General features: G+C 39.0%; 3 protein-coding genes across 7 annotated transcripts; all 3 read right to left on the bottom strand.

Annotated features, from left to right (window-relative positions):
• Positions 1 to 14,265: 14,265 nt before the first annotated feature.
• LOC132326999 (coagulation factor XI-like) lies at positions 14,266 to 34,342 on the bottom strand. The gene is made up of 17 exons (XM_059845669.1): positions 34,244 to 34,342; positions 30,117 to 30,210; positions 29,928 to 29,973; positions 29,398 to 29,456; positions 26,656 to 26,818; positions 25,855 to 25,958; positions 24,150 to 24,309; positions 23,476 to 23,585; positions 20,289 to 20,448; positions 19,391 to 19,500; positions 19,145 to 19,304; positions 18,892 to 19,007; positions 18,371 to 18,545; positions 17,805 to 17,980; positions 17,383 to 17,478; positions 15,946 to 16,085; positions 14,266 to 14,561 (listed from the first exon to the last, which is right to left on the bottom strand). The coding sequence occupies exons 1-17, from the start codon at positions 34,340 to 34,342 to the stop codon at positions 14,391 to 14,393; spliced, it is 2,139 nt and encodes a 712-aa protein (XP_059701652.1). The 3' UTR covers positions 14,266 to 14,390.
• LOC132326475 (cytochrome P450 4V2) lies at positions 33,832 to 49,707 on the bottom strand. Of its 2 annotated transcripts, none has more exons than XM_059844676.1 (11): positions 49,411 to 49,707; positions 47,033 to 47,145; positions 46,371 to 46,456; positions 44,718 to 44,908; positions 44,248 to 44,317; positions 43,117 to 43,243; positions 41,163 to 41,354; positions 39,305 to 39,407; positions 38,833 to 38,967; positions 38,483 to 38,662; positions 33,832 to 36,832 (listed from the first exon to the last, which is right to left on the bottom strand). In XM_059844676.1, the coding sequence occupies exons 1-11, from the start codon at positions 49,622 to 49,624 to the stop codon at positions 36,657 to 36,659; spliced, it is 1,587 nt and encodes a 528-aa protein (XP_059700659.1). In that variant the 5' UTR covers positions 49,625 to 49,707; the 3' UTR covers positions 33,832 to 36,656. The 2 variants fall into 2 exon arrangements, with proteins under 2 accessions (XP_059700659.1, XP_059700660.1); XM_059844677.1 differs by lacking the exon at positions 49,411 to 49,707 and adding an exon at positions 49,109 to 49,310.
• A 7,546-nt stretch (positions 49,708 to 57,253) lies between these two features.
• Positions 57,254 to 71,433, bottom strand: FAM149A (family with sequence similarity 149 member A). 4 transcript variants are annotated; one of them, XM_059844671.1, is made up of 14 exons: positions 71,366 to 71,433; positions 69,351 to 69,461; positions 68,294 to 68,426; positions 66,595 to 66,737; positions 65,671 to 65,796; positions 65,338 to 65,514; positions 63,327 to 63,517; positions 61,726 to 61,880; positions 60,508 to 60,611; positions 60,081 to 60,299; positions 59,649 to 59,763; positions 58,840 to 58,968; positions 58,395 to 58,476; positions 57,254 to 57,559 (listed from the first exon to the last, which is right to left on the bottom strand). In XM_059844671.1, the coding sequence occupies exons 1-14, from the start codon at positions 71,425 to 71,427 to the stop codon at positions 57,486 to 57,488; spliced, it is 1,821 nt and encodes a 606-aa protein (XP_059700654.1). In that variant the 5' UTR covers positions 71,428 to 71,433; the 3' UTR covers positions 57,254 to 57,485. The 4 variants fall into 4 exon arrangements, with proteins under 4 accessions (XP_059700654.1, XP_059700656.1, XP_059700655.1 ...); XM_059844673.1 differs by lacking the exon at positions 58,840 to 58,968; XM_059844672.1 differs by lacking the exon at positions 69,351 to 69,461.
• Between the last annotated feature and the right edge of the window lie 406 nt (positions 71,434 to 71,839).

The raw sequence follows: 71,839 nt of genomic DNA, 5'->3' as shown, positions 1-71,839 counted from the left end.
GCCACCTTTTGATCAGGATAGAGAGCATGAGCATCACAATTCCAAAAATTCTCCTGGGAACAGTCTGCAGTGCAAAGTAACTAGCACTGAATAAAATCCAGCTGCTGGAGAAGTGAAACGTGTTGCAAAAATCATCCCCCTTTTTTTTCTTCATGCAGCAATAGCAGATTTTATACTGAAAATCATCAGCAAATAGCTCATGTCCTTTGGACTGGATGCAGCAATCATTCAGACATCTGGTTAGCCATAAGCACAGTTATTGAATAGAGTCCTATGTATCAATACATTTTAATTATAAATATATATATATACACATTAATTATAGTTGCTTTAGGGGTTTTAATCATTCAAGTCAACACACACAGTCTTAGCTGTTATACACATTTTGCATATTTCATTTATTGATGTTTCAAATTAACACTAAGGGAAAGTCTTCCTCAGCACTTTATGAATTTCAGAGTATTCATAGCAGAAATGACCTGAAGTGCTAAATGTGTCATTGTCAAATCCTTTGTGCCTTCATGCATTGTGCCTATAACTGAAAAACCAGCATGATGCTTCTTCATGGAGGAGGTTTCAGTCAATTCTCATGCAGGAAAAAGAGGCAGCACCATAACACTTTCCATTCTTTTTCTCTCTGGTGTAGGGACAGAAAAAGTCCTGGCTAGAAAGTAATGCATTCTGCCAGTTCTTGTCAGCGTTGGATTATATACTGAAAATGCTTTTATCTTCACAGCAAAATATCACCTTTGGTTTCCTCTCTAATATCCAGCAAGAAGCACTCTGGCCACCTAGGGATCAAATCAAGAAGCTTCTTTTTCCAGAAGGTAAACTAAAGCTGGTTTTAGACCATGCATAGCTTAAAAATAGTCAGATAAAACAAGAATTTCAAAACATCAAGACTAAGGTTTCTCTTGATCCTGGCTTTATATCAGCTTTGTCTGCTAGACCCTGTACATTTTGATGCAAATCCTTCCATTTCCTTTGATCCACATCTCTCTATTCAGCTGGAAATCAGATCTATTTGACCTGGTGTTACAGTGAACAAGTCAACAAAAAGACTTCCTTTTCCCCAGGTAAAATCCTGAGTCAAAATCACTCTTCTGGTAGAAGGTAGGATTACACCTCCAGCATGATTATCTTTCCCTTGTACAGAAGAAATCCTGCAAACAACTGTTCCACGTCTTCCTAATACTTCAAACTGTGTACAAACATACTTCCTTTATTACCTTTTGTGTAACATTATTTCCAGTCAGTGAACAGCAATCCAGATGCATTCAATATGCAATTTTGCATTATTTAACATAAATTTTTCTAACAGGCCATAGTAGCACAAAGGTGCCCTCAAAGGCTAGGGCTCTCTCCTCTCTATTTCAAAGCTGAGAGTGTAGTAGCAAGGAATAAAATGGAGCAGAAGTCTTCTGAATCCAAAGTCTCAGAGAGGAGGTGAGAACAAGCATCTGAGGCAATAAGGAAAAGGTCAGAGACCCTGGTGCATTGAGCTCTGCCACTCCCAAAAGTCAAAGCTGCATTCACCTTGAAACTGAACTGTCTGGTCAATCCTGAAGGCAACTGGACTGAAATGTGTGAGGGTAGTCCAGACAATTTAAGATTTGCTAGGCTGAGTGGCTAAGAGTCTTAACATTTATTTTTCCTAAAATTTCCAGACTCTTTTCCTAAAATCTCAAGACTGCTGTAGCAAAAGCTGTGAGATTCACTTTTTCCTCTCTTTTGCTGTGCCATGAGAAAAATTAAACATGCAATGAGACAGAATCTGGTACTCCGTCTAAAATCCAACCAAAGACACAATGAATGTTTTAGCATTCACTTTCCTCTCCAAAAAAGCTTTACTATAAAACTAGTATTATAGGTGTCTCTCAAAAATAGAGCAGCTCTTTATCCACACTGCTTCATGTGCTTGAGAAAATGTGTTATTTACTCAGTCCCAACACAAGGCAGTCCAAGTAGCAGCCCCTTTGCATCCCTAGTGTAGCAGGTGAGACAGGCTGAGTCCAAATGGGTAAGATGGTAGTTCCTCTGCTCTTAACACTTCAGTTGTGCCTGTGAGGTATGAAATAAATCTGAAGCCTTTTCAGCAGACTATGAACAGAATCAGGATTTTCCAAATTAACACAAGATGTTGGGTTTTTTCCCCCATGGAGAAAACAAAAATTCTTCTTAAAAAATGAAATGCTTTCTTTCTGTTCAAATATTAACTAAAGACTTCACAGATTACAAAACTTGCTATTATACTGAGTGCATGATTCCCAGGGAACTGAAACTGGTCATAAAAGAGATCTGAAGAAGATGACAGAGTTTAAGGTGAATGCATTTATAAAGCTGGCAAACAGCACCATGTTTCCTTCACCTCAGGAAAACACTGAATATAATTATTTGAGACGGTTAGAACAAGGTTCCCTCAGTTTCATCAGAACTTATAAATTCTAGAGATTTAGGTGTCTAAATGGCAGCAGGAATGTTTATAAGTTTATTAATACTAAGATTGAAACCAAGCAGGAACACCATATACATCACAAGATGAAAGAAATCTTACCCTAAATTCCCCCCCTGGTTATTGTCAACACCTCTCTAAGCTTGATTCATTTTAATGGAACACTTGCATAAAAACCAGTGGGGGATAATGATGTAACACAATATCTGAGAGCAGTGCTGTTATCTATCCAAGCTCAGAGGCAAGAATGTAAAACGCGTAGAAGGTCAGACCACAAGCAAGAGCCTTAATCAAGTTTTCCAGCTCTTCCCTGCAATATGCTTTTTTTATGTAGCATATGCTTGAGGTGACAGAGAAAGCCATACTCTGATAATTGTCTAATGATATGGGAGCACTTCCAAGAAGATCAGATCTCTGCTCCTCTCTGTTCTGTGAAAGGTCAGCAGCTTCTCTCAGCAACTTATTTTTTGGCTCCCTTATTTAGTGAAAAATGGTCAACATGAAAATGAAACATATTAATTCACCAAATAGACTTGCTTTGAAGTTTGACCTGAATAAGCTTTTAAGTTTGGTTCATCTGCCAAGGAATAAAAACAATTATTCCTACAGCTTTACTGTTGTCACCCTAATGCGTGATTAACTTTCCAAAAATAAAAATCAAGTCTTTCTTTCCCTCTGTTCTGAAGACCTGGCATAACCTCCGCATTTCATGAGAAACATGCATGTCTTTGAATCCTGAATGGTTCCCAGGATAATAAGTTACATCTGTTTTACACAGTGACTAAGCCTTATAAATAACAGAGTTTCAGCCCAGTGAAGCAACCAAAGTGTCAGTTTCCAGAACAACCTTCAGACAATAGTCACCACTGAGGAGAAAAGCTCCTGTGCTGACAAACACAACTCATAACACCACTGAGGAATGTAGAGAGACCCTTACCAAGCGAAGTTCCTGCTTACTTAAGCAGGTAGTAGGGAATGTTCTGCTTTGCAGGCATCCGAACAGGGCAATTTAGCACCATGAATAGGCGCCCCAGTGCCAAACAAGCACAGAAGCAAAACAGAGCAAGAACACTCTGGCATTTGGACTATGTCAAATCCAGGCTAATTAGCTTTGCTGTGAGCAGAGCTAATTTACTCTGGAAGAACACTAAGTTGCTTCTGGACCCCACTGGATCTTGTGCAGCACATTTGGCAGCCCATGGCTCCACCTGGACATGCCAGCTCATGCAGATCTGGGATCACTCAGGGATCACTTACAGGAACACAGCTCTCAGCCCTCTCCAGCAGAGCTTTCATAAGTCATTTTGTTAACACCACTTTATGGCCCTGGAGGTAGACTAGAGAAGATATCCTGCAGAGAGAAGCTCTGGCCTCACGAAAGAGAGAGGTGAACTACTCTGCAACTTGAATAGGGCCAGCCTTTCCCTTTCCTTGGTGTGAGTCCTGAGCTGTTCTACTGAGCATCAACTACTTTTATAGGACTTTACCTCTGAGTTCAGTCCAGATGGAATTTTTTGCTTAATGTGTATGGATCATCTCAGCTATGTCTGAAGTGCTCTGACCCTGAGGGTCAAGAGTCCATGACATCCATTTCATTTTTGCAACATAGCAAGGCTGGTTTTGAGACAGGAAAGGAAAGGATAATTCTTCAAAGAAACTGCAAGTCAAAGGTAGATGAGGAGAATGTAAATGTTACCCTGGCTGAAATAAAGCTGGGACAGTTCGAGCTGGTATCTGCAGTTTTCAAAAAAGTGCCAGAATAACCACAAATGGTGGTAACCCTTACTGTGCTTCCTTGGAATTTGAATGTTAATCAGCAAACTATAATTTTCACTGCTAGTCTTTCATTATTTATTTTTATATATTACCTTATAGTGCTGATGGACAGAATGGCCCTTTGTATTTAATCTATTTTTTAAAGTATTGGGGTTTTGTGTTTGTGGAATAAAGTCCAAAAGCTAAGAATACTTAAGAATTTTCTCCTCTTGTTTGCTTTATTATATATTTATGTGTTTCAACTGCCAAAATTTATTTAGCTCTCCCTGTCCATCCCCATTTTTTCTCATCAGTAATCTCTCCTTTTTTTTTTTTTTTTTTTTTTTTTTTTTTTTTTTTTTTTTTTTTTGCATAAGGTCTTTCATCAATCTTCCCCTGAGTTGTAAATTTGAGTCTTTTTCTGTGGTTTAAAATTGCCATGGAAGGCCCAGCCTTTGTACCTATACTGCTTAACACCAACACATACTCCAGTTTCTTCTAACCCCTTTTCTGATGCCAAAGAAATCTTCTGACCTCCCATTTTATCTCCAAAAAACAATTATTCCAGCAGATACTTAATGAATCATCTTGCACAAAGATTTTTGCTGTGCAGTTTGCTTTCTTTGTACACTTACACCATAGGGGGAAAGCAACTTAGCCCTTCTGATATAAAGAACATGTTTGAAAACCCAAAATAAATGGTCTTTGAGGTGAGGGTGCTGGTGCTAGGAGAAAGTACTGATAAATAAAAGCAGGCAAAAATGAAAGGCTATTTAATAATGTGGGTATTTAGGCTTGTATTCTTAAAACTGCATTCAATATATTGTGAAGGGAACCCATCAGAGACCACAATGGCTCAAGAATACTATTCACCAAATAAAAAACTGAGACCTAATGGATGCACTTACAACCTGACTTTCCACGTGCATCACCCAAGTGTGGTGTGAAGGTTTTTCCTTTTTGTACGAGTCAGCTGCCCATCTGTACCTCGGGTTAGATGACCAGCCAGCTTAACCCCATCAATGGCTATCTGCTTCAAGGTATGGCCTCCAGAATTTTTTGGCATTTAAATAAGACTTGCTGTGATTGAAAAGTCAGGATTTCTTGTTACTGCTTAGAAGACTTCTGAGTGTGCCTGATATGCACACCTGAGCTTGCTGAGAAAGTGACTTTTTACATGGGCAGATAGTGAGAGCACAAGGAGAAACAGTTTTAAACTTATAGAGGAGAGATTTATACTAGATATTAAGAAGAAATTCTTTACAAAGAGAGTACTGAAGCACAGGTTGCCCAGAGAAGTTGTGGACGCCCCATCCCTGGAAGTGTTCAAGGCCAGGTTGGATCAGGTTTTGAGCAATGTGAGCTGGGGAAAGTACCCCTGAACATTGGGGATTGGACAAGGTGATCTTTAAGGCCCCTTCCAACCCAAACCATTCTATGGTTTTATGATTACAGATGCAAACAGAAAAATAAACTTTCAAGTGATCCTGGAAACTTGCCAATGTGGATTTGAAGAAAGAGTTGGATGGGATTTTCAAAATTTCAAGGGTTTTCTATTCTTCCCTTGAATGCCTCCATAACCTGAAGTAAATCTCCATTTGCTTTATGTTCCACTGAAAAAAATCTTCATTTGGGCAAAAGGGAATGCACCACACATGGAGGTTCAAAATATATTGCCAGTACAGCTAATGTTTTTATAGCTTAATAATCCATATTGTCCACTTAACACAGAAAACCTTCATTAATAATACAGGAAAAATTGCCTTAGAAAGAAAATAGCCCTTCCAACTACATACCCTTTTTCTCTGGTGTGTGCTTGCCCTTCCTATGTTCCCTTGCATCCAGAGATCAATGATTCCAGGCTTCCCTTTGAGGTTTCTGCTAGATGGAGGGATATTGTACATATACAACTATCACATCCTCAATCCTTCACTGAGAGAAGTATGATGTTGTTGCTGGGTATCCCAAAGATCCTGTTGAAATTATCTTTTTAAGTGTTTTATCATGGTGTGTTTCTCCTTGCTTCCCAGCCAAGTTTGATCAATGCTCCCCCAGCCCTGTTACCCCAGCATTCTGTTTGTTTCACCATGGCTCTCCTTGGCCTTCACCACACATATTTTCCCATCACCCCAGCCAAAACCAGGTCAGGCAGCAGTCCCTGACCCCCTCACAGGGTTAAACCAAGTCCCCACAGCTCAGGCTGAGGCACACACAAGTGCTGGTTCCCTGCAGAACCAGGTCAGCAGAAAGCCTGGTGTTTTCTTGTGCTAGTGGCAAAATCACATTGAACAGGACAGTATAATCAACTCACCTCTTTACATTAGCAATGTTTAGACCTATTTTATAGGCCTTGAGTCTTCTAAACAAAAAAACTTCTCTTGAAGGAAAAGAAAACTAAGCCCATAATAAAAAAATCTGGTTTTTTGCAGGGGAATGAAAGTGCTGAACCAGTTAAAGAACAGGCATGCAAAAAAATAGAAAAATATTCAAAAATGCATATGTATTGTAGTAAAAAAAAAACAACATTATTTTGTATTGCTATTCATGATCAAGCAGCAGCTGGAAGGTCCAGTCCACCACAAGTGCAAGGCAGGGCCTGTTACACCATGGCCAGTTACCACCTAGCCCTAAATACTTCCAGTGATAGAATTTCCCCAACACCCTCAGCTGCCCCCTATCCACTACGTCATTCTCTGTTGGGAAGGATGAAAGTTTGACAAGAAAGTTTCACAGATATGTCTGCTTAGCAGAAAGATTTTTAAATGTAGAATCTGAAGAAGGAATAGAGATGGAAGAAAGTTTTGATATAGAAGAGAATTGCTGAGCCAGTCTTACTGGATAACCAAGGAGGCAAAGGGTATGTTAGTTAGAAGGGGTTTTTATCACTTAGAGCAAAGGATAAACCCACTCCAAACAAGAAGATGTTTTTACCAAGCAGGAAGATAGCACAGGAAACAAGGCTGCTGATGTGGCAAGTAGAAAAAAGAAATTTCTACTGCAAGAAAACTGAATAACAACTTCTAGCTTAAACTGTAATGTACTAACTTTTAGTGATTAGAGAATAGTAACATAAATGTGGTAATTAGAGCAGTTATGATAGGCTATAGAGAACAGTTAAGGTATGCATTGGTTCTACTGTATTAAGATGATAAGCAAAGAAAAGTATATAATGCAATGTAACCAAAGCCAAAGGGTCTCCAGGCCTGCCTGCAGCTGCTGTAGGCACAGGCTCTGTCACCCACCACCCTGGACTGCTGTAATGTCTTGGATACAATAAACTGCTTTTTGGAGAGCCGCCGGGAGACCCGCATGACTCATTTCGGCTCTTACAATTCTCTTTACCCCAAACAGTTTTTTTCAGCTTCCTTCTTGGTACAACTTGAAGTCACATGCTCTTTAATCCACAATAATAACAATAACTCTAAATCTTTGTTTTGTTCACTGATGCACAGAGAGAACATCTCTTTCTTCCTGCCTGAAGGGTCCAAGATTTACTAAGATCAACAGCCACTTTCAAATGTTAGAGCTGTAGTAGAAGAGAAAGATACTATTTATTCTTCTGCTCAGGAACCTGTAGGACCTGGGACATTGTTCCACATGGTTCCCTTCAGTTGTGTTCAGAGGTAATGCTGGACACTAATAATTCAGATTACCATCTCTTCCCAATTCTTAGCAATTTATCCATTTCAGACAATCTTGCTAATCGTATCTGGTTTTTCCAGATATGAAAACCTCCCAAAGGAATTTTTAACAGATGGGTATGATTTTGGCTGTAGGAACCATTCATATATTATTAAAGTACAGGCTAAATTTGTTTTAAGCATATAAGGCACAGTAGTGAGGGCCAGGCTCACACATAGCTCCCCAAGCTAGTTACCCCAATTCTGTCTCCCAGGCTCCCTGATTCAAGGCCAAGCTGGCCACAAGCCAAGCCCCCCAGAGAGAGCAGATGTGCTCAGGGCCCTGGATGTGTGTTTCAGTGGCTTTATGCCTACTTATTAACATGTGAAATACTGTGGGCTTCCATAGGCAGGGAGCTGTGGGCAAAAGGCTTTTGTTTAACTTGATTTGGTCAGCCTTCGTATCCTAGAGTCTTTTAATGTTCCTGTGCCATGAAGAAATGTGAAGCTAAACATATCTTCTGCCTTTGAAGTCTACAAATTCTACAAATGAAGATGGAAATTTAATTGTTTATTATTACTTATTCTCAGCTATAGAAATAAAAATATCCTCTTAGACAGCTTTTTTCTCATCGTAGCCATTGAACACAAAACAAATTAAAGCTAAAGCACCACCTAGTGACAAGCTACTGAAAGTTATTTTAGAATACATAAAAAAGCTTCTCTTTTCCCCTGAAATTTTAGTGGAAGTTAAAGAAATCAGAGGTTTACTGAGAGTCGTAAAAAACTTCCTGGTAATAAGAAAAATAAATATACTGGAATTAAATATAAAACCTCATTTCCCATTTCTTTTCCGTGTTTACGGTAATTCTACTGCTCAGACCAGTCCATCCTGCCAATCACAAAGTTTTAGAATCTTTGAAGTCCAAAGTTTTGGTTTGTGTGGTCTCATTCAGTATTAATTGTATAAGTGTTTTATTATCTGTCCATCCTGTTTCTTCCAACAAATAGAGTTCAGAAAATTAATTGCATTCAGACAATATTATGGCATCAAGTCATCTGCCAAAACAGCCAAATCCCAGGAACCCCAGAAGAGAGGAGCAGCTCCTTTGTCCTTCTCCTTGGACGCTTTCACTCTGTCCCCCACAGATTGACACTGCTCCTCCCTCCTTCCCCAGTGTCACTGAGTGGCATGTGGAGTTACAGTATGACTTGTTCCCTACTCAACATGGTGGGATGTCCCCCACGGGATGACACTGCTCCTCCCTCCTTCCCCAGTGTCACTGAGTGGCATGTGGAGTTACAGTATGACTTGTTCCCTACTCAACATGGTGGGCACAAGGTTGAAACCAAAATGCTCATGACTTAAGTTCTTCAGTAGTGAACCATGAACAGAAAAATGGAACCACGGCACAGAAACACAGAAGTTTCAGATATGTTATGGGTGATGTTTCCTCAAGAAGCACCTTTCCCTTTGCAGCACTCAGCCAACAGGAATCATTCAAAAAATGATGCTGTACTAGGGATGGGCAACATGATAAACTTCAGGAGGGCTTCATCACCCAATAACACTCCAAAATAGATGATTGTTTAGATCTCTTGGAATAATTAAAACCATACCATTTTCCAAATTCCTGCAATGACTTTGGGGACAAAAATAAGCAAAGAAGTTATTGGGAGACCAAATCTACCAGGTGGTACAGTCAGTGGAAATTGAGTGAAAGTACAGACATGAGCCTGACAATTGAATCTGGTGTCTCAATGTAGAGCAGCAAATCACAGCAGAGTTGTGTGATAATAAGCTCAGGTCTGAGCACAGTACAATCGTGTTAGGACAATGCTGCACTTCAGATGATTTCATAAATCCTAGAAAGAATTCCTGTATCATACATGATTTAATTTTCAGGTCCTGGGATAAAGTTTGGTGGACCTGGAAAGGATGTCTAAGTGTTCCATCATATTTTCAGTTCCACACCACCAGATGCATATCTATTGTTTGACCTGGTCTTTCTTCAAGTTTCATATTTGGTTTTTTGTTCCAACTCACTTTAACTTTGATTTAGTTCCTATCAACTCCTCTTAAACTTTTGCATGCCCTGTGCATGCAGTCCTCTTCCTTTTGTATCACTGTTCCCCCACAAATAAACCAGCTAACAAAATATGGGAACTGACTCAGTATTTTCTAACATCACATTATGATGGGAAAAGAGTATTAGAAACATGAGGAATAACTGCAGAATTATTTTTTAAATAAGAAAAAAAAAAACAAAACACAAAAACCCCAACCAAATAAACAAAAACAAAACAAAACCAAAACCCATCACAATACCAAGGAAACCCCAAACTCCATTGCATAAGACATGAAAAAATTTCTTGTAGCATCCAACAATCCACAGTAGTTCTAACACATCCTATACATAGCTATGATGTGATTTAAAACACAAAGACCACAGGAAAAACAATCAATTTACCACTCCAGGAAATCCTTCACTATAAATATGTAGTATTGCATATCTGCTATAATTGCTCAGAGGCAAAATAATGTTGTCTCCTATTTGAAGTAGAAATGCAATTTGAATGTATTTAAATGCAGATATTTCCCTTTTAAAAAAGCACCTAACAATAATTTTTCAAAGAATCCTTCATACATACAGGAAATTAGGCAGAGAATTAAAATTCACAGTTCTCCTACTATGAGGAGTACCATTGTGAATTATTTTAATTACATACAGTTTGCTGGTTTTCAGCATCAGAAACTCATTTTTCATTACAGCAGAATAATAATTTTTCACAGAACAAATTAAACTTACCCTAGGAGCTTATACCAAATTGTTCCACTCCCCTCCGCTGGAAAAGCAGAGGAAATGGATTACTAGGTGATCTCTCTAGATCTTCACTGCAGGGATTTTGAATTCTCCCAGCAAGAAGAAATGAGAGGCTTTATGTCTTCTTGATCACAGCTCAGGTCCCTTTCATGAAGTCAGACATTAGGCAAAGCACCAGCAGCGGTAGGAAACACTGCATTGCCAGTTTGATGGGAAACTGGGTTTTCTGCTTTGCAATTTTATTTAAATGATTACAGAGAAAGCTATTTCAAGTTAAAATTTGAGTCCACTTGAGCAGCAAAAGAATATGCCTTTACTCAATGCTTAACTAATTGTTCTCCAGACTGTCACAGCACATAATAAGTGTTTCATTTGTACATGAACAAGTTTGAAAATTTCTGGGATCAGGGATCTTGTTTGTACTAAAAAAATCAGGCCAGACTAATGCTGCCATTCGAGACATCAACAATGGCACTTGCCCCTACCAAAATTTCTACATCTCTAAGTAACATCATGAGATTTATTGGCTTTCAGGACAACCAGAGACACTTGCCATTAATCAGAATAACAACTAAACCACCGATGTTTGTCTTCTGTTCCAACATGAACAGAGGAAGATTTAAAGTACAAGACCAACCTCTTCTTTAATGAGATTGAGATAGGCTTTTTAGTTGTCAGCTTTTTAAAAATCACTTTTCCCCAGGGAGGTAGATTAGAAGGGAGAATAAACAAAGTTCATAAACTGCCTCTCATTTAGTGCAAGTCACCTATTGAAACCAGAAAGCCCAAGCACTATAACACTTAATAACACCAATATACTTCTATCTATGAGTCTAAAGGTCTCAATGAATTACATATCATGCTGGTGTATAAACCCACAAAAAGGTCAGACATTCCCTCATGTAGTTCATCTTAAACAAAGTCATAAGGACTTCATATAGCCACCACAAACTTCTGCATTCTCCACATATCTGGGACATATTCCTGGTACTCACTTTTAGCTATCAGGAATTTATTACAGATGGACTGACAAATAATACAAATTGTCATTGAAGGATATCTGCTGTAGGTGAAATTGTAATAAGGTATTTTGTCTGGTCAACAGCTACTCATGAAGGATGTCTGCAGTCATTGAGATCAGTTGTCCTTTCCACAAGAACAGCTGAGTTTCCTTTGGCATATTGCTGTCACCTGGGGTACCTCTGAGAAACAAAACATGGAGCTCCAGAGGTCTACAGAGCACAGCTGACTTCCATTCCTCTTTGTAACTGCAATACTTACAACCCTAAAATTGCAGCAGAAAAAACAAACAAAATAAAAATAAACAAACAAAATTGAGGGAAGGAAAAAAAATATACTAACACATTTTTTGTGCATTTTGAAAAGCTGATGACAGGATTATTATGAGAAGGTATTAAAGTCTGTCAGTTTGACATTGCATATACTCTTTAGCCTACACAGTTTGAGACAAGTATTTTGGATGCTCTCCTGATGATTCTTATTTAGAGAGTTTCAGCCACTGTTTTCCTACTGAAGCAATTCCTTTTTTCCATCAGCAATTCTTTTCCAGCTGTCTTCATTCCTTCCCCAAGAGGACAAAAACACACTTGAATGCCAAGAATTTTTCTTTTTCTTTTTTCCCTGTTTTCTATTTTTTCCTTCTCAGTCCCTTATTTAAGTCTCTAGGTTTTTGACAGCTTGTCTGAGGTTTGCTGTTATTTTAAACCAGCTGCAGATTAAACAGAGCATGAAGAGACATCAGCCCCCACCCATATCTCTTCTGCCAACTTCTGCAGCCTTGGCAAAAATCCCAGCACAGCCATGTGCCTTCCCTCTCACCCTTGATCCAATTCCCCCAGTGCACACCAGGCTTCTCCTGTTGGCTCTCTGAACAGCCATGTCCTGCACTCAGGACCCCCAGGGCGTGACACCTTCGGCACTGTGCACCCAGTGACTCAAGCCCCTGTCACCAGGAGCCCGCTACAGAGGCAAGGCAGCACCTCGTTCCCCAGATGTGCCTGCAACAGCAGCATTCCCTCTCCTCTCCTGTTAAGTCTGGACTGTTTTCATCCCTTCTCTGAATTCTACTTTAAAAATAAACAAATGAAGTGAATCAACTCCCCAGCCTTTGAATACAGCTTTGGGATTTCAGGTTCGTTGACTGCAGTCAGCTTAGCACTGCACACCCTGACTCCAGACACAGATAGGAGTATAAGCTTGTGGCATGGAATTACTTTTTCCCCTCACTATTATTTACAAATAAAGCATAAAAAATTAAAGACAAAAGCAATTTTCAGCATCTTGATTCTTATCTCCCATAAATTTGACGTTTAATTCCAAAGTTTCATGACCTCAATTACTTGCAGAGTCACTCCTGCTGCTTACCTCCCAGTGTGGTGTTGGGCAATTATGAGTAGCACTCTGGAACATATTTTCAGCAATTATGGTAATGTAGGTGATTAGGAAACAGGCTCATAAAGTTTGGCAAAGAGAGTGTTGGTACTCTACTCTCCTTTCTGAGGCAGTGTGAAATGCTGCTTCTTACTATGGGAAAGTAATTAATTTTTGATTCCTGTTTCTCACACTAGTATTAATTTCAGTCATGAAATGTGTTTGCTACCTGACACAAAGTAACAAAAATTTATAAAAGGAAACAAGGAGATATAGGAACAGGATAAAGTTGTTTCTTTAATCACAGAGTTAGGTATCTGGAAAATAAAATATCTATTTGGGGAGGGGATCCTTTTATTGATTTTCTGGATATTCTTCCTCAAGAGAAGTAGACCCTCATTATCCTTCTTATCACAAAATTGTCCACAGAAATTAGAATAATGTGGATGACAGCTCATTGGGAGCAATGGGTTAAAAGTGGAAGACTGGTGGGGATTGTAAACACACTCAAGTGACCTTGCAGCTGGGAATGCAAAAGGTCTGGAGAGCAGCAATGTAGAAAAAAAAGTATTTTATGCCTTCCAATGTTTGTGTTCCGTGTGCCTGCAGAACATCTGTGTATGGATAACATGGATGTTTGGCAACTGGGAGGCACCCTAAGGGTCCGGCTCGAGCTCCCTGCCTTGGTCCTGAGAAGATCAAAGCCCAGAGGAGATCACAGCACAATGGTAAACCACACTTATGCAAACCCTTGGCAGACTGCTGGGAGCAGAGGATGGGATTTTCCAGCATGAGCTGGGCTTGGTAGTGCCTGCATCCACAAGTGTCCCTCTGTCGAGACCTCTGGGTTTGTTTTCTTGGTTAGTACTGACACTTTTTTGGTTAATTCCGCAAGGAAACTAGGGGAATGCAACTGTGTAAGCATTTCCATGCCTCAGCTTCCCTTCCCCCAGCCTAGTAAGCTTGTAAGTGGTTCGCCCCTTTTAACTACATTCAGACAAGAGAGGGAAATTTCTTTTTGCAGTGTGTCAACCTCCTAAGACAGAGGTAGTTCCCAGCTCTAAGGTCCATACATGTCCTGCATCCTCATCCACTCCCCTTTTATGCTAGCAAGAACAGAAGTCTGTGGCTCAACCATATTTTCTTCTGCCAAATCAGTGATCACAGAGTTTATTGTTATTACTGCTTTTTATTTAGTAATAGGAAAATTCATTCATTCCTGCTTTTCTGCATTTTAAAACAAGTACTTTACACTCCAGGCTAACAAAAAACACCATTGAAAAAGAACTAATACGGCTCATCCCATGGCTCAGAGGGTTGTTATCCCACAGCAACCCTTTGAGTGAGTCAGTAATGCTCATACTGTGTAGTTTTTTCTAGAATCCAGTCTGAATAGTCAGCAACTTTGGTGTAGACTCCCGGCTGCCTGGGGCGAGCGCAGCCTTCGCCCCAGCTGGTGATGCCCACCAGATACCACACCTCCTCGTGCCTGCAGGACAGGGGGCCTCCTGAATCTCCCTGTGTCACAGGAGAAAAAGAGAGAGCAGGCAAGGGAGAGGCCTCATCAATATTTCTATCACAAAGAAAGCTTTGAATAAATTCAGCATAATTCAATGTTACCAACAGCATAACAGCCTAGATTTCAGTCACTTTCACTTACAGCTAATTAAGAGAGGACTGAAGCAGGTGTTCTGATTGTTTAGTACATTGATTTCTAAATAGTCATTGCAAACAAATTCTTCTTTTCATGAAGGTTCAAAACTACTGGTTTATACTATTTTCATTATCATTATTACCTTATCTACATACAGTGATTTAAAACTTTATGTAGTATTGGCAATATTTTTTTCTTATAACCATGGTTTTAGTATCTCAGTTCTCTACATGCCTTATCCTGCTTGAGTGACTCTGTCCCACTCAGAATAAAACACCTTTGTGTTTTCCTTTTCTATTCCTTTCTGAACATAGGATTCCTTAGAGAAGCTGTTACAAGTTGTTAGGACAACAGCAAGTGTGTTATTTTTTAAAACAGCATCTCCATGTTCTGTTACGCTGTATCAGATTAAAAAAAAGCTTAATTGGCAGAGAGGAAAAATTACTTCCCAGCTCCAAGTATTTTTATTCCTAAATAATCATAAAAATAGTAACCTTCTAGCATACAATTATTAAGTGTTAAATGTTTGCAGTGAAAACTGTATTTGGTAGAGAATTTCATATTAATAATCAGACTGAATTTCATATTAATAATCAGATTATTTTCTTCTTGCAGAAATTAAATCAGAATATTTAAACTGGTGAAAGAGCATAAGTTTACTCTTGAGCAGAGACTTTGCCTCATGGAACTCATGCTGTTGAGACATTTTCAACTCTAATTATGAACAGAGCAGTTTTCACAGTTTGTTTTCAGCCTTCTATTCCCCATGCATTTTAATAGCATTACTAGCACCCTCCCTTCTGGTTTATACACAGTGGATGCTTTAAAAAAGATTTTATGTACTGTATTTCCTACCAAGAATTGGAAAAAAAAAAAAAAAAAAAAAAGAAGAAACATCATAGGAAATCTGCTCTTGTTGGAGAAATGCTTCAAGGTACTATACTTATGCTCTCTGGATTTCTGTTAGCCTGAAGGAACACTGTTTTATTCTCTAAATGGATATCTATATATCCACACTCAGAGTTTCCTATCCATGGAATCTATCCCTAAAGATTTCAATGTCATATAAGAAATATTTTCCATATACCTTGGTTTTCAGTGCTTTTGACAACCAAAAGTGACAAGTTAATCAAGAGCTCTATTGATAATCATACTTTTCTGATAACAATTAAAAATATCTGTATTATTCATTTACATATTTGACCATACGGTTGGAATATATAACCATACACTACTGTTTGTCATTACCTTACAAGCATCCCTTCCCCCTTCATCATAGCCAGCACAGATCACTTTGTCACCTATTCTGCGCTTCCGGTACCTTGCCTGGCATTCCTCTTTTGACATGAAGGGAACAGGAGCCTTTTGAAGAATATCTTGTACCCGACCTATATGGAAGGCAATATGAGATGAGAAATGTTTGGTTCTAGAAAAGTAAAGATTAAAATTCAACTCTAGAAATCCCCATACATGGATATTATAAAGTGGGAGGTCACTGTTTCTGAAGTGTCAATAGATGTTCATGACACTGATTTTCCTTCCTTTGTGTTAGCAAACAATGTGAATTGTCTTTTAATTTAAATGCTTTTATGTTGCCATCTTCTTTCTCATGACAGGAAAAGCTTCAAAACTCCCTTGTAATGTGAAGCAAATCCTCATCCTGGAATGGCTCTCAGGACATTGGCCCTTGGAGCATGGCTGTTAGCATTGCTTCGTGTTAGTAACTATTATTTCCCAGTAAAGTGTTGCAATAAGTTTGGAATCTCCCAGTTGCCAAATCTGTGCTGCTCTCTGTCCTAGAACTTTGTAGGATGGAGAAATTTGCACATAGACTAAACAAGAGTATTTAAAACTAGCTTTTTCTCTAGTAATTAACAGAAGAAATTTGTCTCTACAGCAACCGCCTAAATCTGTTAGATTTCACATTGGACTATAACTTTCAGATAGGCCCATGTACAAAGGAAAAGGTTCTCTTTAAAGAGATGCATATACATCTATATAAACATATAAAAATATAACTAAATAAATAGATGTAAAACCACAGCTTGGTAATGAAGAGCTTTTTGGCCTACCTCCACATAAAATCAGAGGAGTTCAAATCTCATCTGCTATCAAAACACAAGTCATTGGCAGGGTCTCTAATCAATTTTCAGAATAAGAAAAGCAACATACTTTCGTCCTCAATGTCTAAAGTCATATGAATACAATCACATAAAAACTCACCATGGGTTATGTGCAGACTGTAATTCAAAACAGTCTAGTGGTAAATTTATTGCCTTTTTTTTTCAGCTAGGAAAACCAGATATGTATCGGGGTTTGTCAGTAGATTAAACTAGAGTCTAAGGAAGGGTATTTGAGTCTTGTAGAAGATGCATTTAGATGCATGTAGAGGATTGAATTCTCAAGTATTTCAAACTACTGAACCAATTTAAAAAATTAATTATTGTGTCAGAGCATGGAGCTATTTAATGATAATTTCATACAGCTTTCATCTATGTTTTATGGTGTCTTAATAGAAATCAATTCTAATAAAGAGTTATATTAAAGTACTGTCTAGAAGGAATAGTGGTAGCTAAGAACAGAGAATAATTTTCTTTTATTTTTAGAGAAGGGGAAGTTTTTTTTGTCAAAAAACATTGATTTTAAAAATACAAAAATTCACTGCTTAAAAGTATTTCTCTGTACCTTTTTCTTTTCTGTAACCCCATCCAATTACCCAACAGTCAGTATAAAATATGTTAGTATCTTCTTTTGATGGCAGGCAGATAGGTAGTTGAAGATCTAAAGTACGAGAGAAAATATTAGTTTGTCCAGCAGAGAAAACTGCAACAGTAAGGTTTTGTGGGCACACACATGACCTCTAATGACAGCTTCCATGTATGCTTTGTCCCTGATATTATGTATGACTTCTAGCACGTAAATTAAAGCCACCCATTTTCTTTTTGAAGCCAACAGAATAGATTCTCCTCAAACCCCAGTAAATTCTCCTCAAACCCCAGTAACTGCATATTAAAGGAAGCCAGCCCAGGTGTCATGCACTGCCATAGAAATGCCAGCCCTGTGTCCTCCTGCACGTTTTCACAATTCCTCTGCAATATGCTACATACCGGTAAAATTCATAGGCTCAGCGAGTCTCATTAAAGCAATGTCGTATCCAATATGTGCATATTTATACTGAGAGTGAACAATAATCTCTTCCACTTTGAAGAATGGTGTATCCTCATTTATTTCTGATTGTCTCAAAATACCAGCATAAATACGCCAAATGTTGGGATTCTCTAGACTGAGGGGGAAAGACAAACAGTCAGTCTGTGACTAAATAGCCCAATGCAGTATAACAGTAAAAATAAACTCGTATCTCATGAGAATGAGATTCATGAGAATGTCTAGGGTTCTGTAGGTATTTATTGTCTGCTTTAGAATTTCACCTTCTAGATTCATTAAAATAATTTATCATCAGCATACAATACTATGCTACAAAGGGACAAAGCATGGAGTTCCAGTTACATTAAGAAACTAAAAGTCTACCTGAAAAATTCACCTTTTGGCCACATTAAAGCAGTTCATCTATTTCCAGTTCTCATTGTTATTATCCTGAAAGGAAGACTTCAATTTACCTTGCATGCTGGGCTAACCTTTGAGGCTTATTTGTACACGTGCATTCAGGCCTCACCTGGCGACGCAGTGAGCGGCCGTGAGGATCCACTGGGTGCTGATGATGGAGCCCCCGCACAGGTGTCTCTGGCGGGACAGCCTGGCGTGCAAGCTGACCTGCCACGGCCATTCACCAGGGGAGGAGTCTGTCCCACCAACGATCCTAATGGTTCTTGCAGAATGCTGCATGCACACTACAGAAGTCATTTAAAACTGAGCTTAATTACGACTTGCATTCACCAATTAAAAATGAAGATGAGGCTACTGCTGATGACTGAATAGGCACCACCTAATGTGAAGAAGGTGGTAAATGATACATTTTTCATGGTTTAAGGTCATAAAGTCTATTAAAATCAAATTCACAATGCTGCTCCAGGGTTTACTATGCGAAGACCTGGCTGACTTCATTTTTCCAGCACACTCCAACTTTACAAGATCACCCACTGGGACAGTGCAACCACTTCAAAAAAATATGGTTTGGCCTCCTACACTGAAATCAGGGAAGCATCACCTAATTTTCTTAAAAGAAGTTTTACTTACCAGTACTGGCTTTTTTTTTGCATAATCTTAGCGAGTATCCAGAGATACTTCCTGGTCCATGTACTATTTTCACTGGAGATCCATTTGAGGACATTCTTAGGTGACACTCACACTTTCTGCCAATGAGTTAATACAAACATTTAAACATTAGTTTGTATTTTTTTCACTGAACAACACATACATTAACTTGCTCACCACATGTCTGGAATGATTATTTCAGCGATCTTTGAACATTTTAAAAAATATATCTCACCCTTCTTCATTGCATGAACCTTGGAGGAGAGAGTAGGAAAAAAACTGGCAGCGGATCATGTCTGTGCAAACCTGCTGACAGGCTCTGTGTCCTTTAGTATAAGTGACAGTAAGCTCATCTCCCAAAAAATCCATCTGCATGTAAGTGCGAGAATTGCAGGCTGTAAGAATGATTGCATTCAAAGCATCAGAAATATATTACTTAGATAATTCAAAATTAGTGGTTTTATTGTAATTTATTGTTTACCAGGAAAAGATCTTCTGCAATTTAGAAGACTAAAGCCTGATACAGCATTTTCTTCTGATATGAGTTCCTCTGGAATTCCACTTGTTGATGTCTTCAGAAGGCAAAGATTTCTACAATGAAATTTTTTTCACAATAACTAAACCTGTTGTCTCATTCTAAAAGTAGCTGTTTAGGTTCTGGTAAAAGAAGGTTCTTTCCTAAATACACTCTTTTCTCCCAAGTCTCAATCTGTAAAAGTATTTCATATAAAAATGCATTAAGTTCACTAGTTCACACTAAATTGAGGCAATCAATTGTGCTGTGAAATGCCATACAACTATACTACTACAAGTGGTAGAGTATTTATACATATATAGAGGAGGTCACTTTAGAAGATGCATGCCATCTCAGCTTTGCTTCTCTCTGAAATTCCTTTGAAACTTTATTCTTCTGATTTGTGTGGAATGTTGATTTTTAACTATTCTGACTGCTAAGTGTGAAAGAAGAAAGTCAAATAGAAATATTTTTAAAGCCATTAACTTAATGGAAAAATCTTTTCAAGTAAATAAGTTCGCCCTGCCAGGAAACCAGATGGCTCTTTTGATAATGCCATAAAATTCAGCTTTAAGTCTTTAAAACAATCTGGAGGCTCACTGTACTTTTGACATGTATAATTCTTTTCAGATTAAGACCAGATACACAACCACAATACAAAAGTCCTTGGAAAAGAGTTGAAATGCCCACAGGAAATTACAAATTTATGAACAAAACCCATGAAAAGCTGTGCTTTACTGAAAATAGCCTTTCAACATAAATTTACATATCTATAAGAAATTAGTGTTTAAAAAAAGACTCTTTGTTTTTAAAAAACAATTTTAAAAAATATACATAGATAATATAATTTAACTGTCATATTCACCTTTGAGTTTCTATTTGCCATTTCCTGGTAAAAAATGTAAAGAACAAGCACTTTGGAAAATATGTACACATAGTTTGGCAGACAGAAATATCAGGAGTGAAAAAACTCGTCACATTAATTCCTGAAAACACTTGATCTTCAAAAATGTCCATTTGACAATCTGTAGATTGAAGAACAAAATATCAAAATTCAAAAAACTTTAGTATGTCATCAGAATGTTGAGATTTACAAATTATTCACTTCTATCTTTATTCCCCTTTTCCTTCTGTGATTGATAAGCTGGAAAGGTAACACAACATTTTAACCAAAAACTATTTCTCAAGAATATTTTTGAATATATAAAGTCATGGAGAGCACTACAGGGATATAGAGTTCATACAGAGGAAAAGAGAAATTATGTATTACAATAGAGATTTGCTAATCTAATAGGGAAAAAATTAAATTAATTTTCAATGGGCATATCGTGTTCATGGGAAGACTAGAAAAAAAATAAGGTGATGATCTTCTTGTCACTTCTTCTACTATTTGAAAAGTAGGCAAAGTACGAGTGCTGCTCTCTGATGTGGCCAAAATATCAAAACACAACAGAGGCTTGGCAGGATAGTTCACACAACCAGACAATGGATATAGAGGTTGCAGGAAATACTAGCATGTTTTAAAAGAGATGAATGGGTATCCTTCTTCAAAGGTATACTTGAAGTCCCAGTTAGAATTCTAGTGCAAGAATTTAAAAAGAAAAACTGGAATTATCAGCACGGATAATGTTTCTTGGACCTATCAAGTTGCAGAGGTAGTAAAAATAATAAAATGATCCAAAAGACAGGATTTGGTGGCAGCAGAGAACTTGAGCTGTCGAGAAAGTACAGCACAATTCCTATCATTGTGCATGACCGAGTCAATACTGTCCAGTGTGTTATAGAAACATATTGGGAACATCTTACTTCAGAAAGGGAAACTAAGAAGAGACAGAGCTTACTCTGAATCCTGTTAATTAGATGAGGTTTCAAAAAACAAAGGCAAGAAAGGACAATGATGCTGGGCAGTAATTACACAATAAGAACAGTAAAAAATATAATCAGAAATGTAGAAAATTAGAGTCAATTAACTCTCACAATTAGTAGATAAGATCCTATGTTAAAGGGAAATAGCCTTAAGAACAGATAGCTTCAAAGGAAATTATATTTAAAGCAAAAATGTGGATCTGAAACTTCAGGGAAGCTAACCCATGATCTCAAGGACCATGTTCAGTGATCATTTGCTCAATATCCAGTGATACTTTGCAAAGGGCAGAAACAAGACAAATTGCTATGCATGCATAGTAGTGTGTGTGCATAAGAATAAAGCCAGAGAGGCAAAGGCAGAAAATGAAAGGCCGTATAGAAAGGAATAAACTAAATAAATTCAGAAGAAAACCTCAAACAAATATTGAAATAAACCCATTTCAGATGCTGACAAAACAACAAAGCAGAAGACATTACTGAGGTTTTATGACTACACTCTACAAATCTCTGTCTGGACAGGTATAGATGATCTGTCTGAGATTAGGACAGATGACCTCCTTAGATGGCTTCTTGATGCAGTAGTGCTGTCTAGGCTTCTATGATCACACAATTTATTTCTTCTCTCTCTTGCCTGCTCTTGCCTCTTTCACAAAACACAGAAAGTAGGGAAAGACAGGCAGGAACAAGACTGATTTTCACATGATGTCATGGTTTTATCCCAGCCAACACCCAAGCCCCATGCAGTCACTCACTCACTCACTCACTCACTCACTCACTCACTCACTCACTCACTCACTCACTCACTCACTATCCCACCAGAAAGATCAAGGAGAGAATCAGAAGGGTAATAGCAGAGAACTTGTGGTTTCAGGTAAAGACTGTTTTTTAGGAAGACTCCATGTTGGGCACCAAAAAGGACTTTGCTGGGCTGACCTTTTCTGGATGCCAGGTGCCCAGCAGCTTACTCTATCATTCCCCTTTCCCAACTGGACAGGTGAGGGAAAATGAGATGGAAAACTACACATTGATTGAAATAAAGCAGTTTACTAAAGCAAAAGTAAAATTTTGTGCACACACAAGCAAAGAGAACAAACCCAATTCTTTTATTTTCTACTTCCCATCAGCAAGTGATATCCAACCATTTCCTGGGAAAGTCTTCCTGGGAAGCAGGGCTTCAGCACATGTAGTAGTTGCTCCAGAAGGCAAACACTGCAAATAATAAATGCCTGCCCTTCCTCCTTGTTTCCTTTGGTTTTATAGCTGAGCTGACATCATATCATATGGAATGTCCCCATGGCTAATTTGGGTCAGCTGACCTAGGTGTATTCACTCACAGGATCTTGCCCACCCCCAGACTATTGATGGGAGAAATTTTGGGGAGAGAGTGCTGATGCTGTGCCAGTACTGCCCAGCAGTAAACCCAAGCACTGATTTTTGAAAGCAGTATATTGATACACATCTCTATGAAATGTTATTCATACAGGAAAACTAGATTATCTGTGACATAAGGCTATATGAAATAGAATAACATCATCATCATTGAGAAGGGAAAATATCACACAGTAAGACAAAGTGGAGAGAGAATTAAAAAGAAAAAGAAAAAAAAGAAAAAGTGAAAGATGTTTCAATGGAAAATTAAAAGGTTTGATACACACTGTTTGATTTTAGACACTTGAGAATTTTGTCTGAGTAATGATTGCAGGAACAAGCACAGACTTTTTGCTTTCATCACAAATCACTCACAAAATGCACATTACGTCCTTTCCTATTAGCCAGCTGTATTAAAAACTGAAGATCTTCAATAAAAATTTTCAAGTGCATACACAGTATGCAAACACAATATAGAAAGCTCCATATTTCCACTGATCTCTGAATCTGATGGGCTTTTATCTTTCATTTTTTTATCCATGATACAAAGATAACATACAATTTCATCAAGCTAATATTATGAAAGAATTCTTTAGATCTCTAAAGAAGGGAACTCTTTCTGCAAGACAAATTATATCATGAAAAAATTAAAAAGACATGAGCCTCTTTTGTCCCTGAGTGTACTAACTATATTTTAAGAATAAGATTATTTTAAACTTATTCTACATAATGAAACATTTCTACATGTGAATGATAGACTGCATTTCAGGATACATGACCCTTAAAACTAATCAGAATCAGAGATTTTAAATAGTTACCTAATTCAGAAAGCTGGCACGGCTTTAGAGAGAATCCAGACACAACCTCATCCAGAACCTTTATGTTGCTTGGAGTTCCTATACTGGTATGTTTCAAGAAGCATTTTTTACTGAATGACAAAGAGTAAAGAAAGTGGTAAGAAAATCCTTGGACTAAACTATCCTTCTGAACCCACAATTCCTATCATTGTGCATGATCTGGCCATGGGCCAGAACAATCTCCAGCCTCCAGAACACAGTTCAAATGATGAACAGAGCTAGCTGAACAATGCTTAACTTCCAAAATTGAGCAGATTAAGAGCTCAAAAATAGGTCTCGTTAAAATGGAATAATTTCTCTGGAAACTCTGATGATGCTATTTTCAGAACAATAAGCAGAGTAAGATTGAACAGAGCAAAAATGCAGCACAGCTATCGGTATAATTTGCATTTCAGTATCTTCAGAGAATTTTAGGATTTTTTCAAGACTGTAATAATGAAGTTTGTCTTTCTCACCAACGGACAAATGAAAGCCAATTTACAATCGATATTTTCCTGCCTGTAAGTGTGAACAAACATTTCAAGAAAGAATAAATGGAATATTCTTGACTAAATTCTTGCATTCTTAGAATGCTCTGAGATTTAATCTACTCAGGCACAGGGCTGTCAAGGGGAATTAATCCAATCTGTATTTACCAAAAGCTTGCATTGTGAAAAGATTCAGAGGCATATGTAAAAAAATGACAACGGTTGTCATTGGAACATCGTTTTTGACACTCTTGATAGCTGTCAGCCATAGTAATATCGAAAATATTCCCTTCCATCTCCAGTCCTACATGGACATCTGGGCTGCAAGCTGTGAAGAAAGAGAGACCAAGTTCTGAAAATGTACTTCTATTCTTTTCCCCATCCCTTGCCCCAAATTGCCCAAAAGATAGCAGATTGTATGACACAGCCCTCATAATCCAGATGCCACATCCCACGCTCACTTCAGTTACATCATACTTTGTACATAGATCTAGCACCAAATCAGAAATGTAGGTTTAGTGTAGTACCTCGTGGCAAGGGGAAAAACTGGCAGACTTTGACAGTGCCTTTGCCTACATGAGAGAGGGACTCTAACCACTGTGGCTGACTGAGACCAGGATGACAGTCACCAAAGCAAGAACTCAGAATCAATACTAAAATATGTTTTCCCAGTTCTAAATTCATAGAGCAGGTTAAATGGCATATTCTGTCCTCATAAGCGACAGACATTTCTCACTTGAGTCAGAATATTACGTTTACACTTCACAGAGAGAGGACCACAGCTGCAGGGTTTTAAATGAAGGTCATTCCACAGAACAAGAGTCAGCCAATGATTGGAGGCATTTTTAAACATGTATGCATAGATTTTCGTTTAGTCTGATTCTAGAGTAATTCAGTGATATTAATTAGTCTAAATAGCATAAAGAGTAATATCCCACTGAAATCTCTTTCTATTCCAAGATACTCAGAAATACAAACATGAAGGGTTATTGGTAGGAAAAAGCTTTTAAGGGGCCTGACTGCTCTGAAGGGCAGGTGGCAAGCAAAAGAGAACACAACTTATTGATAATAGCTACAGCGGAGAACTTGCATAAAAACCCACCAAGTCCTGACATCTTGAGATGCTATACCAATACAACTGAAGAACTAGCCTTACATCCATATGACACTATTTGTCCTCAAGTCAGGATGTGAATAACTATATTCTTCCTTATTCTGTTTTTCTAAAGTACCACGCTATGCTTCAGTTGATCTCCTTTTAATGACATCACTATGGCAGTGCAAATTTAAAACATTCATAAAATAACATATTTAATAGGCTTTTAGTATGCCTGGTGATAACTTGCAGGTATGGCATGCTGACATGTGTCTTCATGTAAAGCACACGTACCCTAAAAGATGCAGCTGATAAAAAAAATTATTACACAGAAACACAAAAGTATTAGCGTCACTTTGTGACAATGCACTTTTTGCTTTGCTGAGCATCTGCACCTCAGAGTTATAAAACAGGGTCACACATGCCATATGAGCCACTTTCTGGACTGGAACTGTAGTAGTAAATTAATCTTCAGAACTGGAGTCAGCAGTTAAAGCATGGGCTGCCATTTGCCTCTAGCAAATGAAACTGTGACTGCAGGAGCATGATTTCCCTGTTACCTCATCTGGGGACCCTGGGGGGTGGATAGGTGGGCCTGAAGAGTAAAACCAGTGGAGATTTTTGTCACCTGTGTTTGAAAGTGGTCTGGCAAAGAACACACAAATCACTGCTTGGCTGCCTCCCTGATTTTATTCCTCTTCCCAAAATGCTAATTTTTTAACAGCTGTTATGCAATGCAGAGCATAAAATACATGCATGTGAATGAACATATCTTACCACTAATTTGGTTACACTGTTTTAAGGAATGTCCAGAGATAGCTCCTTCCATATCCACTTTCGGCAGCATTTCTGTATCACTGTCTTTTAAATAGCAGGAGAACCTGTGTTTTAAAATGCAGCAATTCACAGCTTTGGCAGTACAACACAGACTTTCATAACTGTTTCTCAGGTGAAATGCAGCCTGTCCAATATCTCTCAGCATGAAAATTCGACAAGTGTAATCGCAAGAAAAATAGGGTCAAGCCTTACACACTTGTTGGCAGCTGTGGCAGATGAAAAAGAATATTTTGTTTGTGGGAGCTCCAAGAGGTCTCAACAAAATGAGAAGCAGAGCCCAGGGTCAGGAGGACAGAAATGCACTGGGCTTAGAGAGAAGACAGCCTCATTCTCTCATGCTACTGAAATTCTTAATTGAGAGAAAAATATACAAAATAGAAAGGATGGAGAACAGTACAGGGGAGATGTGAAATTATTCACATTGGAGAATTCAATTATTTCACATTGGAGATGTGAAATTATTCCCATTGTCCCTCAACTATAAATACGGGGCCTAGAGGAGGGACTGCAGAGTCAGTTCTTTTTCCTTGAAAGGGCCGGTGTATGAGTGTGAAAAATTGGGCATTGTCAAATTTAACCTTTTGAATTCAAGCAATTACTCTTAGAACACCAATTTTAGAGATACTTGACATTGCTTTCCCATGGCAACCCTGCACCTTTCCCTACATGCTTGTGTTCTGTCAAAATGTTACTGGGTTTCTAAATTATCACAGGAGACCAGCAAGAACATGAACATTCTACCTTTTTGTAGGATCTTTAGTCCATGTCGCTGGCAAGTAGGTGAAGAGCAGACAGGTAGGATGGTAAGTACACACTATTTGGCAGTAATTGGCACTTGGTGTAAAAACTGTAGAGAGGTCTCCTCCTTGGAAGAGTGTATTTTCATAGATCTGAGTCACACATTCTGACATGGAATAACAAAATTGTCAATTATTAGAGACAGGAACACTCAATTCACCAGGAGAAGGTGGAAGCCACTTCTCCTCTTCATCATTAACCTTGCTTTTAAACCAGGCTTTTGTCAGGAAAAGTGGGTAAGGTGGGTGAGTAGCACAGTTCCTCTGAGTCTCATCTTTTCCCTCTGGCAGAAATAATACTGTTTAGGGTGTCTCCCTCTGTTCCCTGTCTCATACCATTGCTGGAGCCAGGCAGCTTGAGCCCAGGTAGAACCTCAAGAAGCTGGATGGGTCACAAGGCAGATCAGCATAGTAGAGGGGGAAGGTATCTTCCCATGGCAAATCTCAGGAACAGCAGAAGCCTCTCCTGAGAGAGGCTAACACAGAACATCATGATGAGGAAAACCTCTTAGTGCAGACATCAAAAGGAGTTAGAAAGTTTTATGGAAAGACAATCCTATTCTTTAGGGATCCTCTGAAGTCAGTCACAGGTGGTAGCACTGTGCACAGCCTCAATGGCTCCCAGGATTTCATAGACCTTCAGCTCTCTCACGCTCCACCCAGAAACCTCCAAACCTTCTTCACAATGAAGAAAATACTGTCACAGGAATAATGTCTCAGGAACAGTTTAGAATAAAAATGAGCTGTACTACTATCTTGCATCTGCAGGACTTCTTAACTCTGAGTGACATACTGAACTCTGTAATGGCAACCACTCATGCTGCAGAGCTCTGTAGCAAAGGTACCCAAGCAGCAACCCCCTCACATCTTTCAAAATGAAGGCACTTGTAAGATCACAGAATCACAGAGTATGCTGAGTTGGAAGAGATTCACAAGGATCATTGAGACCCTCCCCTGGCCCTGCACAGGACCATCCCCAAGAGTTACACCATGTGCCCAAGAATATTTTTCAAACACTTTTTGAATTCTGTCAGGTTTGGTGCTGTGACCACTTCCCTGGGGAGCCTGTTCCAGTGCCCAACCACCCTCTGGGTGAAGAACATTTTTCTAATATCCAACCTCAACCTCGCCTGACACAACATCAGGCCAGTCCCTCTGGTCCTGTCAGTCTCCAGACTCTTGGGGGTCTTGAATATCCACTGTAGTGGAGAAGCAGGGTAGTTTGTCCAAGGGCTCTAAGATCTCTGTATTAAAACACACAAGAGATCTGCCTTTGCACAGGAGACCACTCTCTTTTTCAATTTGCCCTCCAAAAGGAGCAGGAAAGCAATAGAATGGCAATTTTTATACCTGCATCTACCAAAGCACTTTTTCTTGGATAAAAGATAAAGAGAAAAGAATGTACTTTCACAGACTGGGTGGAAACCCAACTGAAAACATTTTATCTAGTGGCTTAATCTGTTAGTTTAGAGTGATCATACTGTATCAAGTGCTACCTAAAATGAAAACAAAAGGTAATATCATGCTGGATTTGACAGTTTTAAAAGACTACGAGTGGATTTTATTTGGTAATATGATTATAAACTATGCTTTGGCAATTCAGCATTTCCAGCACACAAGTATAACATATATTTTTTTAAAAGGAGTAAATAAGGATTATTAGACATATTTGTTAGATGTGTTAATATCTTTCAAAGGTTAGGTCCTTATTATTAAAAAATTAAACTTTATAAACATCCAAATTCTCTGGTATGTATATACTTTCAAGCTCTTTCTCTAAAAAAATGCTATTTATTATTCTCAGTAGCATTTCTTTGTACAGCTTGTCATTAACAGAAAAACATTTTCAATTCATGGAATACACCAAGTGAATTCTAAAGCTAAAAGAAAAGAATATTGCAATTATTTACTGTATCAGATATTTTGGGTCCTATTTATCTTCTTCTAGCATAAATTAACACCAAAAAACTTGTTTATGCTGTAAAACTATGCACCATGTAAAACTATGACAGTTCTGAACACTTTAATTTAATTAAAATGCTTTCTAGGCCTCAGAAATTTTCCAAGATTTTATTTTTTCTGAGACTTAAAGCCAGGTAAAACATTTTCTTAAATTATATTTCATTTATCTATTAGATTTTGCTAAAAAACTGTTACCTAATCATACTCTGAGAAAACAGCTAATACATTACTGAACTTACACCTGTCTTAGTCCTTAGTTATAATTTATCAGGAAAGGGAATTTCAGAGAAGTGCAATGCAGTTTTTTGTAGTTTAACTTTTGCTACTGGAACAAAGTAAATCATTAACCCATCATGAAAGACACACATTACTCTGCCTCCTACACCCCCAAAGGGCCTCCTTCCCCAGCTGCTGCTTAAGCTACTGACATAGCTACGGGGCACAGAACATGGACCATCACACCAATTTCACAGTTACATGCCATGGTCCCATGTGTGCAGGGGGGAGGTGACAGCAGAGGGGGTGGCAGGACAGTGTCGGCAAAGCCCCACTAGAAAGTTCCACGTCAGACAATAGAGTTATGCCAGTTGCCCAACTTGAACTAAACTCAGTGAAGCAGAATAAACAGCTCTCTCCAGAGCAGACTGCAGTTACTAATCTTCTCTCCTCCTACAAGAGTTTCTCTACGCTGTTTGTAAATCTCAGGAATTATATATTAACTTACCACTGCAAACAGAAGGAAGTAAGAAAATGAAATAAAAAGTCCGATAAATCCAATTCATCCTAAAAACCACAAAATCATTCTTTAGGAGATGTTCAATAAAGGGTGTGTAATTAGTTTTATAAAGCACTGCTAAGCCTAACACTGATTCACACTTGTACTGTTTCACCATTAATTCAAAATTACATTGAAAATTACAATTGCAGCTGTGACATGCTGTTTTGGCATAACTTTTACCAGCAGAATATTCATTCTTGCTTAGACTGGGAACAATATTCCACTGAAATGACATTACTAATACTGACTCTCCAGATATTTCAGTAAATACAGTAATCAAGGCAGCAGACTAATGACACACACTCACTGCTTCATATGCTATAAGAATCCTAAGCTTTATTTCACATGCAACAACTTAACCTGTGAAATAAGTTAACCACAAAATACAAGCCATAAAAACTCCAAATTGCACTGTCTTGCTGCTATGAAAACCTTTCACTGAATACCAGTGCATTATTGCAATAATGATTACATACCTGAACACATAATAAGTCTGGATGCATGGATCAGGTTTGCACTCTACTAAAAAAAAAAAGAAAAAAAGAAAAAAAAATAGAAAAAAGAGAAAAGTCAACACTTTGTGTTAAATATTACTACCTGCAATGCTAACTCATCCTTAATGTTTACTTTGAACGGGTACTGCTTTTGTCAATATTGTTACTGACCTTGGGACACATTTTCAGAACATCTATCATCCACACTGCACTGTAATTCATCCTGTATAACCACACATATGCAACATTGTCTCTCTTTTCTCCCCTGTAAAATGACGATAATATTTTAAACTCCTGGAAAATTTTTCACCTCTATATCAAATTACAGAATTTTCATTGTCCCTGGATGAAATCACAAAATCTACCTGTATCTGAATATTTACAAACAAAATAATATACCATTTTTTTGTGTTGCTCAACATATATTAGTATTCAATTAAAATAATTATTTTACCTCTGTGTTTATGTGTGCATTTCAATTGGTGGCACAAATGGGTTAGAACTTTTGTCCAAGAACTTAGTTTCTTCACTTTTCAATTCTTGTCTGGGCTTTCCTATTCAGATATTGGGCAGTTATTCCAGTTTCTTACTGTTTAAATGAAAACACAAGCAAAAACCAAGAAAACAAAACAAAACCAAAAAAACACAAACAAACAAACAAAAAAAAAAACCAAGAAAACCAAACAAAAAAAACCCCTAAAACGAACAAAAAAAAAATCTGCAATCATACACTTTGGAAAAATAAGGTATACCATTCAAAAAAGCAGAAAACCAGAGCTGATTGAACATAAATTTTACTGAAAACATGCATGTCATTCATGCAACATGTAGTCATACCCACATTCATCAGAATTTTCTATTTAAGATTTCATTTTTATAATCCATTGTCTATATTTTAGAATTTTGTCTGATGAAGGGGCATCTTCTGCTCATGGCTATTTGTTTCAGAAGCAAACTAGTGAGGAAAAAAAAAAGGAAGAAAAAATATTTCTTAAAGCAGTTCTCAAATTTCCTTAAATTTCTCAAATTTAGGTGTCAGTCTTTCTAAAACCAATCATTTTAATTACATCTGTAAGGGCATCAGTTGGATTTGATGGTGGAGCTCAGAAATAAGGCAGAAATGCCTTAGAGAATATTAATGAGCATGGTCACTTTGGAAAATAAATGCATTTTCTTTCACTGGGCCTGCTATTCACATGACATGCTCCCATTTACATTGCTGTGCTGTTGCTCAAACCAACAAAGTTAGACTTCTGTACAGAGAAAAAATGTATTATGGACTCTAGACGATGAGTGAGTTTTTGTCTATTACAGGATATATTTATTATAGGACAAGTTATAAAATACTCTGAGACAAATTCTCAGCTGGTATAAGTTTCCTGAGCCTCTCTGATATCCAGAGATTATATGATTTAAACTAGGAGAAGAGTTAGAAATTCAAAGTGCATAGAATGCCAAAACCATCTAATACTCCTTAGGCTTATAAGGACTCAACATATAAATTTACTGCTGATCTTAATTTCCTCATTGTATCAATTTAGCTGTCCATACTCTAATTATTAGCTAAATCAGGATGTTGCATTTAGGGTTCAGAAATTCAGATAGTAGAAGTAAAAGAGCTCATAAAAACATATCTATAAATGGAAACATTTTTGATGATCAAAGGTCAAAATTTATGTGAATAATCTAAAATGCAATTAAGAGTTTGCTTCTGTTTGACTCTCCTTCATTTTGACTTGGTAGTTAAAAAAACAAAATGTGCTTCAGCCTAAGCCAGTTCTTTAAGATGACATCTGCCTGGCTATGCACTTGCTTGATACTGCTTTCTGCTGATTTCCACTGTGATCCATGCACAAATCTCATTCTTGGAAATGCGGCAAGAATTACTGAACTGTTTCACCTCAGGAAATAAAGTACTGGATTCTAGCCTGATATAGGTCTAATTCTGCCTGTCAGAACCAAATCTCACATTTCTTATGGCAGTCCTTTTCAAAAAACAGCCTCAACATGGAACAGGATCTACTCTCTGTGATGAGACAACACCTACTGGTTATGATGTGGAGCAAGAGAAGTTTCTCAGAGGAAATGAGGGAAGGAAGGTACCAGTATGGTAGGAACAACCCACACTCTCATTTTGATTTATGCACACCCTTCCATTTGAATGAGGATACTGTAATAATTTCATGAACCTGAATGCTCCGGTAGAAAAAAAAACAAGCAACCAAAAAATACTCTGAAGAACTTCATGAATATCAATTTGTATATGACAAAGGAGAGAGAGAAATGAAATATCAAATGATGCTAAAACAAACTCTAAATCTAAATCTCAATCTTCTTACAATCAACAATCTAGAGCCTTTTCATCTGAGTCAGGATGTCACTATCTGAGTAAAGAATCTACTGTCTCACTAGGGTAGAACCTTCTGTTTGACTTGATACCACCTAAAACGTCTGCTAAAAGATGGATAGAATAATTTACTGATTTGTGAATGGTGCAGCATTGTGTATTGTATCAAATTAAAAGCAGTTTAGTAGTTCCATTTGCTGAAATTACATGTCAACAATAGTCTTCCTCAAAGTAGAGCCCAGAAAACACTGCAAATCAGATGTCAAATGAGAAATCAACGCAAACCAAATTCAGGATCATATTAAAGAAATAGAAGAGAGTTGCAAATATTAAACAACAAATAGCTATTGGGTTTGTTATTTCAGAGGTCCTCTTTGTTTTTTTTCTCATAATCGAATTTGCCATTTTTTTTAATAAATGGAGAATCACATTACTGCCCAAGGCCTTACTTTTTGCACCTAAGCACCTGATAGTGATTATTGTTAGATATTAAAGAAGACAGAATGTTTCAAAATACACTGAAGGGCCCCAGTATCTTGATCAAGGCCTGCAAACTGCCAAGCAGTAATTCTTGGGCAAGTTACTAGCCTGGAATGAGATCATTTGGGCATGCAACAAATGCTGAGTCTTTTGCTGACTGATAACTTTTGCCTTTCTTTGATCAAAATATTTTGCCATTTCACTTAAATGAACACTTAATATCTCCACAAGTTATACTCCAAGCATCAAATGGAAAAGTCCACTTCTTGAACAAAAGATAGGGTTATACTCAGCAGAGTATAACCAAGGGACTCTCATTTTCAGAAGAATTTCAGATTCATGCAGGTTTTTGGTTTAGAAGGTGAGTTAGTTTAGTTTTTAATCTTTTAATCCATGCAGACCATGAAGGTCATCTTATAAATATGACCTGAAAATTAACTGAGGTACTTCTATACTGGAAGTTTTGTCAGGGCATGGCACAAATACTCTTTTAGGAAAAAAATTGGGGTAGAATTCTCCAAAGCTCTGACTCTTTTAGCTGCTGGAAGAGGAGATGACAGGTGAGCTCAAACACAGTAAAATTATTTTTTTGTAGCAGTGTACTAACATCTATATATGAGGCTTTTTTCTTTTACAGAATGAGGATTAAATTCAGGAAATCAGGTGGATATCTAGTATGCACCACTATTTCACCCCTTGCACGTGTCCAAAACATGCAGCTTTCAGAGGCCAAAAAGCAGTTTGTGTAAAGGTGGCTGGGAAATTCTAGTGCCTCAGGGCACCTGCAGGTGCTCTCAAGCAGAACCTCCCAACAGAGGGAGGTCACACTTTGTCTGTTGTCAGTGTTCCTCATAACAGCTGCAAACCATGATCCAGAAACACTCACACATTCCATTTCTGTCGTCCCAGTAGAAAGTCATGTCCTTTCTGACACCACACAAAAGGGATCTTTATAGGCAGTGTAATCTTTTGGTTTAGAGATTAGTTACTACCTTAATACCACAGCAGATAACTAGAACTCTGGAAAAAGGTCACAAACAGCTGCTATGCACCATGCAGTTTTTATTAAACAATATTTTATTGTCCCATTATTTATCAGGAAACCTGGCAATGCTGTGCTGCATTCTGCAATCCTACAGGAAAACCACCACCCATACACACAATAAAACTCCAAATCAAACAAAAAAACCCACATGAAACTAACAAAGAAACCCCCACATCCAGAGGATTGCTGCTGACCACTACCAAGAGCTACACACCACATGATTTAACCTAATAAAAACACACTAGACAATGCAAGGCATTTAACATCTACCCAGTAGATACAAAGTTGGCTGTATGGTCAGTACTGTTTTCCTCAATATTTATTCCCTTAGCAGCATCAGATTGCTTCAGAACCAATTTTCACAACAGAAGATAAAAGATCACTGCCATTTCATAACAGCTCAGAACACAAAGATTATAGGTTTACATCAGTGCTCATCTTGGCAAAGACACTTTTTGCATCACTAAACAGGGATTTTTCACATTGGCATCCTCGTGCCAGCGTTTGAGCCCATGCACTTTTCATAATGAGTTTCTTTTTATAGTTTTATCCAGTTTTTGTCTCAATTATTTTCTTATCCATTTTGGAGAGTATAAAGAAATTATAGGAGATATACACACATTATGTGAGAAGAGCATGGTACAAAAACAAAGTGCAAGAAAAAATATTGGTCAGTGTAGATAGAAGTCATAAGAATTATCTTATGGAAAAAAAAGTTATAATTTGGTCTATCTTACAAATATTTTCCACAAAACAGATCCCACAGAAGAAAAGGAAGTAATATTAGTTTTCATTCATCTTGAAATTCCTTAACTTAAGCACATAGCTTAAGACATGAAGTACCTCTCCAGGTTTCAGCTACATGCCAAATCTCCTGAGAAAACATATTCTGGATGCTAATCTTATTTACCTTGAAAATTCACACTGCCAAGTATGTAAACCATGAAATAATTCCTGAATTTAGAGTCTCTTTGTAAAACATGTGTCATGTGTATTATATGCATTAACATATGGAGGTGTTCTCAAAAGTTCTCATTATAAAGAAGACAATGTTTAGATTCAGCCCTGGAAACTGAATTTCTTGTTATTATACAGCAACGAGACCTATATTTGAAAAATAAGGCTGAAGAATGCAAGTATTACTATTGCTAAAGGCTCTTTTGTCTTAATGGTAAAAAAAAAAGATAGTGATTATAGACTATTTGTCAAGATTTGTAATTTCATTTTTTTTAAACTAATTGTTACACACTTTCTTTTTAGAAGATCCCCAGAAAATGATAAAAACTAGGCTTATCAGAATACAAAGAATTTGGCAGGTTCAAGGAAACCTCTAATTTATTTGGAACAAATATAAATTATTTTGTCATTATTATGATATTCTGCAAAGTACAGCAGTATCCCAGGTATTAAGTGACTAAGTGCTGTTAAAAGTAAACATAGAAACAGACAAGAGAAAAAATCTGTAAATATCAACAAAATGAGTAAGAACAGATTACTCCTTTCCTACTTTTTAACACACTAATCATTTCTGGACCAGTCCATATTAGTCTTATCAGCTCTGACCTCCAGCTTCTCATCCAGTCCCCCTCTGCAGGTGCCCACAGCCCAAGAACAACCTAAAGGCAACCACACAGCAAAAGCCCTCAGTGCCAAGTGGCAAGAACAACTAAAGACACGAGTGTGGTTATGGGTGGGCGCCCCTCCTCATACGCACCAGGCACTATGCTGGAGCAACACACACCAGTCAAAAGAAGCCCCAAAGCACAGGGCACAAGTGAAGCCAGACCAGCTAGAGGACATCAGCTTGGTTTAGCACCAGCTTTTTCTTCAGAGCTTGCAAAAATTGTGGAGAGTGTGTTCTCCAGCTGTATGGCCTGTAGCAGACTTTGACCTGTCATGAAGGTACAATCAGAAACTTTCACAGGCACTTCATTCCATCACTGTAATCCTCTTCCACATCAATTAGCAAAAAACTCTGTATGTTGCCTTCAGGGCACTAGACGGCAAGAGCACCCTGGCTCATTATTTCAGCTTTGACCAGCACAGTAAAATATAGTTGATTGATCACCCTACAGGAACTGATGTGAAGAAATAATCATTCATCAGCAATTTACCTGCACACAGGCATGCAATTTCAACAGGAAAAATTTCAGTCCACATTGAGGCATAGTAAGAATTTATCTTAAATTTTTTAATAACATATTGCTTTTGTCATTATGAAATCCTGTTTGTAATTTGCATACAGCCTAGTTCCTGCTATGGTTATACAGATTAATGCTTTTGATACAGTTTGCTAAAAATTAATTCAGAGGTGAATTCTTACAAACTACTTTAAATGCTTACCAAGAAGTGAAATTATCAGACATTTTTGCATGGTCTTTACAGAGGCAGTCATCACCAAAAAAAAAAAAATTGTGCCAAGAAGAAGGATTATCACTTGTATTTTTCAGAAACAAAGAAATCTGAAAACCTTACAAACACTTGAGACTTCCAGTTACTTGGAAAATACTATGGCATGTAAACTGATAACTTCATCACAGGCATTGCTGTTGTTATTACCACTGCTTAGTTTTTTTGGCACTGTGGTAATAAAATAGTTTAATCTGAGCCAATAAGGCACTAAAATTTAAGGATTAAAGACTTGCATTTCAAAGATTAACATGAAGTTCACAAGCACTATAAAAGTAGACCAATTAGGGCTATTACTACATCTTTTTAAATAAAACAATAGCAACTAGTTTTAACAAATTACTGGACTGACACCAAAATATTTAATTTTAAAATATGTCTCGGCCTAAATAGATTGAAAACTTTTGGAAGTAAACTCTTGAAATTCCTTTCATTTTGATCCAGCATTTGGTCTCCTCTTCAGTTTAATCCAGATGCCTTTATTTGGACGAAGAATCAAGTTTCCACATAAACCAAGCTCTTCTGGCTTTTGACATGATTCCACCCAAAAGCGCCGCAGGATGAGGGCTAGAAGAGTTTTCTCCTCCATTTGTGCAAAGCGCTGACCTATGAGTTACAGGGGAGGAAAAAAAATAGTTTTTGTCAGGTTGTATCAACACCTGCTGCACTTGCATGCTCATAGGACTTAGGAACAGAACCAGCTTTAGGCCAAAATCAAGGTCTTTGGATACAAGTAACACTAGCACTTTTCTCTGCATGAAAACTCTGGCCTTCTTGGCATAATCCACAGTATGTCCTCCTTCCCATAGTGCACAGAACTCAAACAGCAACGTGGAAACAGTCAATCCTTTCTATAGAACAACTACAAAACACAGCCTTGTCATGTCTCTTGAAAGGACTAGGCAGAAGGGATGGGTAGCAGACCAGAGCAGAAGATGCAGCACAGGGATTGTGGTGAGAGAAAAATCTCATGGTTCCATATATGTGGAGAGGAGCAAAGGAGATGCAACTGCAATGGAATGACAGACAGACCTTTCTTCAGTGATCATTAAGCCTCATACACTCTGATGATTTGGTATCACAGAGGGCAAAGTTAAATTTACAATTCAGAGATAGGTGAAGGCGGAAACATGAGAACAGAGAAACGTCATGGAAACCAAACCAAATCACAAGGCAGTTCACAAAAACTGAAAAATAGAGATGGGACACAAAATGCGAGGCTGAGAACTTTTCACGTTCTCCCCTCTGTATTGTACACACAGATTTTATACAGATTATATACAGAGAAGTCCATACATACATACACACAATGCACTTTTGCAATTATACTAATGAACCACCTCTCCTGCACATGTCCCTGCACACTCAGGAACTAGCTAGACATTATATTAAATTAGATTTCTCTTTGGAACAAGGAAATACCTAGTTTACCACTCTCATGGAAAAGGGCACCGTCTACCAGTGAGACAAATCAAAATAAACCAATCACATCCCCCAAAAACAGAAACCTAACCAAACAAACAAAACCAAAAAAAACAAAAGAAGTAATATTTCTCATTGTCAAAATGGCATGACAACTTTTGGATGTTGCCCATCTGCACTTAAAATCAGCACAGGGAACAGTCTTTTCACATGTTCTACAATATAAGCAACACTGCCTCTACTTGAAGCATAGAAAAATGCCAAGAGTCTCAGTGGCATCTGAAAGTGCTAATGAGTTCTGGATGATAGAGAAAACACCAAACCAACTACAGTGTCAGAAATAGGGAAAGAATACATCAGTTGCATATTGCATGCTTTGGACATCCAGCTCAGAAACTAAGAGAGACAAATGAACTGTTTCCAGAGCAGAACAGGTGCAGGACATGTGTCTTCTCTCATTCTGTGTTGCTGACACAGAGAATCAGAAACTAGGAAGCAATCATGTCCTAACACAGGAGCCAAATAACATGCTGCCAGGCTGCACAGCAGTGAGGAAGAAACATCAGCATGATAGGCACTCATCCCTAGGAAGAAAGGAAATCCCTTGGAAAAAACAAATGGGGCAGCTCAACAGCATTAATATGAGGCTATGAATTAAACTCTTCTGAGAGAATTCAAGTTTATCTAATGGAAGTGTGTGGCTTACAGGACACACAGTGCCCAGATTCTGATGTGAGGAATGAGGAAGAACACTATACAAGCAGTACTCATTGCTGTCACAGATACCACATTCAAAAGCAGTGCCTTAGAAGGGCTTCCTCTCCAGATACATACCAATGCAGTTCCTGGGACCAGCTGAGAAGGGCACATAAGCGTATGGGTGCCTTTCCTTAGAATTTTCAGGGAAGAATCGCTCAGGCCTGAACTCCTCCGGGTCAGGGAAGGCCTCAGGGTCTCTATGCAGGGCATAAGTTAAAATGATGACATTTGCACCTCTTGGTATCTGATATCCCCCTAAAGAGAGAAGAGAAAGGGAGAAGAAGAGTCAAAGAAACAACAAACAAGCGATTTCCTGTACACAACAGAACAGTAAAAATTAAACAATGCTGCCCTTTTCTTGGGAAACATCTCCACTGCAGAAACACTAACACAAGAGAAAGTGGCAAACACAGAACACCACTTACTAATGCAGCAATCCTCTCTCAAGGTACGGCCAAACATGGGAACTGACGGGTAGAGACGAAGAGCTTCTTTCACAACACATTCAAGGTATCGAAGATTCTTCAAATCCTCCATAGTAACAGGACGTTCAGTATTGTCTGTCCAAAAACAAATAGAGGGATGACCAAGACCAAAACTCCCCATCTTTGGCTAAACAAGCTCATCCTGGATCCCCCCAGAAACTTTCATCATGCACCAAGACTACATACAAGAAGTATAACATATTCATTAAACATGAATATCTTGCCCCAAAGACATAAGTTTGGTTGTACACCCCAACAGACCTTCCCACACCCATCCCAAGCACTTCCAACTGCTGAAAGCTCCAGAAGGGCCACAAGGCATACTCTTAAATCCCCTTCTACTTCTAGGCTTTTAACACATTTCCACTCACAAATGCAGCAAAACCACAATGAAGGGGGAATGGAGACTTACCAAACACCTCGTCCAATTCCCTGTGAACCTTCTTCTGAATTTCTGGATTATGTCCAAGCAAGTACAAGACCCAGTTCATTGCAGCTGCTGTTGTATCATGGCCCTACAGGTCCAGATTTACAAAGACATTCATTTCAACTCTATTCCCATGTACCAGTGGGCTTTGTAAATACTTAGGTGAGCAGTTAGTATGAAAAGTGAGACTTATTAGTCCCATCACCATGATGAAAACAAGAATCAAGAGTGAATTATTCAACTCACTATCAAGGTAAAAGGTGATCCATGATTGTTCTGACAAAAGGGGAAAGTATTGAAATATTCCAAGCAAAATCCCTCTCTTCTGATTCTCAGGAGCTGCATGAACTATCAGTATCTACACAATTAATCAGATTTATATTCATCTTTTTGGTTACTGTCCTGTCAACATCTAGGGGGACCAGTGACTGTCACAGGAGAGATAGCATGGATGTAACTTGTAACTGTTTCAAAAGTATCTAAAAATGGTTTTATGAGACACAATGCAGTAGCGATACGGGAAAATACTTGGTTTTCTATGGGAAGGGAATCAACCACTAGTTCCCAGCACTGTGGGAAGAAGAGGAAAAGAAAGGATAGACAAAATGTGAGCCAAAAAAGGGTGGGGAGGGGGGAGCCACAAAAAAGGGAGGAACAGAAAAGGGAAAAGTTGGTGAAAAAAGGATTTTGATATTAAAAAAGCACACTTGTGGTGAAGTTCAGGATGCTGCTGTGGTACAGAAATGGCAAGATGAGAAGAGAGTTTCTCTAGGTTACAACAGTATTAATATGATTCTATGAATTAAGCTCTTCTGAGAGAACTCAGGTCCATCTAATGGAAGTGTGTGGAAAACTTGTGAAAATCTTCAGATCCTCTCTTGGGGAATCAGACAAGAAGGGCCTTGAAGATAATCAGAGATGGGACACGTCTCCTATGAAGACAGGCTGAGATAGTTGGGGTTATTCACCCTGGAGACAAGAAGGCTCTGGGAAGACCTGATTGTGGCCTTTCAGTACTTAGAGTGGACTTACAAAAAAAAAAAAGAGGGAGTGTGACATTTAACATGAGCAGGTACTTTTGGAAAAGAGAGAATAATTTTCAACTAAAAGAGAAAAAATTTAGATTAGATGTTAGGAAGAAATTTTTTACTCAGAGATTAGTGAAGAACATGTTGGCTAGAGAAGTTTTGAATGTCTTGTCTCTCAAGGTGTCCAAGGACAGGTGGAATGGGGGCCTGGCAACTCAATCCAGTTGATGACATCCCTGCCCATGGCAGGAGGGTTGTAACTAGATGATCTTTAAGGTCCCTTCCAACCCAAGCCATTACAGGACAAGCTTCTACCAGAAGATGAAGCACTGATGCACAGTGGACAACAGAACAAGGCAATGCAGCAAGGGAAAAAATGTGAGGAGACATGAAAAAATGCAATTAAAAACAGTGAAACTATTTAGAGCTCTCTTCAGTGTTAATGAAGTTTGCAACAAAGGTCAAGAGTCCATGGTCCATGTCAGCCTTTACGTTTTCATTTCTCACCTGCTTTCATGAGTAGACCCTGCTCACAGAGGCAGGGCCTACCACATGTGCATTGTCCAAAGTTTTTCCAGGGCATACCAGTGCTTCTATCCTACCTCTGTAGAATAGAAACACTGAGATTTTCTCTTAGGCTTCCAGGGCTTACATAGCATCATGCTAAAAGCAACCTCCTGAACTAAGAAAAGAGTCATCACCTGAAAATTCTGAATCTTGCATTTGGAGGGAAAAAACCAAACAAAAAACCCCAGCAAATGAAACCTTCCAAAACAACAACAAAAGAACAATAAACCAATGAGTTCCTTGGTTACCTCAAACATGAAAGTATCTACTTCCTCACGAATGTCCTTGTAGCTCAATTTTTTCCCCTCATCATCTGTTGCGTTCAGCAGCATGTCCAGGAATGCTTTTCTCTTTTTGGAACCACTTTCTTCAGAGTTACCATCATTATCATGTTTCTTTTGCTGGGTGTTTTTAAGTTCTTTAGCTTTTTCTGCAATGACCTGGGATTAGAACCATTACATCAGATATGATGAATTCAGCACAAGCCTGCCTCATACAGTTTTGTCCTAACTTACCAAAATAATATCCATCTGTAGCAGTCTACATGAGCTAGTTAGCACAGCTGTCAGCATTAGGTCATGAAATTTAACTGACTTTTTATTTGTAGTGAATTATGACCAACCTTTCTTGTCCCAAGCAATAGAACAGCCTTTGTGCAATCAAGAAAATTGATAGCCAAATTACATAAAAAACTTGGGGGCCATCAGGAGGTGTAAACATATCCAGAGTATCTGGAACATACCAATAATGAATGCCAACAATGGTAACAGCAAATAAAAAAATTCACCACAGTGTGATCATATTAATCACCAATAGCATCTTCTCTATCCTGTCTGAGAAGTAAGGAAAGATCTCACTTCCAACCTCCAAAAAAACTCAGGAAACTGAAGAGAAGCCAGGGTATTCCAGAACCATGTGTCAAGGCTACACACAGTCTTGCTGAACCCACTATATTAAAGCTTCCCAAATTTTCTCCAGTATGAGAGCAATGGCTGAATTTCCCTTTTTTAAGTCAAAGTACAGACCCAGTAACAGACATAAATTTCTTATTGTTGCCATTGTTGTTGCAAAGTCAAAACAGAACCCTTCAATAAACTGGCATTGCTCTTAAAAACAACAAAATAGTTTAAAAGGGTGTAGAGTATGCATTTCTGTTTGGAAGAATCACTGAATGGAAGAAAAAGAATACAGTTCCACGCACACACATTGTTTTCCTCACTGAACATGCACGTGTGTCACATACTGACTCATCCTTCACCTCAGCGCTTGCTGTCAGCACCTACACAGGTGCAATTATTATTTATGGTCCTTTGTCATCTATGCTTTGGTTGCACACATTCTTCAGTGCACCAGCCCAGCATGGGAAGAGTGTAAGTGTTAAGAGCCTCTCCCATGACTCACTGCTGAAATTTCCAATAAAAGAAAGTGAGAAAAAACAACACAGAGGCAATGTGGCTCATTATATGCAGCCAAAGATCAAAGATTATTTCCTTTGTCAAAGACATTGATACAATGACATCGTGGGTTACATCCATAGGGAAAGCAGCTTCTCTGAAAACATTCTAATAGTAGATTTGGGATGGCAAACTTTGGCAAGAATAACATAGGAATTATTTGGTGAGAGAAAGGGCTGTTACTTCCAAAGTCTAACAAGGTGAGAGAACACTTTATATTATGCCAAGTGAGTAATGTATACCTAATGATTTCTGTATAAGAGTGCCTTACTGCTGATGTGGGGACCTGGATGTGTTTGCTCCTCTCAGCAGTTCTGCTCTGAATAGGGGAAAATGAATACAGGCATCAGTTTCTGAGGACTGAACCCAGTGGCACTATCATGCAGATCCCCATGTTTACTGCTCGAAACTTGTCAGTGAGCTGTTGGATGTCATCCAGATGTGGAGCTTTTCAGGCAGAACAATTGTTCAATTAATTTCTGTTGTTTGTTTCAGTTGTCAAGGACCTGCAAGTTCTGGCACTCCCTTGGAGTAGTCTACTTTCTTGTTTAAATTCATCAGAGATCCTAAAAGGGAAGTTAGCTCTTGTCTTCTTTTCAGGGAATTCCTCAACATTACAATAGAGTGATAGCATATCAAGGAGGCTGAACCTCATCCCCGTTTGGAAGATCTGAGTGACAAACTTTATTCCAACAATGAAAATTATCATTATAAATATTATAAATAATATTTTTAAAAGACTCTTTACCGTAGCTGTAAAACTGTGAAGGATGTTGAGCTTCCTCTTGTGCTCTCTTCCTTGTTTGAACAATACATACAAAAAGTCAGGCCAAAGCCAAGGGCCCATCATTCGCCGTTGGATGAGATCACTCATCCTAGGGGCAAAACAATCATATCATGTAACATTACTTGACAAAAACACCAAATTATAGCACATTTCAAGAACAAGCAAACAAAAAACCCCCACCAACTTCTATGTACCCTAATGAAGTAGAACTTCACATATTGTGTAGGTTTAAACCCATTATTTGAAAGGAAGGCCATTCTCATTTGTGTCTTGATTTTACACCGTCTCAAAATTTCTGTTATTTATCCCAGCATCACCATGTTTTATTTCTTTAAGTACTGATCTCTGAGAAGGACAGCATGTTCTTATTTAATCTTGAATCCTCTTGAAACAGTCCTATTAAGTCATTCAATCCCATCACATCCCAGTTCAGCAGAGCATTGACAGTGTTGTAAAGACTACTCATGACAGGCTCCCAAAATACCTGTCCCAAGAACTCAAACAGTTTCTGAGACCATTGCATTCCTACTTGAACACCCAGACCGCACATTAAAGGACTTAAAATGTATTTAAAATTAAAAATATGTGACTTCAAGTGTGCTCCAACGCAAGTGGAGTACATTTGGAAGGGCTGATTGTCATTGCTATTCAGCTCTTGCACATGCTTTAGCTGCAGAGTAATTATTACCGACTTCAAGCCCACTTGTGCTACAATTTGGAAAAGGCCAAGGAACCGATGATAATCAAACCCTCCAGATCTACCCCTGTTTTTTATCACACCTGTCTCAACAAGCTCCATCAAAAGTTAGGAGTGAGATCATAGAATCACAGATTCATTTAGGTTGGAAAAGACCTTTTTGATCATTGAGTCCAACTGTTAACCTAGTGTTAACCCAGTCCATTGCTACACCATGACCCTAAATGCCACAGGAACATGTCTTATCAAATACCTCCAGGGTATTTAGTGACTCAGGGTTAGTCTGTTCCAATGCTTTACATCCCTCTCTCTCTGACTCCCTGGCCTTCCTTTCTGACACCAGCAGCACTAATTCCAGCTCAAACAAAAAATAACTGAGGAAAATGTGTGTTTACCTGTAGACAGCAGAAACATACTCAGAATCCTTATTCTTCTGGGCACCCACATTCCTGCCCATTGCTGTTTCTAGGAGTTAAACATCAACATTTCACAAGTACAAAGTGAAATGCAGCATACACAGTGAATTACTACTACTCCCAGCTTCTGACTATCACCACCATCCCTTTGACAAGTGAATACACATATCCCTTTGCAAGAAATGATCTTTCTTTGTATTTCCATGCCCAGAAATCCTGCTCCTCAAGAAAACCTCACTTCAGACTGATACCTCTGTCCTGCCAGTCCCAAAACTCAGCTGCCCAGATGCAAGTAGTAAACCCTGGGAAAAAGGCTGGGAAGGATGGAAATGTACTTGGAAAATATGCAGGGACATTGGTCTTCAATCATCTTACACAAACTGGCACAGCTAAACTCATGATCTTCCGCATCATTCACAATTCTACCACAATAACTGAACAAGACTTACCACAAATAATATCAAGGGCACACAGAGTGATGTCCATGAAGACATCAAATGGCTCTTTGTCAACATGCTTCTCAAGTTTCTTCACCAAAATATTTCCTTGTTCATTCATGACCTCCAGAAAGTCACTCAAGATTGCAAAGTGGAATGTGGGAGTTATCATCTTCCTCCGTGACCGCCACTTGTCTGCAGTGCTATAAAATTAATGGGGAGAAGGAATGATAAAAAACTCCAAGTCAAAACCAATATCCTCACCATCACAGGAAGTACCCAGTGAATACTGCAGCCTGGAAGAGATAGACACACTGTAGGTGTCTCTTCAAGTTGTTCATAGCACCCCACCGAAGGAGCAAATGGAAATATTTCTTGCTCCAGGTCTCTTGGAAGCAGAAGCCACCATTTTTCCAGATGATCTCAAGTAACGGAGATGCCAAAAAGCCTCCAGACAGCAAATCCCTGTTAGTCAGTACACCGGCTCAGAGGGACCAAGCAGAAGCCAGCCGGAGGCCAAAACAGCTATTCAGCATCAAGGCCTCAACCATCCCATCGTCTCTTTGAATCAGTGGTTGTGCTTGCCCCCATCCACTGACCATGAGATGAGGTCTGAAGAGAACAAGGGCCTAGAGACGTCATGAAAATGACTGCCTCAAGGCACATGGCTACAATCTACTTCCTTGGAGACAGGCAATCACTTCCCACACGCCAGTGACAAGCAAGAAGCCCCAGTGAGTGTCACCAGCTTCCTGGGGTCCTTGTTCACTTTTTCTAAATAATATGCCTCAGATGGCACTTCTGCTTACAGGGTAAAACTATCACACCACTGCCCCTGTTAACTCGCTAGGGCACTCCACAGGCCAGCATATCGACTTGCTGTCTGCCACTGCTGCCCCTAATCAGCAGAGACTGGAACATCCTCCTCCATTATGTTTTTTACACTAGGAAGCACAAGGAAGTCAAAATACCTCTGTACATCTATGGAAGACAAAACAACCAGTAAGGAAGAACAGTGAGGATACACCATGCCTGATGCTCATGGACTTCACCTCTGCACACTGCAACTAATTACTGCCTTCTTAAAGGTCATGAACAAAACTCAGGATAAAACACGTCTCATCCTCTCACATGAACTTGTACTTCCCACACCGCATGATCACAGCTGGCTTTTACAATACCACGATCCCATCATAAAGGATGAGGAGTCCCCCTCTGAGGGTTCCAAACAAGCAATGAAGTTAACCACTAACACTTGGACCTTGACCTTTTTTCAAAAATCCAGAAGCGGCTCAAAGGTACCAAAGACACTCTATACTTACCTTACTCTGACTCTTGAATATCTGCGTCATCCAGACCAGTCCTTCCTTTGCCCTTCCAACACTGCAGGACACCAAACTCTTACACCACTGCTCTTTTCTCACAATCCTCTACTTAATGAATTAAATGATGGAAAGGGTGCAGATATTCTCTGATCCTACCCCAAAGCATCACCAGCCCCAGGCCTACTGGTCTGCAATATGACCAGCTGAGATAAGCTGAGATAAGCAATGCACACAATCTCTTTGTTCAGAAATACATACAGCATTCCTGCCACCAAGACCTCTTCTTATCATATACCCTGAAAATTTAATAAAGGCACCTTCATTTCATTATACATTATACCTTGTCAGAAGTCCAGTGTCCAGCCATGGATGCAGGAATTTGTACAGGTATGATTTTTCTATATGTTTTGAATTGTTCAGAATAACCTGTCAGAAACATGAACAGCGAGGAAAAAATATTACTTGTTAGACGGAGAGAGATTTCTTCACTATTTCTTCACTAAACACTCCAACAGGGAAACAACACTGTCTTACTAGATCAAGGACAATCACTGTCGGCAGCAAAAATTTATGACTACGTTTCATGGCATCAAAAGACCCACTAAGTTTTAATGCAGAAGTCTGTCTAAGAGACACAAGCATTGCAACCTGAATTTCATAATGTTCTATCCTTATTTCAGTGGTCCCATATTCCCTGCTATCTGCTTGTTTGTTCTGATCGTGGCAGCAGAAGCTTTCACACATGTGAAAACCAAGCTAAAGGAGATGCTTCTTTGATGCTTTCACTTCCAGGTCATCTTCAGTATTCTCCCCAAAGCCCTGTGACTAGGCCTTTTTATATTCCTTTACTTTACACCTTCTTTTACCATTAACTCAGAGGACTATCCCAAAGCAAATCAGTCCAAGCCCCTTTTAACAAAACTTACATTGAGGCAATAGAAAGTAACATGTTGGGCACTGCTCTGCATCCATGTAGAATAGACAGGAGACCAGCACACTCACCTCCACACTGTCAGGGTGATACAAAAACATGACAGGCACTGGTCCTATCCAAAGTTTGAACAATGGCCAACTTCTGAACTCTTCAGTATAAAACTGTAGCTGTTTAAAAAAATCTGGAACAGAAAATCGGAGTAGAGCTTCAACAAGGGGGATTTACAAAACAAGCAAGGCTTCTGTAATGAACTCTTGCACCACGAGCCCTGCAATTGTGATTTTCTTGTAGTTTTAACCTGCTGCTGAGACCTAGCAACCTGTGGATTTTACAATTCAGGTGTCCTAATCTCTTCAGGCACAGACTCACAGCACCATTTATGCCACAGATCAACCTGAGGGATACCACTGCTGTCCAGCTGCCAGTTGGACTTCACACCAGTGAGCTCAGAAAACCAGCGAATAGCCCTCTCACATTATTTTGCAATTATCTAGTCCATATCTTGTCAATTCAGCTATACAGAAAGCATGGGAGGTAGCTGAATCTGTTGGCAGGGCAAGAAGAGTAGATGGTGTTTGATCTAATTCAAAAAGGTCTTTGATACTACCTCATCACAGAGGACAATTAGGTTCATTCCACAATATTAGAGTGGGGGCCATTCTCAGGATGTTTCAGGATTTAACACTTACTTGCCTTTTCAGAAACAAGCTTAAACAAATGATACCTTTACAAACCTCTGCAGAATTGAAAATTCAAAGGTCCCCAAATCAAAGAAAAAAAAAGAAAAATAAAAAATTGTTTCCTACAAGATGTCCAAATACAGCTGTCCTTATACTTACAAAAAGTTCTAATGACACCTCATTCAATATGACACCTTATTCAATATGATTCAGTGTCAGATTATTTTACTATTTTTAAAATATTTTTCCTAACATTGCTGTGATTAAAATAGTACATTTTCCAGCAACTGTCTAGCAATACCAATAAAAAAAGTCCTCATCATATGAAAAGTTATTTTCATTCCTGTTATAGAACGTTACCCTCTTTAAAAGTGGTTTTTTGGTTATATTTTTAATGAAAAATATTATAAACCACAAGCTTCACCCATTTTTACATAAATAAACAAGAATAAAGAAGGCTGGACATGGGAGCTATATGATTCCTTAATTAAAACATGGGAGCTATGTGATTCCTGCTAACAAATGAGATTAGGGATTACACAGAACATCAGAGTTCACATCAAATTGCTTTCTGGAGGTAGAAGTAATGTTCCCGTTTGGTTTAGATTTTTAAAGAAGATAAGAAAGAAAAAAAAAAATTAATAATCTCTCAGTCCAGCTCATATAAACATCCTATCATCCTCCTACTGCTTCCCCAAAGTCATCTTTGTGGAAATCAGCCTGCCCTCACATCCACCACAGACGTCTCATATTTGTCCTTAGATATGGGACTGGATCCAGAGGAAAGAAATGACAGTGTGCCTTGTGAACAGAGGCACCATGCCTCAGCATGGGTCAGCACTGGGCAATTTGCGTTCCAGTGCTGTACTCTCACTTGACTTCACCAGGCTCCCATGACCCATTAGTCTCTCTTCTGGCAGCACAGACAGCAGCACAGCCAGCAACACATGTGTGCAGAGTAGAACTGGCATACACAGGCATCACAAACACACAGAGGAGTGAGGGCCACTGGCAGCAGACTCGGCAACACTTTCATACCACAAACTCCTTAAGAAATATCTTCCTGTTAAAATACGAGTACCAAATGGAAAGGGAACATCTAGCACATTAGTGCTCTCTCATGCACCTGGCAAAAAGGAGGTCACATTAATCAGTTCAAGAACAAAAGGATTTGCTTTTGAGTGATGGACTATAAATGCTCAGCAAGTTCTTTCATACTCAACACATAAATCTGAGTCACAGATGATTCTCAAAGTGAGCCCAGGTAAAAACAGCTTGGCATGCTAAAGTCCCTTGCACATGCTTGCTTGGGGGAAGGTAATTGTTTCAAGCATTGTTTGGATCACAGCAAAAAAGTCATGAGGACATAATGTTTAACTTTGTGAAGCAGCATTTCCTGCAAGAGCCCACAGCACCCCTCCCTTTCACTAAAACACATTCCACAGCGTTCATGCTCTGCCTTACCAACAACTTAACGGTCTGAGCCCAGCAGCAGCTGCTGTCAGATTTCACCTCCAGTTAGTCTTTGAGACCAATAACAATGTCACATTTATGCAGTTCCTCTCCTTTCCTCTTCACTGCCCACTCCTCACACTGTTCCCCTCTGCAGATTGCCGAGAGAGACCTAAAGGCAACAGCACGTCCTCTGATACCCCGCTTCTCTTCCACAGCTCAGCCACACAAGCACCTCCCAGCACTGGCTCCTCCAGCAAACCCCCGGCAGTGCAGGGACCTCCCAGCTGGGCTATAGTGTGAGCTGGCATTACCTTCTCCTTTCCGCTCAAAGAGCAGGGCATTTCCCACCACAGGATAGCAGGGGCTGACACCCGGGATCGACTTCACCATCCGCCATTGCCTCCAGTATTCCATTAGGGAGGGCAGGGAGCACACAGTCACTATTGTCACAAGCAGAGCAATGATCCCAGCTCCCCATGGCAGCAGCTGGGGTCTCCCTGAGAGTCCTTCCAAGACCTCCATCATCACCTCTCAGCCTCCTGCTCTGAGCCTTGATCCCTGCTACGAAACTGGTGCTGCCTGTACCCGGCACTGCAGAAAAGTTGGCCAGAAGAGCAGGAGGTGGAGCCACCACAAAGGCCACTGGTGTAGTTTCTTGCCAGGAAAATAAACAGAGTTGAAAAGCACTCTTATGGAGAGGCTGCATTCTATCATTTCCTGGTGGCAGGCAAGCCAGAGAGAATAGTCACTGCCCTCACTTGGTTCAAGTCAACTGAGGAGTGAGAACCTTCTTTGCAATACCTCCATTCAATACCTCACAAGGAAAAAAACCTCCATGCAATACCTCACAAGGAAAAAAAAAAAAAAGCACCATCAAGAGAAAAAACATCTTTTTGCTGATTTGGGATAGATGAGTTTCCTCAATATCCTCTTTCTCAGTCTGTTCTCAGGTGCTCCACACCATTTTGCCATAGAGAACTGCTCCAGTGCTGTGCAACACGACAACTGAAGGGCCAGATGGAGAATACGCTTTTTCAGCTGGTTTGATGGCTTCAAGGGGTTACAAAAACCAAAGCCCATATAGACCTTTGATCAACAGCAGCACTGCAAAGCACACTGATGCTTCTCAGCTCAAATGGTCTTTACTGATCTCATTGTTCAATGCTTAGGCACAGGCTAAAGGGTGCCTGTAAAACAACTGGCAGCTCCAGCACCTGTGCCCCAACTTGCAAAGTGCCTGGGTACTCACAGTACCAAACCCACCATATACACTGCTGCCCCTCCTGACTCAGGAGGATCCAGGGTCTCTTCTCACTGCTGCAGGGCTACCGAGTATCTGTTTTTCAAAGTGGGTGCTCAGAAATCTTTTGGGCAAGCAGAATTTTGGTAGAGGCAACATAGTTCACAGCCAATTCACAAAACTTCACCTCCCAAATAAAGCACAAATGGTATGCATTTATGCCCATAGTCACATTTATCCTCTTTCTTTGTACCAAAAATGACTGCAAAAGCATTTTTAGCAAATTAAAAAATAGCATAAACAAAACAACTAAGATAAAAAACAAACAGAAAGCTCAGAACATCAGAAGTAAGTTTCTGTGACCCTTGGCATCAGAGGGGAGAAAATTTTGGCACTTTGTTCTTGCAATCTCCCAGCAGAGACTTTATCATAAATGCTGACTGTTATATCTTTCTGCACAGTAAACAGCTGGAAATGAACTTTGCTACTCTTGCTGTTATTTTTAATGGTTTGTGACAGAAAGAGCAGATATATACGCAGTCTTGCAAACATGGGCAAGTTAGACAATCATCAGTCCTCTCTTGTTCACGTGACAACCTAGGAATGAAGCAAGCACACAGGACAAAGAGACTCACCTTTTGTATTTTTAACATGGAGATCAGCTGAATATATAGTCTCATATTTAAAAAAGGCTAGCAATTTGTTGCCTTAATGGCACCCATAATTAGATGAAGTGACTATTTGTGCTTCTGAGTCAGAAATCTGTACTTCTAACTGCTGATTACTCCTTCTACAGGAAAAAAACCAAAAAACCCAAGCACCAAAAACTGAAAAAGCCCTGTGAAACAGCAAGGAGAAGGTGGAAAGGCATTGGGAAAGCAGTAGGGGACACTGCAAAGCAAACATTGCAGCACCCTGCCAGTAGCTAGCAATGGTGATGATGTTAATAAAAGGCAGCAGAAACACTGGAATGAGACATAAAAGATATATACCCAAGAAACAAGAAATGAGAGGTCTAGCATCTTTGAGGCCTAATTATGTCATCAGGACTTGGAATCATAACAAAATTTGGAGGATGTTCTGTAGGAAATGAGTTTTCTACCAGATTCCTTTTTACTCTGAGAGCTATTGTTCAGTGTTGGATTTCTGTGAGCACTCCACTGGTTAGTGAATCTTTGCTTTTATAAATGGATGTAACAGTGCAAACCTGCTCTTCTTCAGCCTCTTGCCTAAGTGGAAGCCTATCTACCTGTGCTGCCAGAAGACAAGCAACCTGCTAGGTAGCTGTGTCAGCCACGAAACACAATGACAACACAGGCTTCTGCTGGTCCCTAGAAGGAAGCCCGGATTCTTCAAAAAGAAAAACTAATAAAATCATCATTAGCAGAAAGAAAGAAACAAAACAAAACAAAACAAAAACAAAGCAAGTCTAAAGCGGATCTGATACAACAGAGGGGGGTTCCTGCTGAGTCCACTCTGGATCCACTGCAGAACATAGCTGAGCTCAGCAGCCAAGCTGAACAGAAAAGTACACAACTCATTCTGAAAAACTGTTTTTTTCTTAAGAAAGGCTTTCTTAGCAAGAGCTTCTCTCTTTCTAAACACACACAATTACAATATGATTAACCTTTATGCAGAAAGCTACTCTGAAATAAACAGGCTATTTGTAGTCCACAATAGCCATCACCTAGACAAAGAAAAAATAACACAGTACATCTCCATTTCAAAAAATGTCATCAGCTGGACAGGTGGAGAGCTCAGAGATCTCCCCAGTGCTCAGAGAGGAATTTTAGGGCCTGATACTAAATTTCATTTAGTAGCCCAAACAAGGCTACTAAAACTTCATACCCAAAATCTAGGCTTGCAAGAACAAATCCTGAGGAAGACTCCAGCTTCAAATCCTTCCATGGACCCTTTCTCACACCAGTAAAGGACATTAACAGCATCTGTGGGACAGAGACCACAGCTATTTTTCAGAGACACCAATTGGTTTGATGCCACCTCCATCAAGCATACCTTGCTTGGTTGCTGCAACCTAGTGTTCATTGTACAGCAGCAACTGTTTAGTTCCTTCCCTACAAGACATTTTGCATGAATTAATTATCCCCAATGGAATACAGAAGCCTGCCTCATAAGAAACCATAATCTTCCCTACCAGGATAACAATGTGACTCACAATAGCAGAGACCACCACTCATGACCCAGAACACAGACTACTGTTCCAAAGCAATTCTGACAAGATGTCAGTTATGTTTGCATAACTAATAGACAATTAACACTAAGTAGCTACCAAAGCATCACACTTGTGTTTATTCATCAATTTTCCAGGAAAGTGCACACTCCCAAGCTGGATGATCACAACTCCTCCAAGGTCACAAGTGAATGTTCCGCCCACTTCTCTGTGATTTGGCTAGATCACAGGGCCTCCTCCCTGCTAAACTCCAGCAAGTTTAAAGAAAGCATTTAGCAGCATGCAACACACGACATGAAGTGAGCCAGAAGTCATGAAGAATGAATAAACAGGGCAGCTTAAAACCAGGAAAAACTTGTGGGACACAGAAGCATAGCACTGCAAATCTGCTACCTGCGTTCTTGCAGCATGAAAGATCTGGTATAGGGATTTGCTCTAGGAAGTTCTTTGTCCACATTTGATGTACCTGCACATAACACAGTCATAGCTGTACATCCTCTTAGAAGATGTGGTGGGTTAGCCTTGGCCAGCAGTCAGACACCCCCCATTCACTCCCCTCCCTCAACAGGACACAAAAAATAGCCAAAATAGACTGAAAGACTGCTTATTGGTTACCATCGTGGGCCAAACAGAGCCAAATTTGGAAAATCAATTTAATTTATAGGCAATTAAAAACAGATAATGAGGAAGCTAAAAACAAAGACAAAAGTTCCTCTCTGCTTCTCCCTCTTCACTGTTTTCTCCTTCTCCAGCATGGTTTCTCCACATGCTGCTGAGGAATCTCAGCTCTGGAGTCTGGAGCATTGCATCCTCCTCCTTCAGAGCTTGGTGTTTGCACTGCTGTTTCCCTCTCTTTTCCCTCCCCACACTTCTCTGTCTGTTTAGCATTTTTCTGTACAGTTGTAAATACTTTTTCACTGAAGTGCCACTGGTTTGGCTGCTTAGCTCAGCTGTGTCCTACAGTGGATTCAGAGTGGAGCCAGCAGGAACTGTGCTCTCCTCTCTAGCCTTTTCTCAGAGAGGCTACCCCAGTAGCAGCCCTGCTACTGACATGATGCCATCTCCACTCAGCTGAAAAGCCTACCATAAACAATCACAAGACTGAAAGGGAAAATAGGGGTGAAATATCCTTCCCATCACCTCCTAGTGAGACCAGAAATGTCAGTTACAAAGTGATGGATGCATGAAAACTGTCAACAACATTAAATATTTGGAAACCATACAGGTGCTTTTCCTTATAATGTTCAGGCAAGAATCGCTGAGGACTAAACTCCTCCAGGTCAGGGAAAATCTTGGTAGGGCACAAGTTAGAACAGGAGTATTTGTACCATTCAATACTTGATATCCTTCACCTAGGAGAAAAGAGAAAGGAAGAAGGATCAAAACAGCAAATAGGTGGCTATCTATAACTGCTTTACCATAAAATAAAAAGAGAAAAACACTACCCTTTACCTGGAAAACTTTATCAGTACTCTCTCCTGCAGATATTCCAGCACCCATCCCAGCCACCTCTAGAATGGCCACATGGTGCATTCCTATCTCAATTTCTTCAATCTTGATAAAGGAGGAATGGAAAACTTACCAAACACCTTGTCCAGTTCTCTGTGAATCTTCTTCTGGGTTTCAGGAATACATCCAAGTAAGCATAAGGCCATTGCAAGGGTGTGCAGATATGAAGTTAGATGAAGTTAGAAAACAAAACCCCAGCTCAAATGGAAATTTGTCACAGATGTCAAAAACTACAAGAGTTCTTCAAGTACTATCATGGCTTAGACCATGACAAAGTACCATGCATACACCCCACCCCAGTGGAACAGAGGAGTATCAGAAAAAATATAAAACCCATGGGCTGAGATAAGAAAAGTTTAATGATTGAAATATAACAAATTAAAATGAAAACAGGAAAAGAGAGAGGAACAAAACCTAAGAAACACAAGGAATTACACAAAATAATTGCTTACCACCCACTGACCTCAATCCACCTCCAAGCAGCAAGAGGTCCCTCCCAGCTATCCCCCACCCCAGTTCATGTACTGAGCAGGGCCTTCTGTGGTATGGAATCCTTTAACCAGCTGGGGTCAGCTGTCCTCTCACAGCTCTCTCGCAGCTTCTTGTGGAGCCTCTCCCTGGCAGAGCATGGAGCACTGAAAAATCTTTGATGTTGGGCAAACACAACTTAGCAAGAACTAAAACATTAGGGTGTAATCAACATTATTCTCATACCAATTTAAAACACAGCATTGTGCCAGGTACAAGGATAAAAATAAATTCTGTGCCAAGTGAAACCAGGACAGGTCTGTAAACAAGAGGAGACAGAAGGAAAGTATTTTCCTGATGTTTAACAGGAGAGATGAGTTAGTCACCAACGAGGCTGAAAAGGCAGAGGTACTCAGAGGTACTTTCTTCACCCTTGTCCTTCCATTAGCACCAGGCCTTGGGAAAAATCCTGGCTGATGCAAACACAGACCCACCATCTGTGGAGGAAGGGTTGGTATGCGAACTATTACAGGAGCTTGACCTCTACACATTGATGTGCTCTGACAGTATCCAACCAAGGAAAGCTGGCCAATATAGCTGTGAGGCCACTCTCCATAATTTTCAAGTTATGGAATTTGGGGGACATCCAAGAAGACTAAAAGAAGGCTAATGTCACTCCTATCTACAAGAATGACTTCAGAGAGGACCCAGAAAACTACAGGCCCATCTGTCTTACTTCAGTCCCTGGGAAACCTACGGAACAAATTTTCCTAGGTACTGTTACAAGTCAAATGGAGCCCACGATTAGGAAAAGCCAGCACAGATTGACCAAGGACAAATTTTGCTTAACAAACCTGATTGCCTCTTACAACAAATGAAACTGCTTGGCTGATGTGGGGCCTGCAGTGAATTTTGTCTACCTGGATATCTCCAAGGTTTTTGATATGGTTTCTCATGGCCTCCTCCTACAGAAATGTGTATGTGATGGTGTGGATGTGTGATCCATGTGGTGGGTGGGGAATTGACTGCCCAGCCACACCTGGAGGGTGGTGGTAAATTGCTCCCTCTCACCCTGGCAACTGCCACAAGTGGAGTCCCCCAGGGATTGATACCAGGCCCAAGGCAGTTCAGGATCTTCATCAGTGGTTGGGATTATGGGATCAAGTGTACCCAGATTAAGTTTGTCAGTGATACCAAACTGAGTGAGGCTGTGGACACTTTGGAAGAGAGAGCCAGCCTGCAGGACAACGTGGACAGGCTGAAAAATTAAGCTAACAAGAGCCTTATGAAGTTCAAAAAGGACAAATATAAGGTCCTGCACATAGAAAAACATAAACTAGGAGAGCAGCACAGGCTAGGGATTTATCTGGCTAGGGAACAGCTCTATGGAAAAGGACCTGAGGGCCCTTGTGGACAAGCAGCTCAGTGTGAGTGAACAGTTTGTTGCTGTAGCAAAGAAAGCCAATATAAGACTTGGCTGCATCAATGCCAGGAGAGATAAAGTAACTATGCCATTCTACTCAGTTCAGTGCTGGACATATCTGAGTATTGTGTTCAGTTTTGGTCCCTGCTATACAAGAAAGATGTGGACAGGGTGGAGAAGGTACAGTAAAGGGCAACAAAGATGACCAAATTACTGGGTAGCCTGTCATGTGAGGGAAGGCTGAGAAAACTGGATTTGTTCGGCTGGGAGAAAATAAGCTTAGGCACACCTTATCACCATGTTCCTGTATTTAAAGGGTGTCTACTAAGAAGATGGAGATTCCCTTTTCATAAGGAGTCTTATGGAAAAGGGAGGAGTGAGATGTGCAACTTACGCCTGGGAAGATTCCAACTGGACACAAGAGAAAACTTTTCACAATGAGAATAATCAGCCTTTGCGATAATCTCTCCATTATGTGGCAAGTGGTGGACTCCCCAGCTTTGGAGACCTAAGATTCAGCTGGACAAGGTGATGGGTAATCTTATCCAGACTGTGCTTTCACCAGCAAAGATTGGACCAGATGATCGTTGAGGTCCCTTCCAACCTGGAAAGAGTCTATAATGATAATCAGGACGTAGGATGACCAGTGATTGTCAGGTGCCCAAAGACTGACCAAAAGGGAGAAGTGTTAAAATACTTCTGGTAGATAACAAACATCCCTCTTCCACTCTCTTGCCACCTGAGAGCAACCCATTGCTCCTCTAGTAATTAGCAAATCTTTCTTTTTAAGCCACAGAAGCTTGTTGTTCTGCTCTTCTCTTCATTTGTGCAAGAAATCTCAAAAAGTGGGAATGGTCTTACAGATTTGTCAACATGTGGTTCAATTGTTCAGCATCTATAAACGCTTGGCTTGGCAGGGAAAACATTACTTGATGTAAACAAGTTTATCCCAGCAGTTCCCATGGTTACTGATGATCAGAACAGCAATAAATGAGATTTCAAAAGAATTAAAGGAAGAAAAAAAGGTTTGTACAGATAATACTTTTAAGAGATAAAATATTATAATAATATAATAATAAGCAGACAGACCAAAAAATTGAGAAATGTTAAAACAGCAGTTAAAAAGGAAGTACTGCAAATTTCTGTTTAAAAGTATAAATTTTATATATGACTAGTATTTAGATAGACTAGAACGTCTCTAAGGACACAAAAAGAGTGGGAACACCACCTTATGTATCTTATTTGATAGGCAGAAAACAATTCACTAGGAAAGGCATAAAAAGGAGGAATGCCTGAGAAGAAATATCAGCCACAGTCTCTTGATACTGCAAACAGAGCAGACACCTCAACCATTTATTTCCTTTTGCTATAATTTTTAATCTAAGCTCTGGTCAAGTAATTTTAAAAGAAGGTAATGCAGGCATCCTGAGGATTGCAAGGCTCAGCAGACACCAGCATATGCACACCTTCTTTGTTATACAAGATACTAAGCAGCAAATTTAGTGCTTCAGTCTTTCAATCAGTGCAGAAGGTTTCTGTTTCTTCCTGAAATAGGTCAAGAAGCAATCTGAAATCTCTTCTTTGAGGCTGGAGGGTTTCTTTGAAAGGATCTGGAGTAATTCTGTGAACCTGGAAAATATAACATATTGCTAATTGTTGTATTTTCTGAAAGACACTCCAAGATTATATATTAATTACTTCCACCAATGTGCTCAAATCAATATTCGCTAACCTGCTCTTATTCTTACATCACCTGTTATACAATTTTGTCAATGATATATTTATTTAAACTCAAGGAACTTCCAAACAAGTAAAGATTACTTGTAAGAACTCAAATACACCAGGAACCTAGATAGTCAGCTTTATTTTAAACATAAAACAAAATGAGCTACAGAGAGTTGCTCTCTTTTCTGGGGTTGTAAATTCAAGACAGAGATGCAAATCAGTCTAATTTGTTTCCTATGAGAGCTTTATATTTTTGTTTAAAATGCACGTTTTTAAACCTACTTTTTCTACAAAAAAAAAGTTTATTAATTTCAGACCTAAAATAAAATTTGTCAATAGCAGTTCACAAGCATGCAACTGTGTTACTACCATAGCAGCTGCAAAAGTATCTAGCCTGTACACCACACACTCTTGCTACAGTTGTAAATATGTCAAAATACTAAAAAAAAAAAAAAAGAGAAAAAGATGAGATGAGATGATGAGACTGAATCCAAAACTCTTCATGTCATAACAAGAAAAAGAAGATTCACAGGATTCCTACCCATAAGAGTTAGGACTACCTCAGAACAAGTGAGAAGAAACTTCAAAACCAAACTCAAAAGATCCTACCAAGAAAACCTGTTGTTCTTTTATGCTGAGATGGCTCTCTCTAAGCATAAAAGCATATACTTTTTGACAGTATGATGGATTAATAAGTTTTGTTGGCCTTTTACCTTTCAAGTCATTCTCCTTTGCCTACCTGTTATCAAAAACCCTTGACCCGTCCTTCTGTGGTTAGCAAAATCCACCGGAGTCAGTGACTTCTTCTGAGGTGTGTCTCTCTGTAAAAAGGTGAGATATACTCTTAGCTAGCGAGATACACTTATCTGCGGGAAGGGATCGATTATGGTTTTATGATTTAGTCCAGCAGACTGGATCCTACCAAAGTGCAAAGCTCAAAACAGCACTAAAACTGCACACTTCTAGCACACCCACCCCCTCAAAACTTGAAAAAAAATTCTTCTTCATATAACAGTCCCACACCCTCCCCCAAACTTCTAGCATCCTCCTTTCTACAGGTAGCAGGAATCTCTGTACATCAGAAGTCAGGGGAGACTCAGAAATGAGACCTGTAAACCAACAGCTGGCTGAAAGAAAACCTCCTCCCTTTTTCCATGTCTCCATGTCATAACACTGTAACATACCCTGAATGTATGAGTTGTGTTGGGTCTTGAAAATTGATCAACAGTAACAGTTCTTTCTCTGAGTGGCTGCTGCTCAGCCCTGCCAGCTAATGCACTTGACACTCTGCTCTGAGTATATCGTTCTTGATGCTGAGAGAATTAAGAAGAGCATTAAGAGAATGCAGCAATTGAATAAGTTAAAATATTTTTCTGTTGACATACAAAAGTTCACAAGAAGATAATAAAAATATGTTTTCAATAACCAAAAGCACCAATTTAAGTGTTTGCCTGTTTTTTAAACAGATGCAAGACTGTTTCTGTGTTGGCATGTTGATATATCAACACACTAATTTACTTTCATTCTGGTGATTTGTTACTTCCCCAGCCTTCAAAACTGGCCACTACAAGATCTGAATTTTTTCACTGGTTAGCCTTTTCTACCTCAGTCAGCATAGTATTCTAATTCTTATAATCTAACATTAGTGAATAAAACACTGAAAAGAGCTATTTAAACCCAAATGCATAGAAGACCAAGGTTACTATCTTGTCATCTTGTTGGTTGGTTCTTTTTAGCTTTTTTTTTTTTTAACTGATTTTTCTGTTGTTAGACAAGTCTTTTCATTATGATCTGTCTGTGACCTAAGGTTTTGAACTGCCTTCTCTCACACTATAATTGCACCCCAAGGTAACACACATTAGCATGTTAAAACAATGTATTAAATACAGACCAACACAAGCTGTAAAATTACTCACTTCAACAAGTGACATAGTGCAATTTATTTCTAAATAGCTTGAAGTTCTTCACTAGTTAAACAATGAACACAACTTACAGGGCTCTGCTGCATTCGAGGTACTGAAACACGTTGCTCAACAGCCTCGGAGTTTATTGGTGGTAACTTGTTCCGGGTTGCAGGCCCACGAGCCGAAGATAAACTGCTGCCAACCCTACAGAATTACAGAAAAGGGTTCCTCTTTTAGGAGCATTCACATTACAGACGTCTTCATTGAAGTAATATGAAATTATTAAGTAGTACATTTCTTTATAAAGCTCAGCTACAGAAAGTAACAGCACCTAATACAGCAATAAAGAAGTAGAACAAATGCCTTTCCTCAAAAAAAATCATAGCTCTGCTTGCTTTCTTCTTCCCTCTGAATTCTACAATTAATAATAAATCATGGGTTAGTTCTCAAGTATTTTTGAAAATCCTTCAGTGGTAAAATTTCAGTTAAGTTCTGAGAAAAGATTAAAATGAAAAACTCACAATTTTGTCCCTTTACGGATTTCATCATTGTGCGTATTAGGAACTTCTGAGCAGGGTTGGTCAGAGGTGAGAGAAGGTAACCTTGGTACTTTCCTAGAAGATGCCAGCAGAGCTGGAGATGGTGAGAGAACACTGTTATCAGAAATTCTCCCCAACCTAGCACGTGCTGAATTTGGAGTGCTGGAGGCACTGGTACGCTGTTTGTCTTCTTGCTCATTCCTAGGGAAAGAGAAAGAAATAAGGTATTAGGATCAAGAAATACAAGGGTTTAACAGTGCATCATTTGTACATCTGCAAATTACTATCATATCAGTAATCACAAGATCACACAAGATCACTACCTTTTTAATCATTTTTTTTCTAATTGCAAAAAATTTTTTACATAATGTGAACTATGTCATATTTTTAAAATGTCAGTGTCACCTACTGTTTTTTTTCTGCCATGGCAGCATGCCTCTGTTGGAGCGGTTTTGCTTGAATTGTCATCACACCACTCAGATCACTACAGAAGTTGCTGGAGAAACGGTAAACCTATTAAAAGCAACAACTATGTGTTAACCTTTACTTTTTTAGAAAGAAGATCTCAAAAAGCACATAGTTATGAGGTATTTTACTTGTTTTTACAAAGTTCCTTTTAAGATGGTTCAGTACAATTCTCAGGAGTAAATGGGGAAACAATGCTTTTTTCTTTTGCTTATCTTCAACATATTTTTATAAACACGATTTGTGTAATTTAGTAACTGAATTGCAACTTGATTTACAATATAAATTTCAGTTGAAGCCAAAGATTGATTCTTAAAACTTTCCATTTTCACTCAGAGCAGGGGCATGATTTATCAAAGCATTTTACTTCTCCTGGCTGCTGGGACTGCTACAGAACAAAGCACACCTATAGACAGAACCAAGACTGCTGTGCTATCTTTCCTGTGTTCCTTATCTCACTGTTTAGCAATCATGGAAAAAGAGCCAATGGAAGAAAATTAAGTCATTTGAACTCAGTAGTGAGAGACAGGAGCACAAAAACACAAACAGAAGCAGGCTGAATAAGGAAACAAATGTGCAATACACTAATCAGGAGACAGAGGAAGGAGACAGCAAGCAGGACAAAATAGGACATTTTATCAATATAAGCATGAGCTTCTACAAAGACAGGTAAGGCCTAGTGCCAGCATGCTAGTGGATGTACTTCAGAACCCCCTTTCATAAGAGGCAAAGAAAAAGAGAAGGAATGGGAAAGTCTGAAACTCGCAGTGTTGTGAGAAAAGCACTTGAAGTTGCAACTTCACATCCCAGTTTATCTTCTTAATTCTACCACGAAAAAACTACTGGATCACAATAAAAGTATAATTAATCTTTAAGGACAAAATAGAATTCAACAAGACTTTGCAAATCAATGGCACCAATACCTTAGTGATAAATTGTAACTGTAAGAAACAACAAAGAAAAAAAGTGACAATAAACAAAAAAATGAACATTGAATTAAACCTCATTTTAAATCAGATGACTTCAAGTACCCCTTATTGGTATGAAGAAGAAAAAAAAAAGAGGAAATAAAGAAAAAGAGCCTTTTTAAGTTTTGATCAAGACTGTCCAAGGTTTGAAGAAAAAACAGAACATTTGACAGAAAGGTTTGTTTTAGTTTTACCTGTGATGAAATTGAATGAGCCCCAAAAGATACACTTTGTGCTTCAGAGCCTCTGGAAAGAGGAATGGTCCCAGCATCTGCTGTAATATGAATGACTGGCAAATGCGGCAGTTTTGCTGTAACAGTTTTCAGTTTTTCTATTTGTTGGTCACACGCTGCACAACAGCAAAAAAAGTAAAGGGAATAATAAGTATTTTCTATGTTTACCAGCCATTGTTTCTTGGGGTTCACACAATATTACACAATAAACAAAGACTTTCACAAAGCTTTATGTTACTATCCTACTTAAAAATCTAACATTTTTGAAAAGCATTTCCATCTGTCTATGCTTTCTCTGACACTGACATACAAGCTGGCCTATACAGGTAGATTTGGAGGTGGTTATTTAAGCAAATACAGCTAAGATCTTTGAAATACTGTCTAAAAATCTCCAGAGCTTTTCCTAAGTAGTAAAAAAAAAAAAAAAAAACATAGATATCTATATCTATATGAAATAAAAAGTCTATTGATACCAGCCTCATCTTGTCTGACAGCAACTATAGACTGTTTCATTTTGGGTATATGCTACCAATTAATTCTATTATAAACCCAAATTCTTTTCCTTCCTAGTTTAAATACTAGCTATTTGACCTTTAAAAATATAAAAGGGCAAACCTATCATAATACTGCTAAATGATCCACCCTAAACTATAATACAGAGAGCTAAACAATCCACTGTGGTGTCAAAAGAACTTTTAAATTACAGAAAAACCTGAAATGTTATTACTCTTAATTCATCTGATGCTGCAAGCATTCAGAGAAATTTTGCCATTTCTTACTTTGTTGTATTCTTATATTTGAGGTTGAGTGTACCTTACATTAGAGGTAACTTCCAAGACCCACCCACAGGTATGCTTCTGTTACTTCTGTCCTTTTAAAATACATTGAAAGAACTGAAATTCCCCTCAGCGTCCAGAGACAACACATGCACACTAAATAGATTTTCACTTCTACTTATTTTTCCCTGCTTTTCCTTTTCCTCACTACAGTCTGTTAGAATAAGAAAACATAAAGGAAAATTACATGTGTCACCTTTTCTTCATCCTATGGTCAAGTCATGAACTCCTGCACATCAGCAAGACTGTCTATCTCACATTAACATTCTGACTACCAAAAGGTTCTTTCTATTTCTTTTTATTTCTAAAACTTAAACAATGAGGACTAGGTTCCAGATCACATTGGACTCTGATTCCTAGATTCCAGATCACATTGTCAGTGACCCCCTGACTAATGATAACTAACATTATCAATTTGCATCTTCAAGCCAGTGATTAATATTTTTATTTTTTTAAGCATGCTCTTATGCAATGAAGCTATTTCAGTCAGTATTTTTTTTACACCTCTCATACAAAACTCCCTGAAAATTAGGAAGAAAGTTTTATTTTAGGTGCATGTGTGTGCACACATTCTCGTGGCAAGGCATTACATATATTACAGTTCTACAGCACTGGTTATCTTAACTAAAGCTTGGAATATTTGCTTCATTTAAGCAGATAGAGAAGGATGACTTTTCTGAATTAGATTCAACAAATACTGTATTTTCAAATGAAAATATCAAATACCTGGGATACTAGTTTCCCAATTTTTTTTAATCAGTTCATCCAATATTCCAATGATATTGCTCCAGATATGATCAAACACTTCAGAAGCCACAGCATCTTTGATACAGGCATTGGGAGAAACAGGGGGAATGCCACGCTTACACCTCTTCTCAGAAAGATGCATTTTCTTTTGTTCCCAAATCTCATCCTCACTAATAAAGGAAACAAATTCAAAAGAATTCCCATGGGAACTGACTTCCCCGCCACCCCCTCCTTCAATAGAGAAACATACATATGGAAGAAAAGGCAGTCAGGTGGAGATAACCAAAAAATTCAAACTCAAATTCACCTAAGTGAAGAGAACCTATCAAATACATATACTGATTTCTTTTTCATTTGCTTGCTATTGAAAAATTTAAAAATCCTATTAGGGCATCACAACAGAAAGATCTACAGGTCTAGGAAAATGTTTAATATGTGGCACACAGTCATTTGAGACTAAATCCTGTGCTTTTTACAATAACATAGGCAACAACATCTGTTGTATTTGTCAAGAGGACTCTCACATCACAATTTCTTTCTCAGCATGCCCTGTGTACCTGCACACATCTGCAATTGTCCACTACTGATCAAAGATGAAACAACTTTAAAGGATTTCTGCAGTATGATAAGAATAGTAGAGCCCACAGCCTTACACATACCTTCTTCCTATGCGCTACAGGAAGAACAATTACACTTTTTAATTTTTTTTCTTGTTTCCTCTGTTTCTAAGAAAACATGTTTTAGCAACATCTCCTAACTTGGTCTTCTAATACACCCTCTCAGGAAGAACATTTCAACTATTTTCTTTTTTTAAATGCCATTGTATTTTCTCCTAAGGAATGGGGGTTTTTGGGGGTTTGGGTTTTTTGGTTTTTTTTTGAGATCAAAAAGATGCTTCTAAATTCCTACTGGTTTCTACTACCTCCCTTTCTCTTCTCTTTTACTTCTTCATTTCTTCCTCAAGCCACACTGCATAATTCTTAACTGTATGTGAGATGTGGCTGATTGGTCCAACTCACAAAATGACCATGCTATTCTCCTGTCAGGCTTTGTAACACCTAATGTTTTAGTTATGGAGAACAAGGTATTTCAGAACTGAAGGAAACAAGAAGCGTATGAAGGAGACAAAAGAGAGAAACATACTCTCAGACAAGTCTCCCTCCCAAATTAAGTTTGCTTACTTTTTAAAACAAAGAGAGAAAACTACTGAGAGCATTCTTAAACCTAAATGCTTACTAAAAAGGCAGCAATCCCAGCCTTGTTTTTCAAAAACAGTACTGAAAGGGTCTCTGTCTGAAAGGTTCCTCAGGTTTTCAGAACAACCATGTCTTTGTTCTGAGTATGCATAAGGCCTTAGCACAAAAAACTGTGCTTTGTGCTCAACGAGTCCTACCAAAGCTTTCCCCTTTTAGAGACCTTTTAGAAAACAGCACATGATGATCTTTCATCCACCCAGTAGCCTAACTGCTGGAACATTCAACTGGCTCACAGGAAACCTAGGCTGCACTGTCAAGAAGATGACTGAATGACTCCTCCCTCACAAGAGTGCTTAAAGGCAGGCTGTAACAGGCAGCTCTCCTCACAAAGCTGTTGTACTCTGCACAGAAAGAATTTACGACTCATTAGGGCAGACAATGACAGCACAAACAGTGTAATGACACTAAACATCCTGATGCTCAAGGCACTCACTTGGGGAGAAGGGATGCCTTTGTTCTACCCCATCTCAAAATTAAATATTCATTTTATTGACTCTCCATGCATCAAATACCTCAAAACAACTAGTGGTTAAGACATTCCTCTGAAATGGGAGATGTGAGCTTTAAACCACTAGAAAGACAACATCCCTAATCTTCCACATGCCCAGTGAGTGTTCTGACCACTGTGCTACCGAACACAGGGACAGAAAGAACTACACAGTTTAGGAACCCTGACTCAGTTCATTGATAATTTTTCATTGCATTCTTCAAAAATACATTTATCTGTTATTTACAGTTCCTTGTTGTCAAAGGCAAGATATTCCTCTATTTTTCCATCCTCATCGTAAATTTCTTCTTCCAGGAAGGAATACATGGCTGAGTCTGAAGCAGAAATCCCAGTGGAACTTGAATGCAGTGATGTATGTACTGGGGATATTGTTGGGATCAGTTTAGAGCCTGAGATGCACAGCCTGAAAAAAATATCAAGAAAATGAGAATTAAACATTCAAAGAAAGTAGAAAGTGCATATTTAATTATACTGACATGTTTCAGTAATACAAAAGTAATATTTGTACATGTTTCTGAAGAGGGAAGATCAAAATAAAAACTTTAAAAAATTAACATACTCTTTTGTATGACCAGTACATTCAAGGAGGCCAGGCACACACTTAGTATCTACATGGGCATCATTTCTGCTCTGAAAATGCTGAAAGCCTTCATCCTTTGGCACTAGGAGCTGCTTTCCTAGAACCCTGAATAAAAAGGAGAGAACAAGCAGGGTCATAGATGGAAACCTCATCCATATGCAAATATCCAGAATACAAGCACCTGCAAACAGTAGGCAATGCAAAAGCACAACTTACATCTGCTTTGAGGGGCCAGAGCCTTGTGTATTACCTTAATACTGCCTATTATTTAAGTCATCAAAGTTAAGCTGATTTAAACAAGATGAGATTCTAGTTTATAAATTTTAAGAGTAAACAGTAAAACTTGTTAGATTGTTCTAAAGCCAGACAAAAGTAAACACACTTCCTTTCTTATGAAAAAACTCTGTAAGGTACATTTTAAAATGGATGCAGAAGACAAATAACATCTGCTGTGACTTCACTTATCCATCTCTAGTGGATAAGAGAATGTCACTCACCAATGAGAATTTCACTCACCAATGTGAGTGAAAGTGCTAATCAAAAATGTTTACATGGAAAGTTAAGGCTATAGTTAAAGTTCAGAAAATGCACGAACTCCAACATGCATAATGTAGAGAGGAAGAGAGAAAAGGTGAAAGCAACTCTAATAAATTCACACTATATTATATAATAAAATAATTTCTGAACAAGTTTGCTTGCAAACATTTCATTAATCAAAATGAAGGGCATCAATTGCTACAGCATCACTGCCCAGACTGACTGACAGCTATGGCACAGCTCAGTCCCAGAGATACAGATCTGAATGCACAAGTGTTGCTGATAACCAAAGCATAAGAGGGTACACCAAAAATTCAAATTAGAATGGTAACTGATTTAAACTACTACTAGCAAGAATTTCCTTACCTTATATGAGGAAATTGTTCAACCCAATCTGCACATTCTGCTTGTAGGTTCTCTGTTTGGGAGGTCACTTTTCCTTCAAACAGCATTTCATCAATCTCCCAAAATAACTGATGCACTCTCTGTGTGTTGGCTTTATCAAATTCCTATATATTATAAAGTTAATAGTTGTTAGCAAATATTCATGTATACTAAAATTTCTGTGATATTTAAAGAACAGTACAACATGAACCAACTTGGCTGAGTTTGTCAAAATACATGTTCAGACTATATATTTGGGACACAATTTATAAACCACAATGCAAAAAAACCCTCAAAAAACAACCACCCAAAAAATCCCATATAGCTGGCCTGAACAAGTTGATTTAGCAAAAAGAACTACAAGACTGTATTTCTTTGACATTAACATATAACATACAGCTGCCTAGAATTAGCCCTTATTAAAAAAAAACTAAAACAAAAACAAAAAACCCCCCAAAATCCAAAAAAAAAAACCCCAACTTATAACTTTGTTATAAGGTGTTTAGACTCCCAGCTTATTCCCTGTGCCAATGTGAAGCACACACATTGCATCTCCAGCACCCAGGGCATCCTGCTCTTTCAAGAGGTGATCTTCTTCTTCCTTTCTAAGTACAACAGCTGAGAGGGCAAAGAGGGAGCACCTTATGCCTCTGTGACCTAGTCTAGGGCTTGGGAAACAGCCATCAGTGTGAGAAACACCCTTCCATACTTCTCCACTGAACCTACAACTCAGTGCAACTAGATAGTAGGTTAACACAAAGGCAAATGAAAATAGTAGAGAAATGCCTGATTTTATCCAGTGATGTTGAGACAAGCACTTAGCTGAGGGTTCCTCAGCTAGGCACTGTTTGTAATGACATTTGCCACTTACATTAGATACTTTGATACACTAAAAAAACTGGTAAAACTCAAGGCCCAAATTATGCTTGTTCACATCCAGCTGAATACCTCAAAGCACTTCAGGCTACAGAAGGGATCACACTGAAAAGGAATGAGAAAATAACTCTCACACAGGTTACTGTAATATCCAGAGTCAGGCTTTCTCCGAAAGGGCTGGCAGCGACAGATCGGGTCACTACTCTAAAGGTTAGGGCATTATGCAAAAAGAATGGCAGAACTACCACTACCAGACACAGAAGGCTTTCTGAAATGAAAGTGGCAGCCATTGCAATGCTGCAACTTCCAGCCCACCACCAGTTATGCCTCAGAGGGCAACCTTTGTAGCAGTAGAACCTCTCTCTGCATCATCTACAAAAAATAACTGAGTTCATGTAAGAGCTAAATATTTACCAAGACTGGGAAATTTATATGCATGTTAATGAATGTACTTCATAAATGATAACATTAAGAACAGTTCACTTTAGACATTGCCTGCACTATATGGTGTTTGAAAAGACATGTTTTATCATTCACTTGGACTCACAAACCTAAGCCTTCCTTCTTCAATAAAACACCTTTGTTTTCCCCAACCTTCACCATTTATCATTTTATTCCATTTTCCTTTGTTACACATTAGCAGCACCAATACCAACATGCAACCAAAACTATTTTTTAAATATTCAATTAATACACTTATTCATTAGGCTATTATGGATGAGGTGCTGCATGTCCAACATCAGTAAAAAACTAGTATTTCTACAATATTTAGAGAAAGGGTACTGTAAGAGTTTCTGTGACATACATCATCCCTCCAGGAGTAAATCGAACTTCTTTCAGTAGACAAACTAGTAGTATAGCTGTTTATTCCAGACCAAGAATTATTCGGCTCCGTGGGTGTTGTGCAACCACTAGGTGAAAGTGATGAAAGTGTCTCACTGAAAAAAAGACAAATTGAAATGAAGAACACATGTATTTTCTGTATAAACGCCTCTTAAATAAAGCAACTAATCAAGTAAATGTTGCAAGCGGATATTTAAAAGTAGAGTGATTACATACTCCTATTAGTACTATTTACTGCCTCAAAGGCAATTCCTTCTACACTATTAAGTTTTTGCATGCATATAGAACATTGCAACTGCATAAAATATGCATATGAATGTGTGTATGGATTTGAATATAATTATATGCATGTATCTAGTCCAGCTCAAACAATTATATTTGGTTTCTCCATGTCAGCTAGTGATCACATGAAAAACAGATGAAAGATAACATAAGCTTTCTTTCTAACTCTTTCATATTAGAAGCTTCCACAAGAAAACTTCTGCAAAACTAAGCACAAGATCTCTACAGATGTTTCAAACAGCACCGAGTTACATGTCTCTATGCAGTGCTTTTTATGTCGCTAAATCTGGCGCACTTTAAAATTTGAGCCAAGGCAACTCAAGTCCCCAAAGTTCTAGCTGGTCCCTGCCAGTTACCACCCACCCCAGGATGCAGGGAAAGCAGTGGTAATTGGATGTGCAGGCAAATCCTAACTAGTGTCATCTGGAATAAAATTTCTTGAAAGTTAACTAACATGCAACATTGGTGAGCATGATTTCAATTTAATCATGAAGTCTGATTTCCCTTCCAGACCTAATCAGTAGCATCTACTAGGGTCTCAAAATACCTAAATCCATATCACAAACCAGGAATAAAGTTCAAACCCTTTAAACAGCAGGTTAGGTCAATTTTTATTGTGCAGTAGTTATTATCCATGAGAATGACTGGAAAAATGATTAATGAAAATTAACTCAAATCTGGAAATATCTAAGTCAAATGTAAGTGAATTAAGTATTATTTCAGAAGTACATGTATACCAGGTATAATTGTCAATGGCTTCTTGAACATTTCTCGCAAAAACTGATGGAAGAGACACGCCACTTTTTCCAGAGAGACACCGATTTGGGGAACCTCTGGACAGTCCCTTCCTATAAACACAGAAACATAACATTCCATAATTTTAAATAAAGTTAATTCACATCTCCACTGGAAGCAGGGGGTGAGGAGGGCAGGAGAAAGGAGAAGAGGAGGAAGACAACTACTCTGTTGAATTTTTCATTTTTTCAGTCCTATCCATCAAGACATTTGCTTGAAACAAATTTGTTTTTTTCAAACAAAGACATTTGCTTGAAACAAACAAATAGCTTTTATTTGCCTTACTTACAAAAGTATATTTTAAAAAAATGTAATTTTACTTTGAGACTTGCTTTACTCCATTGGCATCCTCCTTGGATTTTGCACTTCAAACTTTGCAAGAAGCACACACAAATGAATCAGCACCTCACTACTGCAACAACAGAGTGAAGACACAAACCAGTAACAGCCCATACAACAGCTTAATGAAGGAATGTTTTTTCCTTTGTTTGGGAGGGTGGAGCTTTTTGTTGGGGGGGGGGGGTTTCTTGTTTGTTTTTTCAGATGGAAATAGTTTCTAATTACACAACTGCTCATAATTACATATTACATTGGATGCATGAAGTTGGGTCATTAAGATGCTAAACCCACCTCTTCAGATCATACACATATGTGTGAAAGTGCTCCTTGGAAGCACTCACAATTGATTGCTTCATTTATTTTCATGCCATAAAACCCTCACAGTAGCATGACTGCATCAAAGTACATTTGTGAATGAGTAACTATAAGAAAACAACTCACAGTTCCAAAAATTTTCTTCATTTCTTTAGACAAGAACTGAAAACTGGCCCTGCAGCAGTTAGGATTGCTCTGTCTTCTTTCTATCCTTTCTGATATTTATCTTTCCATTATACATATTACAAAGACACATATGTCAAAATCTAACTCCCCACTCAAATGGATCACATCACACATTCTACTGCTATGTCTCGGTTAAGAAAACAGCAAAACCTACCATAAGCTTAAACTTCTTGTCAGGGAAGACCTTAAATTTAAAATTTTTTGAGGCTGGTAAAACAGCAGTGGAAAGCATTTCCATGTGTTTGCACTTCATATCCTACCTCCTCCCTAGGCATCTGCTTTTGGCCAGTAAGCACCAGGAGGCTCTATGAATATTCATAAAGTCCAGTCCCATGACTTGAGTCTCATTTTGTCCTAACACCAAAATCTATCTCCCAGGAAATAACAGTGAACTCACAGTCTATCTTCTACATGGAATGCTGTTTCCTTCGGTTCCCCTACATCCTTCTCTGTCTAACATTTGCCATGTTATTTATTGCTCAGGGAGCCTTATAAGGTCTTTCAATCTTTTTCATAGCTGACCCTTGTTCTTAGTATTTTTCCACAACTTAATATCACCACCAAGGTTTAACACTTCACTGCTCTTTACCTGCTCAAACTGCCCAGGTCGGATTCCCATGAAACATTACTGGAGGAGGAAACCACTTATTATTACCTTCTCCTTACTAATATCCAAGCTAAACCTCCCCTGGCACAACTTCAGGCTGTGTCCTCTTGTCTTGATGTGAGGTGGAGCAAAATAGTGTTTCTTCCACATTTTTCCACTGCATGTTGCTGTTCTACGTCTCCTGACTCCTTGGATGACACGCCATTAGATGTGCCGGTAAATCATTGCAATAAAATAAAACGATAGGAAAAAACCCCTCCCAGCACATCTATAGCATCACTTCCCCTGCGCTAGCAGGCTAACACCAGAAGCTGGAGCAGCTCCCGGCTGCTCACCGAAAGCTCCGCAGCGACGGGCATTACGCGGAGACAATACCGCGGCAGCGCACCCGCCGCTCCGGCAGGACGGCAGGCGGGCCGGGGACACCGCCCCGCCCCGGGCCGCAGCCCCCGGCCCCGCCGCCACACTCAGCCCAGGACGAGCAGCCCCCGGCCCCGCCGCCACACTCACCCCAGGACGAGCAGCTCCCGGCCGCAGCCGCCCAGCGGGCCGGCGCCCCGCGCCCTGCGCATGGGGGCGCGGCGGGCCCCCCTCGCACCGCCCCGGCGGCGGCAGCGCCGCACCGCCCGCACGGCCCGCGGGCTCTCCGCGCCGCGCCACGCCCCGCGGCAAGGCCTCGCACCCCTCCGGGCCTCCCCACGAAAAGCTAAAGCCTCAGCCTGGGCCGGAGCGGTGCAATCTCCCCATCTCTCGCCTGGCAACACGCAACCAAAGAACGCCGAGCTTGGTGTTTCTGACCAGAGGAGGTTTCCCTCGCCTTCGTAGATGAACAAAGGTTATGCGATGCTGGCCAGCTACATAAAGATTTTCCCTTGTTAATTGAGTTCTCCTCCGAACTACCCCTGTGCATGTCACCGATCTTCTTTAGCACGGGTGCAGGGCAGAGCATGGACTGTCAACTGCAGATTTACACTAGCTCCAGTA

Source organism: Haemorhous mexicanus, chromosome 4 (assembly GCF_027477595.1).
Source record: "Haemorhous mexicanus isolate bHaeMex1 chromosome 4, bHaeMex1.pri, whole genome shotgun sequence".
NCBI classification, from domain to species: Eukaryota; Metazoa; Chordata; class Aves; order Passeriformes; family Fringillidae; genus Haemorhous; species Haemorhous mexicanus.
The sequence above is the reverse complement of the archived record's forward strand: the minus strand, read 5'-3'. Positions and strand labels throughout refer to the sequence as shown.

Coding starts and splice junctions, on each gene's coding strand:
- LOC132326999 (XM_059845669.1), bottom strand. CDS start 34,342: ATGAAAAGTGCATGGGCTCAAACGCTGGCACGAGGATGCCAATGTGAA. Junction 20,449..23,475: donor GTGCCAGCTTTCTGAATTAG/GTAACTATTTAA, acceptor TTCAATCTACAG/ATTGTCAAATGGACATTTTT. Junction 17,981..18,370: donor GCCGCTCACTGCGTCGCCAG/GTGAGGCCTGAA, acceptor TTTCCCCCTCAG/TCTAGAGAATCCCAACATTT.
- LOC132326475 (XM_059844676.1), bottom strand. CDS start 49,624: ATGATGGAGGTCTTGGAAGGACTCTCAGGGAGACCCCAGCTGCTGCCA. Junction 44,909..46,370: donor GACACTGGACTTCTGACAAG/GTATAATGTATA, acceptor TTAATTTTATAG/CACTGCAGACAAGTGGCGGT. Junction 39,408..41,162: donor TAGATACTTTCATGTTTGAG/GTAACCAAGGAA, acceptor CTGGACCTGTAG/GGCCATGATACAACAGCAGC.
- FAM149A (XM_059844671.1), bottom strand. CDS start 71,427: ATGCGCAGGGCGCGGGGCGCCGGCCCGCTGGGCGGCTGCGGCCGGGAG. Junction 66,738..68,293: donor TTTACTCCTGGAGGGATGAT/GTATGTCACAGA, acceptor TATAATATATAG/GAATTTGATAAAGCCAACAC. Junction 61,881..63,326: donor TTGGGAAACTAGTATCCCAG/GTATTTGATATT, acceptor GCTGTTGTGCAG/CGTGTGACCAACAAATAGAA.